The 70863-nt window shown below is 41.3% G+C and overlaps 5 protein-coding genes and 1 non-coding gene across 8 annotated transcripts; 2 read left to right on the top strand and 4 right to left on the bottom strand.

Moving 5' to 3' along the window:
- Positions 1 to 6505: 6505 nt before the first annotated feature.
- On the top strand, positions 6506 to 12818 carry LOC149281578 (MIF4G domain-containing protein-like). Of its 3 annotated transcripts, none has more exons than XM_089499173.1 (5): positions 6506 to 6587; positions 7430 to 7539; positions 9763 to 9918; positions 11204 to 11296; positions 12591 to 12818. In XM_089499173.1, exons 1-5 carry the CDS (start codon positions 6506 to 6508, stop codon positions 12816 to 12818), a joined length of 669 nt encoding a protein of 222 aa, XP_089355299.1. The 3 variants fall into 3 exon arrangements, with proteins under 3 accessions (XP_089355299.1, XP_089355298.1, XP_089355301.1); XM_089499172.1 differs by having other exon boundaries at positions 6506 to 6602; positions 7409 to 7539; XM_089499175.1 differs by lacking the exon at positions 9763 to 9918.
- Positions 12819 to 18408: 5590 nt separating this feature from the next.
- On the bottom strand, positions 18409 to 21778 carry LOC149281577 (small ribosomal subunit protein uS7m-like). The gene is made up of 5 exons (XM_089499183.1): positions 21723 to 21778; positions 20450 to 20641; positions 20191 to 20254; positions 18715 to 18882; positions 18409 to 18630 (listed from the first exon to the last, which is right to left on the bottom strand). The coding sequence occupies exons 1-5, from the start codon at positions 21776 to 21778 to the stop codon at positions 18409 to 18411; spliced, it is 702 nt and encodes a 233-aa protein (XP_089355309.1).
- Positions 21779 to 21900: 122 nt separating this feature from the next.
- On the top strand, positions 21901 to 34064 carry LOC149281576 (ADP-ribosylation factor-binding protein GGA3-like). The gene is made up of 17 exons (XM_089499149.1): positions 21901 to 21940; positions 23696 to 23780; positions 24236 to 24311; positions 25341 to 25439; positions 25686 to 25809; positions 26066 to 26169; positions 26297 to 26377; positions 26567 to 26704; positions 27069 to 27150; positions 29206 to 29316; positions 29490 to 29750; positions 30106 to 30173; positions 31459 to 31715; positions 32264 to 32490; positions 32827 to 32996; positions 33082 to 33192; positions 33954 to 34064. The coding sequence occupies exons 1-17, from the start codon at positions 21901 to 21903 to the stop codon at positions 34062 to 34064; spliced, it is 2145 nt and encodes a 714-aa protein (XP_089355275.1).
- Positions 34065 to 36543: 2479 nt separating this feature from the next.
- On the bottom strand, positions 36544 to 49382 carry LOC149281575 (nuclear pore complex protein Nup85-like). Its single transcript, XM_089499148.1, has 19 exons — positions 49350 to 49382; positions 49041 to 49134; positions 46384 to 46522; positions 45720 to 45790; positions 45390 to 45433; positions 45233 to 45302; positions 44478 to 44599; positions 43454 to 43588; positions 42729 to 42851; positions 42523 to 42654; positions 41739 to 41845; positions 41538 to 41621; positions 40908 to 40973; positions 39067 to 39218; positions 38809 to 38926; positions 38631 to 38731; positions 38332 to 38483; positions 36877 to 36981; positions 36544 to 36642 (listed from the first exon to the last, which is right to left on the bottom strand). The coding sequence occupies exons 1-19, from the start codon at positions 49380 to 49382 to the stop codon at positions 36544 to 36546; spliced, it is 1947 nt and encodes a 648-aa protein (XP_089355274.1).
- A 1546-nt stretch (positions 49383 to 50928) lies between these two features.
- Positions 50929 to 51058, bottom strand: LOC149281574 (small nucleolar RNA SNORA35). The gene has a single exon (XR_016278038.1). It is a non-coding gene; the product is annotated as a small nucleolar RNA SNORA35 (small nucleolar RNA).
- A 9438-nt stretch (positions 51059 to 60496) lies between these two features.
- Positions 60497 to 62435, bottom strand: LOC149281573 (ragulator complex protein LAMTOR3-like). Its single transcript, XM_089499147.1, has 5 exons — positions 62431 to 62435; positions 61682 to 61740; positions 61078 to 61211; positions 60772 to 60835; positions 60497 to 60570 (listed from the first exon to the last, which is right to left on the bottom strand). The coding sequence occupies exons 1-5, from the start codon at positions 62433 to 62435 to the stop codon at positions 60497 to 60499; spliced, it is 336 nt and encodes a 111-aa protein (XP_089355273.1).
- Positions 62436 to 70863: the final 8428 nt, after the last annotated feature.

The following is a 70863-nucleotide window of genomic DNA, read 5'->3' as shown; positions in this document are numbered from 1 at the left end:
GTTTAACAGTAAGATATCATCCAAATAGTAAAGATATATGAACCCTTTTGTCTGACATGGACTATAATAGCCTTCGTTATCCTGGAGAAGGTGTAAGGTGCATTGGATAGGCCAAACACCATCACTGTCCAGTGATAAATCTGTTCCGTCCAGCGGAACCTGAGAAATCATCTGTTTTTTAGGGATGGGAACTGAATGGAAGGAGGTCTAATTTGATGCAGAAGAAATTTCACTGCCCTAGGCCTGGAATGTCTGATAAACCTTCCATTCTGAATCTTTTCCTTTTTAGGAAAGTATTCAGAGCCTTGACAGTCAGTACCGGTCTCCAAGAACCATCTGATTTTGGGATGGGAAACAAAGGGCTGATCCAGCCTGGAATACCCATTTCTGCCAATTCTATTTTCCCTTGAGCTAAGGCCAGTGAAAGTGAGAGATCTAGTACTGGATTTGCCTCTCTTCAGAGAGACTGCCTCTGGAAAGGGAAACATAACAGAGGAAGCACCCATTTGTCTAAGGTTATATCTAACCAATTTAGATGAGTGTGAGGTAAAACACTTACTTGAGTGTATGGGTCTCCTTTTCCCAGATGAACCTCCTATGGTATGGGCTGCTCTGTTACTGCCTGAGGGTTTGTTCTTTCCCCCCTTGATGGCAAAAGTGGGCTTAATTATAGACTTCTCAGGACGATCCTGAAGGAACTGCGCTCTGCCAGAAAGGGTTTCTTGTGTCCTGGTAAAGCCTTTTTAAGCTCAGAGAAAGATCTCTTAGCCTTATATTTACCCTTTACCTCTTGTATAAAGGACAGACCAAAAAAAAAAAGGAAATTTTTTACTCACCGTAAATTCCTTTTTCCTTAATACAGTGGCAGTACGATCGGGTATAGCCTCTTCATGGACAAGAAGACGCTACGGCTAAAAAAGAGTTAACAGACAGGAACCCTACCCATAAAACCAGGCTCACCCTGAACACATCCAGTAGATAACAAGAACACCAAAACTGCATGCAAAAAATAATTTATTTAGGGAGGGAAATCCATACTGCCACTGTATTAAGGAAAAAGGAATTTACGGTGAGTAAAAAATTTCCATTTTTCCTGCCATACAGTGGCAGTACGATCGGGATGTACCAAGATCCCTAAAGAATGGGAGGGCAACCGCCTGGAGCACCTTACGCCCGAAATCCGCTGCAGAGGATGAGAAGACGTCTAGCCGGTAGTGACGAACAAAGTTATTGAATGATGACCACGTAGCCGCTTTGCAAATATCTTCTGGTGAAGCTGAAGCCTTCTCAGCCCATGAAGCAGACACAGCCCTGGTGAAGTGGGCCGTGACAGGAGACAAAAGAGGAACGTCAGAGACTTGATAGCCCATACGAATAGTTCCCGTGATCCATCTTGCCAGGGAAGCCTTTGAGGCAGCATTCCCTGCCGAACGACCAGACCAAGAAATGAACAATTGGTCAGTGGAACGGATGGAGGAAGTCCTAGAAATATACAACTCAAGGGCTCTCTTGACATCTAACATGTGCCATTTAACTTCTTCCGGAGAGGAGGGAGACGGAAAAAATTATGGAAGAACCAGAGGCTGATTAATAGCGGATTTGGATAAGACCTTCGGCAGAAAGGAAGGCTGAAGGTGGAGTACAACTTTATCCTGATGGAAGATGGTAAACTTCTCCGAGGAAGAAAGGGCTTGGATTTCTCCCACACGTTTGGCGGAAGTAATGGCCACCAAAAACACCGTCTTAAACGATAATATCCTTAATGGAACTTCCTCCAAAGGTTCAAACGGAGGCGAGCAGAGAGAGTGAAGAACCACCGTAAGATCCCAAGGAAAAACATAAGCCAGACGGAAATCCCACTTCATGGACAGACCGTCCAGGAAGTCTGGTGAATCTTGCCTGTTGAGAGAGGCAAAAATTGGAACTTTCCTGTTTCTCCTGGACGCCATCAGATCTATCTCTGGGAGGCCAAATCTTGACACCAGGGAGGCGAAGGTTCCCTTGGTTAGAGACCACTCTGCTTGTGACCATCTTAGCCTGCTGAGATCGTCCGCAATGGTATTGTCGCAATCTCTTATGTGTGTAGCCGATATGTCTTCCAGATGCCGCTGGGCCCAACTCATCAACACAGAGCAAAGAACCTGAAGGCTCCTTACCCGTGTACCCCCCCTGCCTGTTTATGTATGCAACTGTCGTAGCATTGTCCGACTGTATCCTCACTGCACGACCCTCCAACAGGGTTCTGAAGGCTACGAGGGCAAGAAGAACCGCTTTTAATTCCCGAAAATTGGATGAACGACGCAAATCTGCTGGAGACCATACGCCTTGTCGGAAGAGACAATTTAAATGGGCGCCCCATCCGATGCCGGAAGCATCCATGGTAAGTATTACCCAATTGGGGGAACGAAAAGAAAGGCCTCTGGAAAGATTTGAAGGCTTCCTCCACCAGGTCGTAACATCTAGATCCAGGTCTTCCTCTCGTCTTGACCTATTCCGTAGAATATCCCATTGAAGGGGCCGCAGTTGAGCTCTTGCCCACTTGACCGCCGGGATGGATGCCGTAAGGAGACTTAGGATGGTCATGGCAAGTTGGGTGTAATTGAAGGGACCTAATCTCCTTTTTGATCTTCTTGATTTTTGATGATGGTAGAAAAAATTGTTGAGATATTGAATCCACTCCTAAACCCAGGAACTGGATCCTGGTGGAAGGGATGAGGGTGGACTTCTTGCGGTTGATAATCCAGCCGTGATCCAGAAACTGCATCGTGGTGGCAAGGTCTGCCCGGAGCTTCCTTGGAGATTCGGCCTTGATGAGCCAGTTGTCGAGGTAGGGAACTATGTAAATCCCCTTTTCCCGCAGCGATGCAGTCAATGGACACAAAATCTTTGTGAAGATTCTTGGGGCTGAGGATAGACCAAACGGGAGTGCCTTGAATTGGAAATGATGAACGACTCCACGTATTCGGATTGCAAACCTGAGAAATCTTCTGGAAGACTGTGCAATTGGGACGTGAAGGTATGCGTCCTTCAGGTCCAAGGTTTGACGTCTCCTTGCTGAAGCAACTGGGCGACCGAAGATAAATTCTCCATCCGGAAGTGGCGATACGGTATACAGCTGTTCACTTTCTTTAGATCCAAAACGGAGTGAAAGGATCCGTCCGGTTTTGGGACTAGGAAGAGTCTGGAATACACTCCTTGGAAGTGTAGGGAAGCTTGAACCCTCTCTATGACTCCTTTTGAAAGGAGAGACAGGCAAGCCGAATGAAGCGCTACATTTTTTAATTGTGATGGGTATGAGGAAATCAGGAACTGACGAGAAACTGATATTGTATCCTTCTGAAATGAGATTCCGAATCCACTTGCGGCGTCGTCCGTTCCCAAACATGAGTGAACCGCTGCAGCCTTCCCCCTACTTTGTCAGAATTTTCTCCTTTCTTGTGACGATCCTGGAACTTTCGGTCTCCAAAGGAACTCCGAAAATTCTGCGATCTGGAAGATGACTGGAAGGGCCTGGAGGTTTTAAATGGATACCTTCTATTCCATCTGGAACGTCTATCCTGAGGAAGAGCCCTCTTAGTGTCAGACATTTGCTTAATCAAGTCGTCCAACGGAGCTCCAAACAATTTATTCCTTTCAAAGGGTAAATTACAGAGTGATGCCTTAGAGGACCAGGATCTTAACCATAAAGCCCTGCGGGCCACCGAGGATAAGCCCATATTCCGAGCTGAAATCTTCACCCTTTCCTGAGATGAATCCGTAAGAAGACTATTGGACAATCTCAAATTCTTTAGTTGAGTCTTGATCGTCCGGTAAGCACTCTTCCAAGGCCTGTAACCAATAGCTTTGAGACCTGGAGACCGCTGCACTAACTACAGCAGCTTTGCACGAGCACGGCTCAAACGTTTTCATCTTGGCAAAAGTAATCCAGGACAAATAAGAAGCCGGTTGAATAAAAAGACAATTTCAGCATTGTTCTTTATGGGCTGCTTTATAGGCAACAGGATAATCAACCTGGCATGATTAGAAACGGTACTGATATTTGACAACCACAAAATTTAAACCCCGAGTAAAAATTAAAATGTCCTAAAAACGATCCTGGAGAATTCCAAATGAAACGAATAAAATACATGATAAAGCTGTGAATGTAAATGTGGAGGAATAAACATGACTGTCTCAGACGGTGCCCCGTTAATAACTATTACGCGTTCCCACACGCAAAACGAACGGCTGCTACACCTCTACTAGGTCTACGATTTACGGTCTTAACTCTTAAAGGCCACCAGGTGGCGCTATGTGTAAGCAGAAACCCTGCGGCCTGTTCCGGTTCGAGCCACGGCCTATCGTGAAATCTGTTTTAATGGGAAAAACGGCCGTGAGATGATATACAGAGATCATGAGTAGCCGATAACAGGTGAGAAAAAAATCAAGATATCATCCTGCGTAATCAGTAGCGATTTAAAACCGCCGTACACAATGCATTTTGGTACATATACGTCTATATAGATAAAGCGCACCTGCCTATAACTTGGAAGGAGGCAATATGGTTTTATTTTATATTATGAACACACGGCATTGCTATACTGTGTAACTAGTGCTGTGTGCTATCCTAGTACCCCGTACTGCGCCAGATTTTTCCTTTTTATCGGCGTTCCAGACGCTTGACGTCAAGCTCTGCGTGATGCAGCCATCGTTGTGTATGTGAAGCAAACACCCCGCACATGCCTTCCTACGTGCTGGGAGAGATATTACTCTCCTTTTTTGCTTTCTAAAGGTATCCCTGTCAGCACTAGGTGCCCAGAATGAGAGCTGCAGTTGGACACTTTAACCATTACCTCCCTTTCCTGTTTGTTACCCTTTTAATTATTTTTTTATTATTATTATTTTGTATTTTCCTCTAGCAGACAGATTTATGGTGGGAAGTAGGAACAGCCTGATCCCTAATTCTGAACTCTCCCTATCCTTCCAGCTTCCTTCATCCCACTAGATACTGAGTGCAATTTTGTATCTATTACCTGGTGGGAAACACATGGTGTATTTTGTTGTTGCACCTATATTCCTACATGGAGGTAAGCAACAAGGGTGTTACTTCATCATCATCGTCGCCATCATAGCTTGACATATTTGTGTAGCTGTTAGGGCCAGACATATAATTTGGGAGCCGGGATGAGGCAGTACACCATTCATACTAATATACAATGACTCAAAGAGTTGCCTGTTATGTATTTATTTTTTTTGAGGCATAGTAGTAGTTACACATGTGTTTGTGTTATTGTATTGTTTAATCTATAATGTTTGGGAAATGGTAATGCCAACCACTTTAGATACTCTCTAGATGTGAATTTTGTTCATCAGTAATGCATCAAGCCAGGCGTTGTGTTCTTCTTAGTAAGAGGTAAATAGTGTGACGTATACAAAGCTGCGAAATATGATGGCACTTTTAAAATCAATAAATAATAATGTGCAGCGATAAACTTTTTATATATATAATTTAAATATTTTGTACACTTAACATAAATCAAGATTGCCAAATATTCAAAAATGGTATCCAACTTTGATTTTTATTAGGTTTCTGTAGGGTTACTGCACTAACTCTAGTAATTGATTATTTGGGGATGGACAGATTTTTTTCCGTAGAAAATGCATACTTGCATGGCTGTATGGCTCTGCTGTTTTTGAAAAGCTGAAAGGAGTGCAAGGTGGAGCTGGCAAGATCTTGGTGCTCACAGACTTGGTGCTCACAGACTTGGTGCTCACAGACTTGGTGCTCACAGACTTGGTGCTCACAGACTTGGTGCTCAGTTTGCAGTTAACTGAATTAGCTGAGCCTCGTAGAGTTCATGCTGTGCCCCCAAATGTCTCTCCCATCTTTTAATAAAACCATTCCTGTCCTACAAGATGATTAATGTCATAACTGCCCTGGGTGAATAAATGTTAGATGTATTGTTTTCCTATCTCTACTACTTCAGATTGCTTTTTCCCTGAAGTTTGTCCTTTATAATGCATCATTAAATTGGTGAGATTTTAAAAGTCTGGGGCAATTCATCTCCTTTTGCAATGAAAGTACCGTAAGTCAGGGTTGACCCTTTAAAGTGCTCACGTAAGTTGACAATAAGATGTATTCACTAAAGAGAGTTATGATTTCAGCTCATTGACTTAACTATACATTGGGAACTTTTGGTGCTGGAAGAGCTTGGTCCTGTAAAATGTATATTTCAATCATTGAGATGTATCTCTCTTCACCCATTGAATTATGTAGGACCACCTCAATACTTGTTACTGGAGAGGCTTGCCAGTGTTGACCCTTCATATTGAATGGTCACATGAAGGAGGAAAAAACAACTCTCCTGCAAACTCTCCCTGTAGTGATTAAACCCCCAAATATTTCATTTTAACTTGGCTCACAGCTTTGTGAATTACTAGGAAAGATAGCTATGCATAATATTTCTGTTGTAGTTTTCCTAAATCTTTTTTTCTCCAGCATATACCGAATGTCAACATCTGCATCATGGGGGACGTGGATAAAGTAGAGTACAAAATCCAGGCTTTTGATGCTGAGACACAGAATCTTCTCAAGACAGCTCTTAAAGGTAAGAAATCACAATGTAAACTGTGTAAGTTGAAAAGAAGGTTTTATTTTTATGTATCAGAACTTACTTGACCGTGCGCTTGGAACTTACTTGGGCCATAGTAGTGGTTCTTTGTGGAAAATAATATAATTCTTAGTGTGCCCACCACTTGTGACATGTGGTTGGCACTTCAGCACTTACATGTTAATAGGGCTGCAACTAACGATTATTTTCATAATTGATTAGTTGGTCGATAATTTCATGAGCAAACTGGGTGTTAAAAACAGCAGAATAAAAAAAAATGTCTGAGTTCTTTCCTTAATCCCTGGCTTCATTTTATATCTAGTTTAGCTTTATGCCTATCCCATGAATGCTTAAACTTCTTCACTGTACTAACCTCTACCACCGCTATTGAAAGGCTATTCCATGGATCCACTACCCTCACTAATGTAATGCTTCCTGATACTACTTTGCCCTTTTTTAAACCTATGTTAAGACTTGTGGTGGATTTTCTTCTTTTAAATAAACTCTCCTTTATATATTTGAATGTTTCATAACAAAAAGGGCAAAGCACTTGATACAGTGCCCTAGGGGCATTATATTACACTTTTCCATATGAAATGTCTGTTGCCACAGCTCTTGGGCACTTAAATTCCTGTGGGGTGCAACTCAAATAACCCTAAATGGAATGATGATTGTCACTGGAGTGGATTTGCCAGATGTACATTATGATTTCATTTTTTGGACCTATACATTTTGCATGTGTATATATGTATATGGGCCATCCCACTATTACGTTGAAATATTTCTTTATGAAGTATATTTTACCTGTTAGGTTACAGCATCCTATGTTCTCATTACAGAACCTGGCAGTGTGGATTTGGAACAAGTGGCTAATGTGATTGTGGAGCAGTCTCTGAGAGATGCCACATTTAGCAAAGAGGCTGGAAAGATGTGTTACACTATTATACAGGTAAAAGACTCTGAAAGCCATTAACACCCAAAGGCCATAGACATCGGTAAACTCGCTAATTTTGCTGTTTGCCATGAGCGAAGGTCATGTAGTGATTGAAAAAATAACTTGTTTAGGAAATCCATAAACAACTTTATTGCCCTAGTTATAGGTTGCTCCTTTTCCTCCAACTTCAATCCTTTAACCTCCTTGAATTCTGGATGACACGCATGTATTTAGGGCAGGGCTCGACGATCCCAGGGCACCATGTCGCCAATGGTTTTGCAGGACAAGAGGGTAAAAACTGGCCAGGGTTATCATTGTAATTCTGGACTCCCAATGCCTCATGGCACCTGCTTCACCATGCCGTGCATCCATATGTTACTGTATGGCATTAGCATGAGTGTGTACTATGTCAGCATATAGTGTGTATTAGTCAGGGCCGGCCTTAGGGGTGTGCGACCTGTGTGGCCACAGAGGGCGGCATGGCAGCAGGGGCGCCTGCCTGGGACTTAAATTAAAGCATCGCTTTTTTTTATTTTATTTTATTTAACGTCCTTCATGTTAAATAAAGTTTTTTTAAAAAAAACGATGCTTTAATTTAAGTCCCGGGCAGGGGTGCCGAGCAGTTGCTTGATGTTTTCAGCAAGCGCTCGGCGCCCCTCACCCTCCGTGACTCCGTTGCGGTGCCGGCATTTCATGTTGAGCGCCGGAATACGACATCAGGGGCAGAGGGGTGGTAGTGAGAAGGGGCGGGGGGGGTAGTGAGAAGGGGCAGGGGGGGTAGTGAGAAGGGGCAGAGGGGGGGGTAGTGAGAAGGGGCAGAGGGGGGGTAGTGAGAAGGGGCAGAGGGGGGGTAGTGAGAAGGGGCAGAGGGGGGGTAGTGAGAAGGGGCAGAGGGTGGGTAGTGAGAAGGGGCAGAGGGGTGGTAGTGAGAAGGGGCAGAGGGGTGGTAGTGAGAAGGGGCAGAGGGGTGGTAGTGAGAAGGGGCAGAGGGGGGGTAGTGAGAAGGGGCAGGGGGGGTAGTGAGAAGGGGCAGGGGGGGTAGTGAGAAGGGGCAGGGGGGGTGGTGAGAAGGGGCAGGGGGGGTGGTGAGAAGGGGCAGGGGGGGGTGGTGAGAAGGGGCAGAGGGGGGGTGGTGAGAAGGGGCAGAGGGGGGGGTAGTGAGAAGGGGCAGGGGGGGGGGGAGAGGTAGTGGGAAGGGGCAGAGGGGGGGTTGTGGGAGGGGGGGAGAGGTAGTGCGAAGGGGCAGGGGGGGTAGTGCGAAGGGGCAGGGGGGGTAGTGAGAAGGGGCAGGGGGGGGGTGAGAAGGGGCGGGGGGGGTGGTGAGAAGGGGCGGTGAGAAGGGGTGGGGGGGTTAGAAGGGGCAGAGGGGGGGGTAGTGAGAAGGGGCAGAGGGGGGGGGTAGTGAGAAGGGGCAGAGGGGGGGTAGTGAGAAGGGGCAGAGGGGGGGTAGTGAGAAGGGGCAGAGGGGGGGGGTAGTGAGAAGGGGCAGAGGGGGGTAGTGAGAAGGGGCAGAGGGGGGGTAGTGGGAAGGGGCAGAGGGGGGGGAGAGGTAGTGGGAAGGGGCAGAGGGGGGGTAGTGGGAAGGGGCAGAGGGGGGGTAGTGGGAAGGGGGCGCCAGAGGAGTAGTCTGCTCTGGTATTAGTGTATGGTGTAAGCATGTGTGTACTTGAGTGTGGAACATTAGCATGTGTCTGTTACTGTATGGTGTTAGTGTGTGTGTAAGAATAAAAGCTTGAGCCTTTATGGTGTAACATACCCTTTGTCATGAAGGGGTTAACTGCAGTACCTAACAAAGAGAGGTGTTTTTTATTTTATATTGCCCCAATAAACACCCTTTAACTGTAGAGCAAATTTGCTATCCTCTGATTTAGGGGAGTAGAGAGTCTCCTAACCCCTTTACAAAATAAATGATGAGGAATGAAGGGTTCTAGATGTTGTGTGCCTTTCTCTGTTTGTCTCTGATCATCAGGCTGCAAGGAAAAGCCTTAGTGCAACATTTTATTCAAAAAGCAGATGACTTTTTTTTCTTCTGCTGCCTATTTTCCTGAATTAACCAGGGATTGGGCCAATAGTTAGGACAGTAAAGGTCTTCCTAAATGCACATTCAATAACCAGACAGTTACCTGAAACTTACATTCTAATTACAATTTCTATCTGAACGGTACAGTCAGTCTATTAGAGGTGTTGATGAAGCTCTGCTTGTTACATTCAATGACTTGCTGCTTTCTGCCATTTTAGGCTGAGAATAAGAAGACAGGGCGTAGTATTTTCCGCAGCGGACTTTTAAATCGGCTTCAGAACGAGTATCGCAACCGGGAAGAAATGAGGGCTCGCTCAGTGCATGAGTGGGTGTGCTATGTGAGTTTTATCTGCAATGTCTTCGACTATCTAAGGGTGAGTAGGTAGGAGCCTCTATGTATTTGCAATGTGTGCTTTTTATTGTGTATTAGTGCAAGTGGATATAGTATTGTGAAACTGTGAAGAGAATTCAGTTTGTATTTGTACAGGTACATGTATAACAAATGTCCCAGTGATTACAGTTTTGTACCTTATCTATATTTAGATTTCCGTTTTTGATCAGAAATTATATCTGAAAACTATAATACCATCTATTTATATACACAAACAGGGAGTTTGCCTGGGAGCTGAGCATTTCTCCATGTGTTATAGAGGGTCAACTCTAGTGAGCATCTCCTACAAGAATGGCTCAGTTGATTGTGCCTAGTACATAGTTAAATCACATAAATTTTAAGACCAACCATATATTATGCATTACACAGGGTCAGCTTAGTCCTACTTGCTGAAGATCACCATTTCACAATGCATAATGAAATCAGTGATTTGAAATACGCAGCTCTCCTGCAAACCCTGTGTTTAGTAAATATACCCCTCTGCCTACCATGGGGAAAATACTCCCTGTGTTTACGGCATGGTGCACATTTGTCAGATTATTTGATTGCGGTAAGGTTTAGGCTTGGATACATGAATAAGATCCTTGGTTTTTGTTTTATTATTAGTATTTTTGTTATGTATTTACTTGGTAATTGAAACACAGAAACGTAATATATACCAGAAATATAAAGTAGAAAAATATGTTTATACTCTCCTTTAACTCAAGGAAGGAGTACAATCTCTCCAAGGGTTCCTCTTAAGAGGAGTCTTGGTGATATTTGATGTTCCCATTCTAATCTACTGACGGCATGGTTATGGTGATGCCTATATCTGGGAACTTGCAGGTTCTGGCTATCCCGAGTCCCCTCTTTGGGGGAGTGACTTCTTAAGGGGGAATTTATCTGCATGAGGGGGTAGGACTAGCCCCAAACATATTAAACCTGTATGGGGATGAGAGTGGAATGGACATGCCTAAACGCCACTCTCATGACCTTGAGATTTAATGCCACAACCGAGATTGATGCCGGATTAAAGCCTGAACCTAGCAGCCATGAAGTTATACGTTTCATGCAGCCATCATGCATTTACTGAACGTATGATGATAGCTGTGGGTTAGCAGATTAATAAGCAGCATTTTCTGAGAACACTGTTCAGTTAACAGCGACGCATTTTTTTTTAAAGTAGGTTTATGTGGAATCAACAATAAGTTGTGTGAATATTTGTCCAAAGTTTACTTCTATATAGGAGCTAGAAGGGGACAACTGTTTAATTCATTTTGTATTTTTAGGTTAACAACATGCCGATGCTAGCACTGGTCAATCCTGTGTATGACTGTCTGTTCCAGCTTGCACAGCCCGAAAGTCTGAAAAGAGAAGAGGAGGTGAGAAGAAAGCTGTGGACATTATACCAGCTAGCGTACTGGTCATGCATTCCCTTAGGCTTACGCATCTAGTAGTGTATTCATTTAGATTTTCTGACTTCTTAAAGGTTAACACCCACCAAAGTTTCTTTTAAATTACATTTTAAAACAAAATGTATTAATGCATAACAGATGACTAGGATCTTAACATATATAGCCTAGAAGAAAGCTGTGACAGGGGCGGTATAAGAGAAACATTTAAATACTTAAAGAGAATTGACATGAAAAAAGGAAAAGAGTTTATTTAAAAGAGGAAATACTACCACAACAAGAGGACATCATTTTAAACCTTTGCCCCTCTAGTTTAAGACTAATATCAGAAAAAAAATGACTTTACTGAAAGGGTAGTGGATGGATTGGAATAGCCTTCTAGCAGAAGTGGTAGATGTTTATCCAGTGAAGGTGTTTAAAGCAAGCATGGGATAGGCATAAGGCTCTAGCTAGATGTAAGATAAGGCCAAGGGCTAAGAAAAGCATTCAGAGGTTGGGCAGACTAGATGGACCATCACTGTCTGTTTCTATCATGTTAAATATTGATTTAAATCTGAGGGTGTCAAAGAATCAGCTTTGTGATATTTGAGTGAGGAAAGTCACCCACAAAATCGCATAACTGCCCACAAGGATGTTTATTGACTTAAAATGAAGTGCTGAAATATATTATTAAATACAGCACCATATGTATTATGCAAAAAAATATGCTTTTTTCATGGCACCTGCCCTTTTCCTAGAACAGTAAAAAAAAAAACAACAAATCACTCTGAGGGAAAAAATGGAGTACATTTTAAAACATGTCCCTGACAATCTTAAAGGCATGACATTTCAGTTTACAACATATCCTACACAAACTATTTTTGCCCTGACGAAGGCCATGTATGGCTGAAACGTTGGTAAGATAAATTACTATTTTCAACTATTTTACTAAACTTTGAGTGTATGGTATGTTGATTTACTGTGTATTGTATTATTTTATTGTGATGCTGGGTACGTCTCTCCATACCATCGCCTTACCCAATCCTGCATTTTTCTATTGATGTGCACCATCGCTTTAACATTAATGTATCTACAACATATCCTGAAATCAGCTGAATCTTCAGATAACCTGTTGATAATTTGAGTTTTACCTGTAAATCTGTTTCTGTTGATTTTTATTTTACTTTATAGAATACAATGACTATCTTTGTTGAGCACACTCCTCCACTTTCCCAAAGCCTTATAACTATGTAGTGTTTATCAAATGATTTCTTCCTTTCTACAGGTAGACTGCTTGGTGCTGCAACTTCATCGTGTTGGGGAGCAGCTGGAGAAAATGAATGCCCAGCGTATGGATGAGCTCTTTTTCTTTCTGAGAGACAGCTTTCTCTTGCAGAATGGTTTAAGTTCACTCACCCAGCTCTTACTGCTTGAGATGATTGAATTTCGAGCCGCCGGCTGGAAGATGACAGCTGCTGCACACAAGTATTACTACAGTGAGGTGTCCGAGTGACTCTCACTTTGGATAGATTTTAATAAAGATGTTTTACTGGAATTCAAATTTTTATTTAGCCATTCTCTCCACCCATCGTGGGAAACATTGCACCTTTTTAAAGAATTAAAGGATCACCACGTATTCTAATGAGACTTTGTTTTGAAGATGGAAAACACCCCGTATTCTAATGAGACTTTGTTTTGAAGCTGGAAAACAACAGAATCAAGGACCTTTACGCCCATTATTAGTAGCATTGGATATTAAGTGGCAACATACTTTGAATTTGTGTGCAAAAGGAATAATACATACTCTGGATCGCCCTGCTGCAGAGAACTTAATTGCTGGTATGAAGAATTTCATCGAGAGCATCCAGTGCCTAATTTGATTGTCCATGTTATTTTATGGTGCCAATATGGTGACTGAAATGATTCTACTAAGTTTTATAGATTATGTTTGCACATACAATGTATGCAAAGTTGGATGGCAATGGTGTCTGTGAACCACTTACCAAACATATATGCCCCTTCAACATGACAATCATTGACTTTATATGTTCTGCAGATGTGGCTTCAAGATAAACTGTCTTATTTTAGATGTTAATACAGTATCGGTCTACTATAAAATGAATTGAGCAAATAGCAATAATACTCATCAGAAGAGAAATGAAACATACCTACACAATAATCTACACTGCAAAAAAAAATAAATCAACCCAGCACCCAGAAATATGGGGGGGGGGGGACGCTGGGTACAGAGTTTGTTTTTTTTTGCATTGTATAGATCTGTTTACAGTTTTTTATTATTATTATTATAAATAATTTACATGCCACTATTGTCTACTTATGTTGAATGAATTACGGTTTTGATCAACATTTCCCTTTTAATGAATTTAGAGAGTGGCAGTGAATACTTGCTCTCGAATATATTAGGTGCTTATGGTATATGGTGTGGAATAAGGACACTGTTATATATCGACTACCGTTATTTGTGATATTTTATGCTATAGGTGCTACTTCAGTTTATTGATTCTGCCCATTTTTTAACACCTTGTCTACCGGTTTATCATGCTTTTGTAGACTTAACAAGCCCCTGGGAAACTCCCATGTTGTGTGCATTGTTACAAATTATCTCATGCAGGCACAAATATTAACCTAGAAAGAATTTTTCTGATTGCTTTTAAAAATGACTACCTAAGCAAAAAAGGGTGTGTATGTATGTATGTATGTGTGTGTCAATGCATTTTTATTATTTACGGTAGGGAATTCTAATTTATTCGTTTTCTATATAACCAGGAGTGTAGGACAGTGATGTGTGATAGCCTGGCTTTCGTATATTGCAAATAAAATAGATGTTCCTATATCTCAAAAATAAAATACAAATTCTATCATGAGCCAGATAATCGGAACCTAAAATTTCCTACAGGCCAACTTTGGCAGTGGGCATTGACAACATATGATCTTACTAATTGCTCTCTATTTCCCCCTCAATGTGTGAGTACTTATATTATAGATGCCTTGGATTTTGTACTGTGTGAACTGAATTTCTTTTTGGACAACAGAGTGTTTGGGGTTTCTTTAATAGGCATTTTCTCTGCTGTATAGCATAATCCTGGGTGCTCTAATGCTTGTAAACCTGAATTGTTTTTGCATCTGCTGGGATTTTTACAATTTACAGACACTAATCGAAACCCTGAGAGTGGTAAGCCGGGTATCTTGCTATAAAGACTGTTTTATAAGATTTCTTACTTTTCATAGACTTGTTCATGTTTTTCATTATTAAATATACACAAAAGCTTTGTATTTTAAGCATTACAAAAAACTGATTTTATGTGCCATTTCAATAACATTTTTTTAATACAATGTCTCTGTTATTTAATGCATTAAATAACCAAGATATATATTACCGGTTCTTTCAAATGTAGTTGAAGTAGGCAACTGCAGGCATTATGAAAAATATTTTACTAAATTCTCCATAGGCACCAGCAACTTCCACAGGCCTTGTCTAATAAGCTGTTGCCTGGGTATGGATACTTTGCCTACTCTTAGTGGGAAAAGTACAAATTGCTTCATCATATAAGCAACCTTATATATATATATATATATACACACACACATAGTTGTGGCTATAGATTATTCCTTGCCCCCCCCCCAAAAAAAAAACATTTGGAACCCCCAGCTTCAGGACAAAGTGCCCTTTAAATGCATGTGCACACTGGGCAGTTGCCCAGGGGACCCATGTTGTAAGGCAGTGTATGTGTAAATGTGTGTGTGGGCAGTGTATGTGTATATGCATGTTAATGGGCAGCTTGTGTGGGCAATTCCATCCTTGCCTTGGGCGCAAAAGGAGCTAGCTAAGGCTCTGCTCACAACAACCTGTCGCTCTGTCTCTACACTTATTTGTAAACTATAAAGAAAAGCTTTAGAGCGTTTTCCTTTCTCAGGTCTGAAGCAATACCTGAGGAAAAGAGGAAAATTTCAAAACCTTGTTTTTCTGTTAATCCAATAAAAAAGGTATCATTGTATACTGCAATACTCTGGTATCTTATTTATATATATATTTGTTTTTTCAGTGGCCCCCCAGTTTTGACTGTGGTATCTTATGTGCCCCCCCCTATATATTGATTCTAAAGTCGCCACTCTACTGCATTCAACCATGCAAGGTCAATGGAGCCCAGCTAATCAGTGTGATTAGTAAAAAAAATAAAGGACAAAAATGTTTAAAAAAAATAAATTTTAAAAATATGGTAACATGTAAAAATAACTCCCCACTGTCCCCAAAAAAGAAAAAAGTGCATATATATATATTTTATGAGCAAGTCCTACAATTCACACTATATCTTCACAAAAATTCCTGCATGGAAAGAGTTAAAATATTGGCATTATAAATGCCCATAGGGTGTCTAATTTAAAAAAAAAAATGTATGATTTGATGGGGTAAATTGAATTGGCCGGCTTCAAAGATGTCCCAAATATGGGACGTGGGCACAGAATGACCAGATGTCTAAATGGCAAAAAAATACACACCTCACATGTGGCATTTTACCTCCCAAATAACCCAACAAACCCATGCATGTAGGGTATCACTGTACTCAGGAAATGTTGCTGAACACATATTGGGGTGTTGTTTGGCAGTGACATTATACCAGGAGCGGTAAATTCATGCCTGAAGTACAATGTGTGTGAAAAACTACAAAAGAAATTTACTTCCATAAAATTTAATAAAGGCTTGTGGTAAAATTAGTGCATGGAAGGGGTTAAAATACCATCATTTCAAATACCTTGGGGTGTCTAGTTTTCAAAAATATTTGGTTTGGTAAATTGTATTGGCCGGCTTCAAAGATACCCGAAATAGCACATGGGGCTGAATGACCAGCTTTGGGGAAAAAATGGTTTTGAAATAGCCAAACGCTACTGGTACTTATTGCCCCATAACGTGCAGAAAAAAGAAAAAAAAAACCCCAAAACATTGGGTATTTCTAAACTCAGGACAAATAGTAGACTCTATTTAGCACTTTTTTTATTCGTTTTTGCAGATGAATGAAAGTTTTTCTTTTTTTAAAAAAAGTATTTTTTTAACACAAAATCACCATATTTTATAATTTTTTTTTATAGTAAATTAGATATGATAAAAATAATGGTATCTAAAGAAAGCCCTGTTTGTCCTGAAAAAAACCCAATATATAATATGTGTGGGTGCACGAAATGAGAAAGAGGAAAATTACAGCTACACAGCAACACTGAAAAATGTTAAGAGCCATTGTCCCAAAATGTATTACGATTAAGAAACAGTCTTGTCATTAAGGGGTTAAAAGTGTCTGTTGTTAAACCTTGAAGGATAAGAAGAAAAAGCAAGTTAATCACAATAATACAAAAAATAATCCTCAACTACACCATTGTGCCAGGAACCAGGTCAGTGTAGAGGTTCCTGGCAGTCATTGCCACCTTCCTCGTAGTGTAAGCAGGCTACAAGTAACTAGCCTCTCCAGTTCATGGGGTAAAATATGCTCATCTGAAGAAAGAGGGGCATACTTTGGAGAAGATATGGTGACATAAAAGACTGCAAGCATTCCAAGTCTCTGACATGAAAATAATCTCACCACTGAGGCTGCGAGTTTCTTGCTTGAGTGCTATAACCCCAATACAGGTACCAATTAATAGTTTTAGAATTAAAAAAGGCAATTGGCAAACACTCTTAAGCACTCTCCTTTCTACCTTTAACGCATTTAAAACTGTGAGCTTAAAGCTAGTCTGAAACTTTTTCGTAAAAAGGTTTGTTAATTGAAACTATTTGGCTCATCTAACCTGCCCATTTTTCCTGCTATAAAGACTCAAACCATTATCAGTCCTTGGTCTCACCTTAGATTCAGAAGTCAAATGCCTCTCTCAATGTATAAGCCTCTACTACTTCTGCCTGGTGGCTGCTCCGCTTATCTAGCACCATTTCAGTAAAGTAAAACTTCCTTATATTAGATATGTCTAGAATGCACTCGTTTTAGATTAAGCCCTCCTAACTGTAAAACTTCACCTTACTCTGGCTCTTTTGCTTTTGGTGCCTTAATGGTTGGCTTAGAGGGTGACATGTGGAAGCTTCCAAAAACATGCGGGTGGTGTCTACACTTGTTTTGATGAATACATAAAAAAAGACACTAGATCAAGAACTGAAAGCCAATCTTCACATATCACCTCCATCACATATAACCCCTCAATCCCTCACACATACACACATCACTCCGATACACACACATCACTCCCTCACATGCATCACACATCACCTACTCGCACTTCCAACCTCCCACCTGATTCTTGTTCAGAGACCCTCTTTACACACCGTTTCATCCTCTGCAGCCTTTTATACCGTTATCCAATCTGTTGCAAACCTTTTATACCTATGATATCTGTGACAAAGCTCAGATGCCACCTCTTAGACCATACCTTTACCATCTTCTCCCAGGCACTCGTTTGTCTCCCGTAGCGCTCGGAGTTGGGTTTCCTCAGGATTCAATTCAGGGGCCTTTACTTTGTCCATGCTTTTGCTGTGACCTACCCTATGACTAATGGCTTGCTAACATGTTTTTCTTTATTTTAAGAAAAATAAATGGCCAGTTTTATGAGCCGTTCTTGCTAAAAGACAGCTTTCCCCTGCAACATGGTCCGGCTGTTACCATGCTGTTGGCTGGAAGATCACGGTTTGGAGTCGAAGTGACAGCCACATTGGAAAGTTTTTGATAAAGCTGAAAAATGATATTATGGCGATTTGTTACACTTTATTACAAGTATTATTTAGCAACATTTTGAATTTAAGTACTTAGTGCCCTAGAGCATCTGACACCATAAGAAAGAAGTGAACCCATGCTGGGTGCATTCATGGAAAGGTGCAGAATGCGGAGGTTATGGACTCCATGGTAACTAGCTCTGCAGCATTTAAGAAGACAAAAAAAACAAACAGACTTCTACACCAGCACTTTCACCACATCCTTTAGTGTAAAACGTGCCACCAAGGGGTTGGACACTGCAGAAGTAGACAATCAAATCCTTAATATCTATTTTTTTGTTAATTTGCATATAAAATAATTATTTACAAATGGCATGATACCATGGCGACATAGCAACTACCACCAACGGAAGTGAGCAAATGCTCTGTTTGCCTCTGCCATCTTATGTAGCTCATGCTTTTTTTTGATCACTTGACCTTCCCCATGAAAAGCTTCTATCAGAGCTTGGGAAAGCTTCTCATACATTAGTGTACGGCGGTGTTTGTTCTCACGGCATTCTGTAATTATCCATTTCATTGCTAGGAATCGGCGTCTATTTTCTGACAAAGGTGTAGGGACCTACAAGAAAATAATGAGATTTTTAAGGATCAGGTTTAATAGTAGGATTTCTTTGCTGCCTTTTGTTTTTTTATTCTTGCATACCTGATATGACTTTCCTCCTCTTAAAATGCCTGTTAGACCAATAACTGGCTGACAATTGTTCAGTGCTTGGTGGAAGATAGTGTATGGGTTACATTCTATGTCTTTCTTCTCCTCGTCTGAAGCTTTGTAATATTTCTCCAACTGGACTCTTTTTATCTCTTCCAAAGTCTAAAGATTAAAAATGTTTTTGTTATTCTACCAAACAATAAAAAAAACCCATAAGAAACAGTATATCACAATATTAACAAATAAAATGGGAAAGTCAGCCTTAAAGACCCATGGCAAACATAACTGACACTATGGAAACATAATTAGTGAAATATTTACGGTTATGTAACTATCGATAATACATAGTAACAGAAATATAATTGAAAGTATAAAAAAATATATATTGCCAACCAGGAGACTTTCTTTACAAGATATACATCTGAGGGTTCTTATACTAATTCATCACTTTAAAAATAAAAAAAAAGTAAATAAAAAAAAAAAATTGTGATATTTTGAATGAGCTAATCAATATGGTGCATAGCACTTTATGTTTCCAGGAATATTAAGAACTTCACATACAGAGCAAGCATTTCACATACAGGTCAAAGATGTTGTTCAGTAAACCTTAAGTTTAACTTTTGCAAGCCAGGGTGCTTGAAGAATGCATCACCCACAAGGCAATTTACTGTTTCTCACATAGCAGAAAGCTAGTTCATTAGCTTTAAATGGAGCTTGCCAATGTCTGCGGTAGAAAGCGACACCAATAAATTTCCACTTTGAGAAGAGATGATGCCACCCGACTGAGGGCCGCTAATTTAACTCACAACCTTTGTGTCAAGCTCTGAAATTTCAATTCAGCAATAGTTTCAAGATCGGCCATTGATTCCTGCATCTTGAGTATAGCATTGTTTGGATATAGTTATAACTAGATGTATCACATTAGGGTTAGCTGCAAATATGGTGGTAATACAGAAGTTGTAATTTGCACCTATGCCCACTTATCCTTTTAAAGCCTTGGGGCAACCCTGCTCAAAAAAAAACCAAAACACAGAGGTAGTCCCTCATCTTTGGACATGATTAATAGGACCTACGTCTGATTTTTGTATAGATAAAAAGCACTAGCAGTCATCGAAAAAACAATGTATAATCTGCGAAAAGGGGATGCATGGTTGAAGAAAGATATCCCCTCTGTCACAAAGGTGTAGGTCCTAGGGGGTGGGTGGGGCACTAACACTGGTCAGATCATCAATATACTACTGTGTTCACTGAAACATGTATTATTTTAACATGATAAATCTGAAAACTCCCTTTGTATCTAGGAAAAAACGGTAACATGATTGACAGCCTCATGAATTAACCCATTGCACTGAAGGGAATGTGGTTAGTAAGACTAGTCTACTGAATCAAGGCCATCTTCAACTGAGACAAGACTGCCTTGTATTTAGTCATTGGCTTTACCTAATTTTTTAAAAATCTTTCTATACTTGCCTTGTTCATTACAGATCGAGATAGAATCTTATCACCTCCTTTCATCATCATATTGGTGAATTTTCTGGAAGAAAAAAAAAAAAACTAAATAAGAGCAAAGTCACTTCTCTGTGTATCGGGAGAAAAAAAACCAAGCCCTTTTGTTTTTATCTTGACATAGATGTTAGTGTAAAGAGTATTATGTTTATTTCAAGTTTTTTGTATATTCTATAGAAGGTCTATTTAGTTCTCAACACAGATCTTAAGTGCATGTGTATACCCGATGGTTGGGACTGCGAAGACAGAACTGGTCACGTCTACTGGAGATGCCTTGATAGGTCTGACCGATTTCAGTTCCCATTCTGCGCGCACATCCTCACTTAATTCCTCCAAAGGCTGGTTGTAGTGCTCTTTGTTTGTTTCTGGATCCAGATACAAAGGGCTGTACCGGCTGCCTCTCACGAGGATCAGACTGCAAATATAAAAGAGGAATTGTGAAGGAAAAGTTATCCATCAACATCTGTAAGCAAAAAAATAACACCTGACAGAGGAATATTTATTTATATATGGCAGTAAAATATTATTATTGAATAGATACATCGAATACGTTCTAGACATGAAATAAAGATATACTGTGCCACAAACGACTAATTGAAAGGGTATGTAATGCCAATACAACTATATATATGGGTTTTATATTTCACCTAACTGGGATCTAATAAACAACATTTAGAAATAAGTATAAATTATATATATATAAAGCAAAGCAAAAGGACCACTTTATCTCATGTGGTGGACCAGAAGCAGAATTCTGTTTCAAGCTATTCTACCGACAGCATTCTCACCAAACCAAGTACACCTACATTTTTCATCTGAATGGTGTGTTTTGTGGTAAGTGGCAATTATCAGTTTGGGGTGGGGGCTGCAGACCATAGCAATGTCTTTAGTGAGAGCTTATGATATTCTTTACAAAATTAAAATATTGAGGGTATTAAATTTTTTAAATAAAACCTTGCCATTTAGGTAGACATTATATGATGACCGCAGAACATATGCGCTCCTGAATGCCCCCAAACGACCCCTCCCTTTTTTTTTTTTTTAAGGAATTGGAACGTTTGGTAGGTGCCAGTGAACGGCAGAATTGTAAAGCCCTATAACGCACAATAATGTGTACATTAAAGGCAGAAGACTGGTTTCCGAATTACATTTCTTATTTCTAAATAGCTTTCTTGGTAACAAAATTAAGGTCACAAAGACACATAGAAGGTCTTCTGAAACGGAAATTTTCTTTGAAATTCTGGGAAACATGAAAAAACCAAGACTTGGTAACCCACCCAACATTCTGATATAAAAGTATATCAGAGGGGAGGAAAAGGGTCACATGAGACATGCACCACCATTCTCACTTTGCTAATGGCAGCTCCTCGCTCCACACACGCACGCACGCACGCATCTCCCTCAAATATTTTTTTAATCAATGTGTGTGTTTTATATGTTTGCAGTTCTTCGTTCCTTTAATGCATTCGAACCTTCTCCTAAAAAATATCTAATACCTTGAAAGACCAGCTCGAATTCGGGCAACGAACAATCTACCACAGGGCGCCGCCATCTTGACTTTGGTTGTCGCGAGAGATGGACGTGAGACCTGTTCCAGAGCGCAGCGAGATCGCAACATTCTGGGCGGGGACTCCATCACTCCCGTTGTTTGGGGGCGGGGCCTCCGCTGGCAACATGGCGGAGACTGACGGGGAGACATTGGAGTCCTGGCTGAGTGAGTGACAGCGACAGCCGTGGGGTCACTAAATGTCACTTTCCACCTATTCGTGCAAATATCACGCGTGGCCACAGATTGTTACCAGAGTTAGCTTAGAATATTACACAAGCTAAGTAAGCTTAATCGACCATTGAGTGCAGGATGCGATAGTGATTAAAGTGCAGTTGTCTAGATGGCTGCCCGAATAAACGGTTTGAAAGAACAGCAGGACTCGCGTTGAAGGGGAAGTCATCATGTCCGGTTATATGGGTCTTTTCCGTTAAATGTTCTAGGCTCACACCCACATCAGCTTATATGGGAATAGTCATTAACCGAACTAAGCTAGTTCCTGCACAGCCAATAATTCTATGAAAATGCGAAATCACTGAAGACTTGTCTTTTAATTCACCTTCAGATAGGTGACTAAGCTGTGACTAGAGATTCTATTTTAACAGGGGAGATTTTCTAGGACAAATGTACCAGGTGACTCAATTTGGGGCCCTAACAAAGATCGGATGCAGTCTGATGAGTGTCTATATGGGTTGCAGGGAAGCGGTTCCTGTACTTTAAATGCAGCTCAAAATGGAACCAAGTTTTCTAGAAAAGAAACTGGGTGAAAGTACATTCCGCCGTACATTAACTTGGGGCGACCAGACATCCCCCTATAATAAGGTGTATGTTTGTGCTTGTATGTTACTAGTTAAACCCTAACCCAACCTTAACAAAGACATTCTTACACGTCTATCAGTACGGCCATTGCATGCAAGCAGGAGTGGGTCTTGTGTGGTATACCGCACAGGGCTGTTTCCTTTCCAGTCCACAAAAAAACCTGAAAGATCTACTTTTCGCTATAGAAAGGGATAGCCTATTTGCCATAATCCACGAGGTTCTGTTGGGGGAAAAAGTCCAGAGGGACCATCTCAAAGATGATGCTTAAAGGGGCAATATAAGAGCCACCTGGAGGTCCATGTGACACAGTGCGCAACGTAATCATCTAAATATGAATGCAGCAAACGGCATTAAACATCCTTACATAAGCCACATATTGCTGCAAAAATGGCAAAATGCGTCAGTAGTTTTGACAATATCCTGGCTTCGGATCCTCACTTCGGATCTCAGCCTGGACTAGTACTTCGCCTTAAAGTAAGGCTAGGAAAGTAATGCTTAATATGTAAATCGTGCTGGGAAGAACAGAAAAAAAAACTCTTTAACCAAAAAGCTCCACTTTAACAAAAAAGTATTTCGCAATCATTGCTAGGTGTACCACTGACAATATAAAGGTGCCACACACAGAGGGGAACACAACGTGGGAGTTCCACTTTAAATGTGTCTTTGGGTGAATGCCAGTTGGATGTGACAGGGTTGATGAATTGTAAGTATGAAATGTAGAGTTTTGATGTTAATGGTCAGATTTAGCAAAGATAATTGTTAAAGGCCGATTGTGACTGTTGCCATGGCAATGCAGCAACAAACCCGTGGAAATTTAAATGAGAGGTGACATTGGTCTGTATTATTTCTAATCAACAAACTGAAATATGGAATTCCAAGTGTAACCTTTTCTTGACCACAATCATTTTCCTCTTTTTCCTTATTCTGATAACTGAAAGAAGGTTCTTTGAGTGACAGCCCCTCATGTCCAGTTCCAAATTTTTCGCTCTAAACACCAACTGGCATTGTTTGCCACCATCACCCTTAGTGTCTGCTTTGTGTCATTAGTGATAGAGGGGCGATTATATTTCCTAAATAATGATGCTGATGTTTTTGATGTTGTAGATAAGGCCACCAACCCTTGCAACCGCGAAGAGGACTGGGAGTATATCATCAATTTCTGTGATCAAGTTAATAAAGAGTTGGAAGGGTATGTGTTTAGCTGTTTGGGTAACATTCATATCTGGGAGAATATAGCTCTATATCAGGGGCATCCAACATGCGGCCCGCGGCCAATGAGGTGCGGCCTGCGTGAGATCCGCAGGCAGGGCAACTGGGATCGCAGAATCGCAAGGGACCTGCTGCTTTCCTGTGGGTTGCTCACACAGCAGTGTCTTTTGTACTGCACAGGGGAAGCGGAACCCAGCGGAGTCACATGAATTTATGTCACATGACATGACTCCACTCCGTTCCTGCTTCCGCTGTTCGGCACAAGAGAAGTTGCTCGCAAGCTACACAGTGAGAAGCAGCAGCCCCTGCATAAGTCTGCGAGTGAGAGATCTGTAGTGTATAGCTGCGAGATGATTCTAGAAGTCTATAGCCTGACTGCTGTAGTACACATTGTTACTTTGGTCATGTATGTGTGACGTGCATTTTCCCTTTCAGTCCACAGATTGCTGTCAGACTTCTGGCCCATAAAATCCAGTCACCTCAGGAATGGGAATCTCTGCAGGCACTCACAGTGAGAAAAGATTGTTTTCAATATTTGTTACCTAGCACTATGCTCTGTAGGCAATGTTCTTTGCATCCAATTATTATTGTCCTTCATAGATTGCAGTTTTTCATAAATTGCAGAACAGCATAAAACATATTAATTTCCAAATATAATGAGACCTACTAAATCACTATCTGCCCCTGTGGCAGTTGAGCTATTAATACACTAAGTCAAATCCAGGGAGCTTGTTTTAACAGATTTTTATATATAAAAAAGTTTAAAGGGACACTTCAGCCATCATGTGCACTTTAATGCATTAAAATAGCCGAGGGGTCCTTAAGATGTTCAAAATACATTTGCTACCTTTCCCCACCACCCAGCTATGGTGCCCCTTTTGTAATGGAAGAACAGAATCTGCTTGTGCGCTATAACTTAATGTTATAACCAGGACAAATGGTAAATGGTTTAGGTAAATAAGGCACATGGTTAAGAGTGACAGGTGCAGTTTAATGTTGATAAATGTAAAATAATGCTTCATTGGTTGGAGGAAAAGATAGAGGTAAGTATGCCTCTTTATATATCTCTGGCTAGACCTCACCTACAGCATTGTGTACAGTTCTGGAAACCTTATCTCTAGATAGAAAGGCTCCCAAATGGTGAAAGTTTTTACCCTGCAAACCAATCAGGGAAGGCTAAAGAATCTCTTTATGTATAGCTTGGGGGAAAGAAGAGAAAGAGTAGATGTTTGTTCAGGAGGAAAGTTTAGTTCAAAACATGACAAGAGGTCATAATCTAAGGCTTGAGGATCAAACACTTAGATGTACTATAAGGACGTATTACTTTACTGAGAGGGTGGAAGAGTAGTAGAACATCCTCCCATCAAAAGTGGTGGAGGTTAAAGCAGTGTGGGAATTTAAAAAGTGTTATTATCTATTTTGCCATTGTTTGCACATTGCAGGCATCCACTTCTTTGTTATAGGTCAGTATTATTCTTCACCTCTTTGTTTATTGGTCTCTACTATAGCAGTTAGGTTCAGTGTTCTCTTTTCACCGTAGGTTCTTGAGGCATGCATGAAGAACTGCGGCAGGAGGTTCCACAATGAAGTTGGCAAGTTCAGGTTCTTGAATGAGCTTATTAAAGTTGTTTCTCCCAAGGTCAGTATGTGCAGACATCATATCCATAATCAGAAATCTAACCGGAGCTTAGAAGAAAAGGGAAATAAATGTAAATGGCTGTTGATTTCTGTAATGCTGTAGCTTGTGACCGGATATATACGCCTCTTCTATTTCTTGGGCTTTTTTAAGTTACTCAATGGGCATCGCTTCAGGACCCCTCCACTTGTTCTGTTACCAAGCATACAGTGCTTCCACTGACATTATTACTGTATTTCATCCCTACAGTACCTTGGTGACAGGGTGTCAGAAAAAGTGAAAACTAAGGTCATTGCGCTGCTGTATAGCTGGACGGTTGCTTTGCCAGAGGAGATCAAGATAAAGGATGCATACCAGATGCTAAAGAGACAAGGTGTAATATCTCCCCTCATTCTTACACTGCCAAAAGCAGAATTACACACACATATTCCAACTCTGCCGTGCATAGTATCCATTTCCAAATCTTTTAATCTTTTTTTGTTCAAATTTCCCCTCTTCCTCCTCACATTCACTTTTTTTTTATAAATCGCAAGCATTTGGCATTATCTTTTTCATGTTGTAAGATAGGTTGTGCATTTTTGCATCCTTCTCAATTTTCACGTTCTATCTTTTCATTCTCTTTTCATCAGGCATTATTCTCTCAGACCCATTGATTCCATTGGATCACACCTTAATACCCTCTCCACCTGCTCGTCCCAAGAATCCAATCTTTGAAGATGAAGAGCGGTCCAAGGTAGGACAAGAATTCTGTGGCAGCTAAATATTGCTCCCTGTATGTGAAGGACAGCCTAGCTCAAAGCACCAGTGGGTGTTTATTTTGCAGTTGTTTCATTCTTTGTAAATCTTATTTTGTGTTTCAGCTTTTAGCAAAATTGTTAAAAAGCAAAAATCCAGATGACCTCCAGGAAGCTAACAAGCTCATAAAATCAATGGTAAAAGAGGTGAGACCTTCCTCGTTTAGGGTGCATGTTTATGATGGACTGGTACAAGCTGTATATCATAGATCTGATTGGAAAAAATATTATATAATATTCACATTGATATAGATTTTCTCTTACCCAAGAGCTTTTACCCCAGAGGTGTGTCTATATTTGTATATTTTATATTCTGTCCATCTCCACATTTTGCAGGATGAAGTGCGAATGCAGAGGGCGAGTAAACGTATTCACACTCTGGAAGAAGTGAATAACAATGTGAAGCTGCTGCAGGAAATGTTGACACATTACAATAAAGAAGAGTCATCTGAGGGTGACAGGGAACTTATGAAGGTGAGGTTGACTCCTTTTAGAAGATTTAAGCAAAACAATTGTTTAATTTCAGCTAGGAAACTTTTGATTTTGCACTTGGCATATGAGAGAACAGATGAATATATGTTAATGTCATAGTATGGATTAATAAAAAAACTATTTTTTGAGTAGTAGAGTCACACAGGAAAAGAACGTAAAGAAATATCATAAAGGTCATATGAATATGCAATGATCCCACCATTAACTGAAACTTGGTTGGGAGTAGAAAGGGTACATAATATACATTGATGATGAAATCTGATAGATTCGAGGTTGGTAAGGAGGAAGCACAGTACCTAAGCTGATTTCAGTAGCAATTGGATAATTTCACCTTCTGTTTCTTCAGGAGTTGTTTGAGAGATGCGAGACCAAGAGACTTACCTTGTTCAAAATGGCAAGTGAAACAGAGGATAATGACAGTTGTCTAGGTAGGAGATTGTATATACCTGTAAACTTTGGTAAACTTTGTTTGTCATAGGCAATGCAGCATCTTTCCCGTTCCTATTATGTTCACTACCTATACTATTCTAATCAAACTTGAATTTTTTTTTTACCGTTCTTCAATCTAACATCTGCTCCTTAGTTCCTGCTACTGTTCCTGTCATTGCCTTGACATCTCCATGCAATACATTTCATTTCTCCTTTTTCCTTTTTGTCTGTATTCCTTATTTAGTTTTTTTGCAAGTTTAATAAGCGCTGGTTCTGCTTCACTAGAATGCCAGCACAGATAAGCGAACATAACATAACAGATCAAAGAATACCATTCTAGTACAATATGATCAAACATGCAAGATATTTGTTACGCAACTAAATTGCAATAACTGAGACAAGTCAGTAGACGATGATTTTTTATTATTTTTTAAAAATATAATGCGATGTTAAACTTTATTTTCAAATGGTATATATTATGTAAACCTTGAAAGTTAGATGTTTATTCCCCATATCCAATGTTAGATTTCCCATGATGCTGCACTTTCACAATTCTAATAGCAGGTCAGATTTTACACTTGGTTTTTCATCTGTGTGACCATATGACTTGATTAGACATCCCATCGGCTTTCTGGTAGCTCATTATCTCTTGATTTTCACTATGAGGGGTTGCTGGTAGCCTTACATTTCTCTCTAAATATTTAAACACTCCAGTATCCATTTTCTTTGTGCTACCTGGTTAGTATCCCTGAATTGCACATTAAGGTCTGAAAAATGCCTAATGACCTCCATGATTAATTGTGAAATACTATAAATACTATTATTATATGCACATTAATCCATATTATAGCTGAATGGTCCTTTTAAGTTGTCATTTACCTCTTTCTTTGACCTGCCCGACCCCCCCCCCCCGATGCCTCCTAAATTTGAAAGAGGGCTAGTCAATTTATTTTTAAAAGCATCATGCGATAATAGTAATGAAATATGTTGGTAGCATTTTCACTTTTAATGTGATTATAGTGCTGCTGAATCACATGTATTGTAAAAATAAATACTTCCTCCGCCTAAGGTTAACAATGAAACTGCTGAAGATAAATGTTGTCATTCCTTTATCTGACCACAATGGCAAAATATTCTGATTTAATGCTTCAATACCTTGTTTTTTTCCATTTACAATATTAGTTGCTCTAAGAAAAACAAAAAAAAAATCAGAAACAAAAACACTTTTTCTCTGAGGATATTTTTTGTTTTTCCAAAAAATGGAAAAAATAAAAAAATGCTTAAAGAATTAAATGAAACTTTTTTTTCTTTTAAATATATAAATATTAGATTTTGTAGGTACTTTAATATGAGTTATTTAGCCAAAACAACAAAATAAACACATCAGTGAAAACTCTGCCCATATGCATTGGGATTCTTTTGCGAGCCAGCACTGGGACTGGCTGTGAGTATTTAGTGCATGAACCTGAAATCCACAGAAGTACAATAGCAACAGAAATTATCTTAAAGAGAGTAAATTAATACCAGGACTGGGCAACTCCAGTCCCAGGGGCTACAAGCAGGCCACAGATTTCATATATCCCAGTTTGCGAAGAGGCATTTCAATTAAAAAATATTTTTAATTATCTTATTTTCCAGCAAGGATGCACAGAATCGCTGGTCTGTGTGTCCTATTTTATGTTTTCCTTTATACCATACCTTTATTGACAGGTAAATTCAGTACTGTATACCAAATTACCGGTATATATGAGCTGCAGGAATATAATATGCAATGTAATTCATTGTAAGCAGTGAGTCCCGCAGAGCATGGAAATTGCTCACAGTTACAAGTAAACAAATTGGTTGAAGTATCACATATCAATTACTAACATGACTTTATATGTACATGAAAAACACAGCATTTATTGAATAGAGGACTGAAACGTATATAAAAGGCATAATATCCAAATTTTGTTTTAACAACTTTAAAGGGAAATGTCATGTTTTTATATGTCTCTTTTACTATTCACATGCTAATATACATAACAACTAATGTATTTTGATGTCACACATAGGGGACATCCTACAGGCAAGTGACAACTTATCACGTGCCATCAGTCAGTACAAGAAAGTGGTGGAGCATCAAGATATCAATGGAGAAATTGACCTTCCGGATATATCTGAACGTAATAATTACTTTTCCGTCTTTAAGCATCCTTACGTTAGCAGTTATAGCCAACCGTTCTATTTCCCTGCATCATATCCCCTTGATCTCAGCTTCTTCCGTTTTACATGTCTACATATATACTTCATATTTCAGTTTTTCTGTTTCCTAATGCTAGATGTCTGTGTCCTACAGGTTCTTGTGTTGATAGAGACATGCCTACCCTCATTGACCTTGGAGGATGTGAAGCTCCCAGCACACCATTGGACTTACCTTCAATACCTGCAGCACCAGCACAACCACAGCAGCTGCCACCATTTATACCCACACTTCCCCCTCCTCCACTCCTTCCAACTCAATCCTGCAACCGTTTGTTGCATAAAGATAATGCCCTCAGTCAGATGAACAGTGCATCCAGCTCGCTTTGTCTCCTAGATGAGGAGCTGCTGTTTTTAGGTTAGATTTTGGTTAGGTTTCAATTCTTGAGCCCTGTTGATGTATAGGGGTTTCTTTGTACATGCATCAGCTTTATTCTGAATCAAAGGAATTACATCTCACTAAACGATAATACTAAATCATGTTAAAACTGGGAAGTCGAATTAAAACGCAAATGTTAAATAAAAAAAATGTTAAAAGATGCAAGTCTTCATTATAACCAATGGTTACAAAGAAAGCCTGTATTTTTTTAAATTATTTCATTATTCACAATTTAATTTCTTTTTTTTTTTTTGTTCACTCCGTGTGTTTTACAGAATATTAACAGTAGTTAAGTGTTAACTTGCCCCTTACTCAGTAAGTTTTCTCCTTTCAGGTCTTGATGACTCATCGGCAAATGCAACCTTGGATGGGGCTTTCAACAGCAAATCAGATATGGTCCAGGTATAACTCTGTTACTTTTTAGGATGTTCATTATTTTGTATCTTAACACCCTGTTAATTACCATGCATTTCTACTTTCTATTGTGTTACAACCAGGAATTAAATAGATTTTCTATTACTGGTCTACAAAATAGGCTATTTTGTATAGACCATCCAAACATTTGAAAAAGCACATGAGAGAGAGCAAATATTTTTTTTTAAAAAAATCTCTGAATGAGAACAAAATTGCATCTTTTCCCTTTAGTACAAAACATTATTTGTGATAAATGGATAATGATGCTCATGTCCCTGAGAATACAAAACCCATGGTGAAGCAGGTCAGGTGCTTTTCAATGACAGGGCCTGTTAAACTGATCAAGATAGCGGGCGAGAGGATGGTCAAATGCGGGGCAGTTCTAGAGAAGAAAAACTGCTTCAGTCTACAAGGGGCTGGGGCTGACGTTTATCACATAGCAGGGCATTCATCTAAATTGCACATCCAAAGTTAAATTGAAATACTTTGAAACTTATAATGTTGGGATTGACCAGCCAGCACACAGACCGCAACCCTGTGTAATTTTGCAAAGAATTGGCAAAAATCACAATATTCAGAAATGCAAAGCTGGTGTAAAGGGTTGATCAAAAAGAACTTCCTCCATGTATTGATGGTGAAATTGAATATTTAAGCAACTAATCAACTGCAATGCATATGATAGCCGAATGTCCCTTTAAATTAGTGTTTTCCCCTGCAAGGAAATGCATGGAGGGATTCGGCAGAATCTGCCTTATGCATTTGCCTTTCCCTGCCCTGAGCTTCTTGGCTCGCAGGGGATGCCAGCGTGTGCACACAGCTCAGTCACCACCAGCAAGCCCCAGTGATGGCTCAGGTGAGGGTTCCAGGGCTTCTTGTGATTTCAATGGGAAGGCTTTCTTGACAGCGATTGTTGAGTTGTCTAAAGAAGCCATAACTGGCGGGAACATTTGTACTGCAGAGTAAGTCATTTAAATTTGTCTCCTCCGCGGTAAGGAATGCATATTAAAGTACTTAAAAAGTACTTTAACATGCTTGCTTCATTGGTGGGGCACTTTGGGAACACTAGAACGTTCATGCTTTGAAATGGTAGAAAGTAAACCATTTTAATTCCATTTGTAACATAACAAAATTCCAAGACAGAAAGTCTAAGAAGGCTAAGTACTTAAGCAAGGTACTGTATTTCTCTCCCTCGTTTCCAGTATGTACACGTTATTCTTCTATGTGTATTTTCTTGTGTTTGCTACCATGTTACAGTAAGGCCACTCTCTTATAGGTGGAGAAGGGGGAGCTTGACATTTTTGCAGGACAGCCATTAATCTCAACTCCTACTCCTCCTCTGCTGGCGCAGTCATTGCAGCACATGTGCCCCACGTCCGTGACTTCATTCTCCACAGCTACCAGCTGTTCTACTTTCTTCACTACTGCCTCTACAGGACCATCTCCAGTACAATCCAGCAGCCTTCCTCCGGGGGGCATTGCATTGCATGAACTGGAAGTGCTTGGGCAGCAGCTCCTTGAGGAAGCTAAGGTGTAAGTATGGCGTGTGGGTGTACATACTAGAGCATGACACATTCAGCTTCAGTTTGTTGCCATGGTACAGGAGAATAATATTGTTTTTTTAATGAGAGCTAATTAGAGGAGAGGCTTCTATGACCTCCTTTTAAATATCTGGCAACTAAACCGGTATACTTTTGATACCCCTGACAAAACCAGCAGCCACTCCACGTTTATTTCAGTAGCCTTTCACTTTTTCTCTTCTTAGTCATTTCATTTGTTTTTCATAGTAATTTGGCTTGGGGTGGTGATCTACACTGGTACAGGCAGCATAGAGAAAAGCAGAGAATCTTTAGGATGAGACAAGAACAGACGGGTTTTAAGTGGTTTTATTAATCACATATATACTATTTTTTTTTGTTTATGATAGTTTGAAAAAAGGTTAAATAGCTTTTATCGATTATTTTCTTTCCTGTATTTATTATTTTGGTTAATAATGTTTTTTTTTCAATTAACATTTATGAACTACTCAGACCTGAAGAATAAGCTTCTGGTGCCCAGTAATCCTGTTTCTCACTTTTCAGGGCATCAGCCAAGCCTGCAACCTCAGCTGGTGGTTTCAATATTTTATCCTCTTCCATTCTTATGAAATCTACAAGCTCAGTGGGCTCTGTACCTGCTACCTCATCTTTCAGTTCCCTTGTAGTAGCTCCTGGAAGTCCTATCTTTCTTTCACAGCAGGCCAGCCCACAGAAAGGTTCCGATATCTCCTTAGCAAATGTGAATGTTCCTTTGGAATTAATAAAACCAAGTAAGTTGATTCACTCTAATAATTAATTATTGTGATTATCTTTTTTTGTCTCGAATAATTTAATCAATAATACGTCAGCTAGCCAATAAAGGTATTACCTTCATCAAACTAGCCTTCTGTCTCCCTCTCTCCATTTTTTTGTGGGGAATAAGACCTTAAGGGTTGTTGATTAATGGATTAGTATTTTATCACTTACATGTGATGCATGATAGATATGGATAATATATCACTAGGATCTCTCATGTGATCCCTTCTATGAATATGCCATTTCTAGACTTACCTGCATAGTTCCTAATAGTTTATGGTCAGTTATAACTTGTGATACTGATGTTGTAGGTACCATCCTCCCTGTGACTGCATATGACAAGAATGGGTTTCGTATCCTGTTTCACTTTGCCAAGGATTGTCCACCTAATCGTCCCGATACCCTGGTAGTGGTAATCTCAATGCTAAACACAGCACCCCTGCCAATCCGCAATATTCTAATGCAGGCAGCTGTGCCCAAGGTTAGCAGGTCTGGGGATTGAACCCTATTCTTGATGGTACAAAGGCAATCAAAGACTAAATTTGTAAAAAAAAATTCCATTTCAGACAATGAAGGTAAAACTGCAGCCTCCATCTGGGACAGAGATGTTAGCATTTAATCCCATCCAGCCTCCTACAGCTGTCACACAAGTCATGTTGGTGGCAAATCCTCTGAAGGTAAATATATATTTTTTGTACCACAAAGTACAATGCATTGGAATTACCAAGTGCATTTCTAAGCCACAATTGCATTGGAAAGCGCTAGATGTGATGCAACCAGTAGACACATATGGTTGGCTTTCATATAATTCCAGTGGGCTGTACACATTAAAGGTTGAGATAAACAATTACATCTTATCCCTGTTGATGGGCATTTTTTGTGCTTGCGTGTTTCTGTACAGATGCACAGCAGGCATGAGGGCACCATAGCTTAGGCGTGGTTCCATAAGATGAATCTGGGCCTTCTTTGCTCCTTATTCATACTGCATTACTCTATACTCCTATATAGTCAATGCTAGTGAAATTAAAAATATGGGCCAAATTGTACTTAGCTGCAGCCCATCAGCCTAAAAACATTAATGCAAGTTTACATTTCACCTACCGATTTCCTAGGAAAATGGCAAGCACAATGTATAGGTAAAAAAATACCATCACGCTGCAGCTTGTCACACGTAACTACTGTAGAAGTAGAACAGAAGCAGCAGGGTGTGAACATTACTATCCTTACTCACTACTGAATATTAAATCTATAAATATTTTGTAGCACCTTTTTTTAAATAGCTATTTTTCCAGAATAAAACCATTAACATTTAACAAATGTCCTAAGTGATCATGAATACACAAACTTGATCATGTGAAATGAGTCGGCGGTAGGGATTCTGCACAATGTATTGACTAACTGGTTGCCCCCTCCTGTCCATCCCCTTTCTTTCTGCCAGGAAAAAGTTCGTCTCAGGTATAAGATATCCTTTACGCTAGGGGAGCAGAACTATACAGAAGTGGGTGAAGTTGATCAATTTCCAGAGCCTGATCAGTGGGGGAAGCTTTGACATGAATTCGGCTGATTACTGTAGACTGTGACAAGGAATAAAAGGTGACATGGCGTCAAAGTTAAGAGTGTTTACACATCTTGTCCGCACTTTCGTTATTTGGAAGGAAGAACTGGCCGTGTGAAGAAAGTTACCCGCAACGCACTTTATCCTGAGGAATCATTTGCCTCCCCATTTAGAGCTTCTGGTGTCTGGACTTTGTATGGTTGGCATGACAAACCCGTGTCCTGTTTCCTCATTCTCTCATCCCTTGTCATGCATTTCACTAAAAGGAAGTTCTTCCATGGTCTGCTAACATGCTAGATGTATTGGGGGGGGTGCTTTTTTTTTTTCTTAACTTTATTTAAAAAAAAAACAAAACACACAAACATTCCTGGTGTAGAGCATTGCTGATTTTTGGACAGTTTGAAGTCATTTTTCAATAAGCTACACCTCCATGCGCCTCTCTCTTTGCCAGGAAGAACTACCCTTTTCAGCCAACTAGCTCTGGCTACTCAGTCTTGTGGGGCTTTATTTTCTCCTAAACAGTATTATTGCATTTTTTTATTTTTATTTGGAAATGTAAATGAATCTCATTAAATACATGCATCACAAGGTCAATTAAAAACCAGAAAGGGAAAAAAAACAGAATCTGAAGCCGATTAATTATGCTCCGCAATACAGGGTGAGAATCTGACCCGAACCGTTTCAGTCCAATACTATGTAAAGACATAGTCTAACAGTAAGTAACATGTTGGATGTAAATTTGAAAATATATCACAACATACGTAACTGTGAAGTGTGAATGTTGTTTAAAACCTGGAGCCTGCATGGTGAATAAACACTGTCTGAAGATTCCAGTATTGCTTCTTAATTGCAGTGATCTCAACAAATATACAGTTATAGATGGTGACCGGGTCCCTGCTTAATAAAACAATATTAATTTTTTCTAATAATAGTTTTACAAATCCTTAGCTATAAGGGTCGGTTTGGGTTCTGTCAAATTTACAATAGTGTTCATTTAAATGGCATACATAGGGCCAAGAAAGGTCTCATCCTTTGGTTTATAAAGCACGAGTGACAAATTAGTCTCCTGATAACCTTTAAGGAAAACAATACTTTAGAAATAACACATTTTATGACATTTTCCCTGCGCTGTGTGCTTTTTGTTTGTTGATTTTTTTTTTTTAATAACCTAAGAGGTTTTTTTTTTCATTTTTACCATGTAGGTTATATTCCCCTTTTCCATATTTGATGAACCCACATAAATTATGCATTGCTTTGTTCAGAAGTAGGGCCTTCTTTGAAAATCATACAGCTACATAAAACATAAAAAAAAAAAACCCTATACTAAAATGCAAATGAAAAAAATCCAGTTTCCTGCCATTTTGTCTTCTATACTGTAGGTGCCACAGCTGAACAATAATCCCATTTATGATCAGCATATTGACAAGGGGTTGGGGTAGTTTTTTTTTAGTAGGATCCTAATAAAACGTGTTAAATTGATATTTCATTTTTCCATATTTTTTTGGAGAGAAAAAAAAGGGGGAGGGAGCCACTGTATATTCCAGCAGTGTCTAGACAGACCTTGAGTTGACGTCCAGTGGGTGTACCAGAAGAGAATGCTTGTGTATGATCAGGCATTCCTTGTATAACGGTATACTGGCAGGGACATCTGCAACAAAGTACTGGTAAATTCTAATGGGTCTTGGCATTCAAGGATGTGCCAGTAACTCAAAAGGAGTTAAAAGTTTGTCTCATAGAAGCAACGATTGACAATAGCCTGTTGCAGGGTCAGCATTGTCTAATCACCTTACTGTTGATTACCTCACTCCTCTTTTAACACATCCTTGCAAAGGCTGACTCCAGCCAAGCAGCAAGTTAATAGGACATTTAATATGGAGGGACCAGGCAGATGCAAAGTTACTTTTCCCCATGGTAAACACATAGGGAAAGGTTTTAATACATATATACTGCTTAATTTGAATGTTCTCTCCTACTTAGCATTGATCTCTGAAGATAAGCAATACCCCCCCCCCCAAGGTTTTATCACAAAAACTTATTTCTAGAAACTGTCTAGGAATTCAATAGAAAGAGGACTTATGTTTCCAATATGTAACTTGTGCAGTGTAAGTGGAACAGCACCTTTAATCTGTAAACACAATTACACATGGTAATTTACTATAGATAACATTGTAGGATTAGGGAAAAAACCATTAGAAAATGTATGATAGCCTACTGGTTAATTCAGGATCTGTATCACAAGGACCAAAAAAAGCTGGGAAAGCTGACATGGATCGAAGTCCAACTTGTAGAGAGTGCAGACGGTTCAAACCATTACTCTCGCTACACACTTTTTAGTCCTTATGTGTATCTGTGCAGATGCTCAGTGACTCTTCCCTTAAAAGGATTGTGTGTTTATATGCGCACAAGTACCAGAAAGTGAACATTTTTTAATTTCAGAGTTTATGTACAAGATAATGATATCTACAGGTACTGTCTAAACTTGCAGTGTTCCTTCTTTGACGATTGCCCGTGCTAAGTTTCTTGCAAGAGCCAGTCTTAACATTTCAACCTTAGTATTTTCTATGCTGACGTCCTAGAGAGAACAAACAAAAAAACATAAGTATATTATTGAACCACATAACACCATACACACACAAATATTTATCTATACACACAAACCTAAATGGCAACTTTACCCAACACAATGTTGATTTCTGGCACATGCTGAATGATGTATGTGTATATAAAACAATGTTACCTTTGACATAAGTATATTTGCATGTAAACGTAATAAAAGTGTTCTAAAAAGCTTGCATAATTTGTTTACCTGGGCTTTCTGGCTCTCCTGTGGCTTTGTGGTTTCCTGCTTCCCTGCCATCCTTTCCTCTAGACACTGAATAAGTGCATATGTCTGCTTCGCCGAAAAGATTACCTTGAGAATAAGTTGACAGGTTGCTTACGACATGAAAACCTGATCATACAGCAATACATTTCTGCACAATCTGTTTTAAATTTACATTTGAGGGATGCGTAAGGAGCAAAGTCATTCTGCGTCGAAACATTAAAACCCAGAAGCATGCAATAAAAAGAGCACTTGTTAATAGCAAATGAGTAGATTAGGTCCACATTAAGTAGGTAATATTTCAGTTTTACATGAAAGATTGCTTCCCCTTCTACAGTGAGTAAGCCCTACATGAACCCATGATCCACAGATTGTGCTTTCAAAGTTTATTATACAGTATACCGTATTTGCTCGATTATAAGACGAGGTTTCTAATCGGGGACCTGGATCCTTCTGTCTCCCCCCCATTTAACACTCCCCCCCACACACTTACCGGTGCTTCCAATTTCCTGCTGTATACCGGGGCGGCGGGTTGACGTCCACGCGATTCGCGTAGACAACTTCCGCTGCAGCCAGATGGAGGTGTGGCTAGCAGCGGGGGTTGTCTGCGTCCATCACGCAAACCTTCCCCGACTGTCAGAGATAGGAGTTCCCCGCACCGGCACCGGTGCTAGCCACACCTCCATCCGGCTGCAGCGTAAGGAAGACTGCTGCCCCGGTATACAGCAGGAAATTGGAAGCACCGGTAAGTGTGTGTGGGATGAGGGAGTGTTAAATGGGGGGGGGGGGGGAGACAGAAGGAAGACTGCTGCCCCAGTATACAGCAGGAAATTGGAAGCACCGGTAAGTGTGTGTGTGTGTGTGGGGGGGGGGGTGTTAAATGGGGGCATAGGGCATTTCTGGAGGCAGAGTGCTCTATGAAATGCCTTTTAACCCCCTGAACGCCACTCTGCCTCCCTATATGCTACTCTGCCCCATAATATGCCTTTTAACCCCCTAAATGCCAGAGTGGCATATAGGGTTATAAGGCATTTCTGGAGGCAGAGTGGCACATAGGGGATTAAAAGGCATATCATGGGCCACAGTGCCATATTGGAGTGGCAAGCCTGGGGGCAGATGTGCGTAACTGGGGGGCAGGTTGGAAAATACAAGGAAATAAAAACAAAAAAAAATATTTCTCTCAATCATAGCTTTTATTAAAAAATGTAATAGTTTACATGAATTAACATTTACTGGTAAAACTTTTTTCCTATAGGGTCGTCTTATATTCAGGCTTTCTTTTTTTCCTAAATTAATATTCAGATTTTGTGGGGTCGTCTTATAATCGAGCAAATACGGTATATAAAAAGTGCATTAGAGCTGCAGCCTCAGTAAAGCTTTAGTGAAATTTGCCGGGTCTTTTCTGAACTGCACGGAAAAAACAATATTTGGTTTACTCACCTGCTTCTGTTCAAGAAGAGGCAAAGCATCCAGCAAAAGGGTAAGCCAGAAAGAACACGGGGCAATCTTGGCAGTCATGAGTGAAAGCAACAAACTAGCAGCATCGGTAAACTGCTGCTCACTATACAGCCGATGAAACTCCCTGTACTTTCCTAGGATGAAGTGTACATATAACGGAAGAATGTCATAGGTATGAATATCAGGCATACATTACCAATCAATCAAAATTTCATCAAAATTAATAAGACATCCACTAAATTGTGCAGTTGAATTCAAAATGCAGATAAAACTGGGCTAACCTAGGAATGTGAGACGGTCACTAAGCAGCATGGTGGGACCCAAATTGTCAATAAGATCCAAATCAGAGAATTTTCCTCTCTCGCAGTAATCCTTGAGAAATCTGAATTGAAGAAATAGATTAAGAACTTTGGTGTCCCAACCAAGGGTATCCAGCAGTAGCAGACATGTTAACATCACCTGTCTGATATGAGTGTTGCAAAAGCAGCATCTTTGGCTCGAATACTCCATGACAGAGCGGATCCCAAACGGCTGTTTCGCAGAGCTTGCATTGCCATAGTCTTGCAGATACTGCGGACTTAATTTTAAGACAGCATGATTCACTCAAATGTCTAACAATCAATTATCCAATATATATGTAAACATGCTATCTTTAATAACAAATACAAAGTATAGAGAGAGAAAAAAAAAAAAAATAGGTATTTTGCATAATCTTACCTTGTTCCGTCATCTGTCTCTGCTCACAGATCCTCAGGGCCTTTAAAGCTTTCCGCTCACTAGTCAGAGGGATTCGTTCCATGTGAAGCTCAAGGTAAACACGTCCCAGCTGAGGACAGTGGTCAAAGTAATCAACCCCGAGTTGCCAAAGACTTGCAAGGGAAAAAAAAACAAAAAAAAAAACAACAAAACTATAAGTACTGATCAGCACAAAAATCTATTCCCTTAACGACCAATGACATGCCAGGCACATCACGAAAAAATGGTCGGTTAATGACCATTCTTCTCTCATTGTCAAGGCATTCAGCAACACCTAAATCTGCTCCAGGGACCCCCCATGTGACCCCTCCCTGAAGCGTCCATGTCTGCCCTACATCATTGATCGCCTCTTAAGCTCAGACGCTGCTGCACAAATGCCTTTATAGCGAGGCATTCAGCAACACCAAAAACCCCTACCAGTACGCACTGTGATCCCTCTGGAGAGCAACCAAAAGCGCCTTAGTGAGAGATGATGTCTCTCGCAAGATGGCAGCACCCACTAAAAATAAACGAGTTCTCAAAGGGTCTCTCCAGCTACTGCATTGAAACGTGCAAGTCAATGAAGCCCAGCTTACTAATCAATGTGATTAGTAAAATATAATAAAAAAAGAAATGCGGCGAGGTGAAAAAATTATTCTCCAGTGATGAGACCATAAGGGGAAGCATCCAGTTTCAACAGAATACAAAAAATAAAAATAAAGTTTATTAGTATGAGCAAGTCTCTTGCCAGAATCCTGTCAAAATTCTAAATTTAAAAATGCACATCTCCCAAATGTGCTCCTTTCCCATTTAAACAAGGGACACCTATGCATGGGCGGTATTACTGTACTTGACAGTGGCATATATAGGAGCTATAAATACCTGAAGAACAATCTGTGGGGACAATTACTACCACAAACCTTGGTGGTAATATTAGGGCATGGAAAGAGTTTTTTAAAAAAACACCAAATTGAAATACTCAGGGGTGTCTAGTTTTAGAAAATATATGGTTTGATGGGGGTAAATTGAATTGGCTGGTTTGAAAGTTGTCCCAAATAGGACACGGGGGCAAGGATTTTACCTATTACTAGTATGAGCACGTAAACAATATTGCAAGGCCGTGGTACTTAGAACACTGATGTACATGTATGTTAATAATGTGATTTTAGTCATATCTATTTATATAATGTTTTATACAATATAAATTTTGCCACTGACTTAAAGATATTAATTTTTACTATGGACAGTCCTGCTTCATTTCTTACTATGTATTATACATGCCTTCTCTATACCGCATGCAAGAAATGGAGGTATAATATATGCAGATTTAAATATGATCTTCCTCTTCTTCGTTTCCTTAGTTTTTGTTCCCTTTACTTAAAGTCTCTTTTCTTTTGCAGGACCCAAAGTGCACATGTTGCCTATGATAAAGCCCTGCAGAAAAATCTGCAAGCCCTTCTATATATGCGTATCCCTACTGAACAGTTAGAGGAAGCCTTTTATTGATATACACATTAAAATACCCGTACATTTAATCTGTATACGAATTATATTTAATTTATATTGAAAATATTTGTCTGGCTTTCAAGTCCTACTACTTCCAGCACGAATACCAATATTTGTTTTCTTGTTGCGTTTTCTCAAGTATAGGAAACTGATGTATGGCATTTTATAGCTGCTACCCTATTATCTTAAAAAAATAAAAATAAATATATATATATATATATATATATATATATATATATATATACACACACACACATACAGAGCGGAAAAAAAAAATCTAAATATCATATTCAAATCAGTCAAAAAGATATAGCTACCTGTGATGGGAAAAGAGTCCAGATGCATACTCTAGCAGGAGGAACTCGCGCATGTTCGATCCAAAACTGTAACAAAAACAGGATAGTAACAAACACCTTTTGGTGAATTCCTGTTAACTTTACAACAGCGCTATCAGTACATCTCCTGAACGGAATAATTTCAAAGCTCTTACAAAGTACTTTTACATGCATTCATTGACCAGGGACTCCCTGGGATACTGGAGTGTCCCTTTAAAAAAGCATTAAATTACATTATGGAAATCACACAGCCATGTATTTTATGTTCAGGGCATTTTTCTGCATACCACAAGACACTACATAATTTGTTGTTTAGAACGGTTAATAGAAATAGAATAGAGTGGAATTTGACGCATAAGAATCAACCATTTGGTCCATCTAGTGAGCCATTTTTTATTTTCTGTTGTAATCAGTCTGTCTTGTTTTAGATTCAGGGTAGCCATATGCCTATATCCCATACAAATGTAAAATAATTCTGCTGGGAGACTGCATCACTTATCTAGCACCTTATCAGTAAAGTAAAAGTATTGACATCAAGTGAAATAGCATCTAGTTATGTTGTTTGTTTGTTTTTGTTTTTTAGACATAGTAAAAAGTACCAAGTAGACATACTTTAGGCTGTGTGACTGAAATAGCTGGCAGTGATCTAGCAGGTCAGTCAGATGAGCCACAAACCACCAGTTCCGGGAAGCAATGCTGTCAAAATACAAGAAACAAAACCGAGATAAAACCAGCAAAAATGAAGAAAGTCCACAGCAAATTGCAGCTACAGGGTATAAACAAAATGTGACGTAAATAAAATCAAGCAGCTACCTGAACTCTTTGATGACCTGGTGAATATCAAGCTCAAATGCAGCTTGCAGAATGTTGTCCAAAGGCTCTGAACTGCTATCTCCAGACAAGAATATATCCATGCTGGACTGAAAATAGACAGGACAAAATCATTTGTGTTCCCTACTGGTGAAAGCAGCACGCAAGTTTTCAATTATCAAGTCATCATGAATGGTACAAGCCATTCCACCCAATGTTTGTGGTTCCAGGAAAGCATGTTTGATTGGTAAGGTAGTCTTTTGTAGCCAACATAGAATTAGTATTGCTCAACTATGTAATAATCAAAATCCAAAATATGGACAAAATTATGTTGAAATTAGGAGCCATAAAGGCATAGCCACAAACAACAAAACTAGCACTGGTTGCTGTCCAGCCCTGAGAATGACCATTCTTTCCGTTATTGTGGCCATAATAGAATCCCCCACTAGCAGTAAGAAATAAAATATATATAATATATATATATATACCCATTGTACAGCGCTACGGAATTTGATGGCTCTATATAAAGCAATAAAATAATAATATAGCAAGGTCGATTGATAAGGAAGACTTTCCAAATATGAAAAATAGGTACACTACAGTCCTATATGCACTTTAATGCATAAGATAGCCGTTACGTGACATTTCCACTTTTTCATGCAGATTCCTCCGAATCTACTCTATTTAACAGGCTTCCCAACCCGCTAGATCCAGTTTGTGCCAGTAGACACGTTTGGCAGAACACCATTTTAAGCTTGAAAAACGACAAACAAGCATTCATTTCTACTTGTGAATAGGTGTGCAGCTCTGTGGGTTTCACGGTGGGATGTGTGAAGAGAAGATGTGACACAAGGAAGTGATACCACGTGGTCATCAGGTCCTTCTTCTCCAATAAGGTAGCCTCATCTCCCAAAAGAACCTGTAGAAGTATTGCAAGAGTTGTAAGGGATGTAACATAGCCAGCTGGAGTCAAATGTAGGGGATAGTTATCACCTTGCAGACAGTCTCCATGTGTTGGTTGGAAGAGAATGTTCCATTCTGTAAGTGGTGTGAACATTCCTCACGCCAGTGCTGCCACTTCAATTCAAACTCTGTCAAGGTTTGACTAACAGAAGACTGCAGGGGCAAACAATCCAAAAATGTGTTGAAAAAGTAGTAAATGGGCAGGAAGACAATAATAAAATGATGGAGAAACAAGAGTTCTCTAAAACCAGGAAATGTATAATCCAGAATTACTACCACCGTTATTTTGAAAGAGGATTTTAAAAAACAGTTGTATGGAGGTTAATTTCATTTAATTTATAAAACTACTGAAGCTTATTTTAACATTGGTTCAGGCACATGATTTGGGCAAGGGCAATACAAGTGCACAGAATGTAAAAAGATAAATCAAGGTGGTTTATGAAAGATATCTGAAATCAAGGATTAAAGATACGACTTCTTTCTTTAGTTGTTTTTGTCTACTTTTACACCATGGACCACATTAATTTCAGCTTAGAAATAAAAGCCACAGGCAAGTTTTAACAAAGATGAGCAATTGTTTTACAAAAACTGATTTAGAAGCTCTATCATGTATGCAAGAAATCCTACACACAGAAAAATTACGATTGGCCATGGGGGGCCCGGTTCAAGAAATAAACACTCCCATGAACCAAAATTACAATTTGATTCATCTTTTCATACAAAACTAAATGCCTTGTCTATTACACCAAGCTTACACCAAGAATTGGCATCTTTTTCAGGAGTTCATCCAGCACACGGCACATGCTTCGAGAGTTTACAGAGGCAGATGATTCCTTAGACAAAATCTGGCGGGCTTCATCCATTCTACCTTGCAGGATGAAGCCAATGATCTGAAAAGAATGGAGCATATTATACACGGTTAAAAAATAAATTCCCGAAGAACATTCCAAGCAAATTTGTTTGCCAATAATCTTAGATATATTGTTGGCATGATGCATTACGAAGGGTCACCTGTGAAAAGTGTTTGCATCACTGATGCCCTTGTCTCTGCTCAACTAGCAAACACTGTGCACTACAGCCCATGAGACGAAAAGATCACTTTAAACTCACTTTAGCAAACACATCCCAATGTGTGTATTGTCTCATACATCCAGTAGTGTATAATGCAAAAATCACCGAAATAAACTGGTAAGTTATTTTCCATGGCTTTTTTGTATTCAAAATGTGGGGCTTAATCATAAATACAAGCTACAAGTACTGGTAGTAATTGCAGTTCAACAGAGCAAGGGAGTTTTATATGGTGAATCTGTGATGGACAGGACTGAATGAGTTACATGGCGTTAACGGACAGCCACATGTGTTTTGGACCACTTGTTTGGGGTTGTGACTGTCCTGAAAGTTGCCAACCCTCTTTGTACGTACGAGAGCTCATTGACAGGTCTGTGTGTCTGTGTATTAATCAGGAAACTTATCTCTTTTTCAATTCTGAGGGCATCATTTGCCATCTCAAATAGGATCATTTTTCTATAATGGGGACCAGTTGCGGAGCCCTAACCGCCCCCCGCTATCATTGTTCTCACAGACTTTACTTATTTCAGATGGTTGGCATTAATCCTAGAACTTGCTACTATCTCTCAAATGGTGTTATGAATGAGAGAAACACACACTAGTTTTTTCAGACACATGCATCAATTAACGTCCACTTCAGACAGGATGTGCTTCCAGATTTACAGTCGATACCAATGAAAAAAATAAAAATAAACTAAATAAATCACTCACTGCATCCCAAAACCTCTCATGCTGGGTTGGACTGTCACTCTGGAGCACTTCTTGAGCAATGGTATTCACTTCACAAACATGGAGACGCACCCAATCCAAGAGCAGCATTAACAGTTGGCCCGCTTAATAAAAATAAAAATTCATTGAAAGTTTTTTTTTTTATCTTTATTTTTGCTATCACTTAAAATAAGAGACTTAAGATTAAATTAAATACAAAACTCGTGTTAAAGTGTCTGCTCTGGCCAAAAAGTGGCCTTAAAACGTGCTGGAAACATTTCCACTTTTTTGTCACTTGAAATGCTTCATGACAACTATAGTTCCCTTTTAAAGGACCACTGAATGAAGGTTATTTTGCAAGAAGGTCAAAATTGGAACTGCAAATGATGCGAGATTTCTTAAAACACTGCCTTGAAGGATCAACTGTGCATTATGTTATGCCACCCAAGCTTCTATTGCAGAACTGCTTTCACCATACATTGTCAGTGAGCTAAAATGTTGCAACTCAAGCACTAATTAAAAAACCCTATGATTATTTGTTAATGGCAAATCAAAACAGATAAGTCAAAGTAATTGGTAATGTAAAATCCGACAATGAAAAAAAATAAAAAATCAGCTTTTGGATGGAAAAAGCCCTACTAACAATGGCTATGGTATTTCCATATTTTATGCCTTGTTCAAGCAAGGCATTTTAAACTGTTTTCGCCCATTGCGAAGGTTCCTATCTCAAGTCAAAAACAGCCCATTTCAATCCTCACCTGGGGCCGCTTCAATGAAAAGTATTTCACAGAGGTTCCAGCTCAATTCCATGGCAGACAGGATGGATAACTAAATAAACATATGTACAAGTAGTAAGAAACAATACTCCAATAGGACCATTGACAGCTCAACAGTCTTCATCAACAGATTACCCACCTGGTTAGAGTATTTGGCCTTTTGTGCAGGGTCTCGTGTTGAAACTATTGCGGCAAAAAGGAGAGAAAGAATAAATAATATAACCCGTAAACCTGACTAAATAAATACAGGAAACGTGTGTAGAATAATCGCTATGTTATGCTAAAATTGGGCCAGCAGTAAAGATAACTAGGATACCATCTAAGGGTTGGATGGTATAGAAGGACCACAATACATGCAAGTGAGGAAAGAAAATAGAAGCAGCAGTAGTGACATGATGCACCATAATAAATGCTGAAACTATTGAAGTACTATCAGCAACTGCCTAATTTACCCAAAAATGACACTCACCAGCCAAGGCATGCATCTCCTGCATACAGGCCTGCAGGACTGAGCGGTAATTCTTACTTACTCTTACTAGTCTGTTGAGAAAAGAAAAAACATATGTAGAAAACAAGACAATACCAAACTAATGAAAAAGTATGGTCTACTTTCTAATATTGAGCTAGAACTTTGATCTAGATGTATCCCGGCAAAAACAAAAGTGCAATCTATAAATTATTTTAGGGATGGACCGAAATGAAAATTCTGGATCGAAACCGAAAATTTTGCATTCACTTGTCGAAACCGAAAATGACCCCCTTAAAATGACCTTAAAAAACAAAAAAACACCCCACTTTTATTACTTAATTTTAACACACCAAAATTATAACAATAATATATATTAATATTGTTATTGAATTTTTCTGTCCAATTTTGGTGTGTTACTTTTAATAAAAATACAACATGGTTAACACACCAAAATTGGACAAAAAAAATAAATATATATATAAATATAACTGCTAACAGCAATCACACTCCTATCATGCCCAGGCAGCCTGTACATGCTAGATCCTGGGCATGATAGGAGTGTGATTACAGCCTCCTTATGCCATGCAACAATTAAACTTTAATGGTAACAGCAAACTGCCAAATCACAGCACACCTGCCACCCTCCCACATTTAAGAACCATACTGTGCTTTCCGTGATTTACTGGACTCCTCAATCTTTTGCAGTGCCACGAAGATGCTGTGTGACTCGTTGAAGAGCTTGCGCAGAACAGGTGAATAGATGTCCTCATCATTGCGCACAATGTACATAAGATTGCAATGTTCTGGGTGTCTAATATGCATGTCAACATTTTGAGAGTCATTTGAGGGATGAGATATACAAGCTAAAAAAAAAAAAAAAAAGTGTATAGTTTGTAAAATACACATATTAAGCTTCAATGATTATCTGTAACTGAATGAACAAATAATTTTATTGCAATAACCATTTTTGTATGGAAGTTAAGACAATTCTATATCTAAACTTGCATGAAGAACTTTCCATAACTGAGATATAGAGATATATACAGACACATACATATACCCTATATAGAAAGGTGGCTCTGAAGCAAATAATGTTTTTCTAATAAATGCTGGCCAGACAGGATCATGTGAACCCTTGATTTCAAAAGTTACAACATGGGGAAAGGAAATGCGTTTAAAACAAATATTTCATGGCTGCATGTAATGTAATATTTGACCCTTTTTTTTTTTTGGAAGGACACCGTGGGTTACGCAGGTACAAAGTAACATACCCTGAGTAAAGACTTTAGTTCAAAATTAAGCATGCTCTAATCCAAGGCCACATTATAACAAAATTGGTACCCTACCTAAGCAATGGCAATATAGCAACAATGAAGAGCTTTTCCTGGCAAAATTTACCACTTCAGTAATTCTCATTACAGGCTCCTAATTCTCATTATATATAAAATGGTATTTCCATGGAGGCTGTTAACAGTCGTGGTATATCACAGGTGGACCCGTTTTATCCAAAAGGCAAGCCCGTCATCACTAATACAACCCTAAATTTTTTTAGGGTGACAAAAACATGCTGTGTGTGACACACCCTGTTGATGTGCTACAGTTATAATCAGGGCTGCAATATTCTATCACGATATATTGTGGGAATTACCTAAATTACCGTATTTGCTCGATTATAAGACAAGGTTTTTTCCAGAGCAAATGCTCTGAAAAATACCCCTCGTCTTATAATCAGGGTCGTCTTATAATCAGACCTCAAATAGGTCTGATTATGAGACTAAGATCCAGATCCCCCGCAGCGATGCAGAGGACCTGGATCCTCCTGTGTTAATCCCCCCCCCCCCCCCAATTTACCGGTGCTTCTGAGTCCCCGGTGCTTAGTCCGGGCTGCGTGTAGAGCTCTACGCGATACAAACACGCTTCCCGGACTAAGCACTGGGGACCCAGATGCAGGGGACCTGGATCCTCCTGTGTTAACCCCCGACCCAACTTACCGGTGCATCTGAGTCCCCGGTGCTTAGTCCGGGCTGCGTGTAGAGCTCTACGCGATTGTATCGTGTAGAGCTCTACGCTCTACACGATACAATCGCGTAGAGCTCTAAACGCTGCCCGGACTAAGCACCGGGGACTCAGAAGCACCGGTAAGTTGGAGGGGGGGGGGGCATAACACAGGAGGATGCAGGGGACCTGCATCCTCCTGTGTTATGCCCCCTCCAACGTACCGGTGCTTCTGAGTCCCCGGTGCTTAGAGCTCTACGCGATTCGCGTGGAGCTCTACATGCTGCCCGGACTAAGCACCTGGGGCTCAGATGCAGGGGACCTGGACCCTCCTGTGTTATGCGCCCCCCCCAACTCAGAAGCACCGGTAAGTTTGGAGGAGGGAGGGGGAGTGTTAAATGTGGGTTTGAGGCATTTCTGGAGGCAGAGTGCTCTGTGAAATGCCTTTTAACCCCTTTAATGCCACTCTGCCTCCTGAAATGCCTTAAACCTCCCTATATGCCACTCTTCCCCATAATATGCCTTTTAACCCTCTAAGTGCCAGAGTGGCATATAGGGTTAAAAGGCATATCATGGGGCACAGTGGCATATAGGGTTAAAAGGCATATTATGGGGCACTGTGGCATTTAGAGGGTTAAAAGGCATATCATGGGGCACAGTGGCATATAGGGGGTATAAGGCACTTCTGGGGCAGATGTGCATAACTGGGGGACAGGTTGGAAAATAGAAGGAAATAAAACCAAAATATTTTTCTCAAGCATAGCTTTTATTAAAAAAAGTGTTTAAATGAATTAACATTTACTGGTAAAACTTTTTTCCTATAGGGTCGTCTTATATTCAGGCTTTTTCTTTTTTTCCTAAATTAATATTAAGATTTGGGGGGTCGTCTTATAATCAGGGTCGTCTTATAATCGAGCAAATACGGTATATGAAGCAACAACAATCATCCGGAAAGGGGACATTCTGCTTTGAAATGCTCTTTCCTGATAAGACATTTACTTTCAGACTTTGGTAGATTACAATATTCCTTAATCAAAGAAATTCTGCCTTGCGCGACCTACCAAAGTCTATCATAAAAATGCCTTATTATTTGTAAAGAGCACCCTGGATAAATAACACATCCCTATGAGACATATTCATGTGTCAACAGGCTGCTGAAAAGTTATCTAACTAAAAAAAAAAAAAAATCTGAATAGTGAGGAGTCTCCTCCTTAATAACAGTCTGTAATACTTGCAACAATAATTTGGTTTTCTGTTTTTACCCCAGCAGGATAAATAAACCGGTACCAACAATTCCACGTGTTATCAATCCACATCAAACAATACCTGTTTTTGTAAAACGTGTTTCATACAGCAGCAGATCTCCGGGCCCCCAGCTGAAACCTATGTGCCGTTCTCTCTGTCCCAACCCTGGGATAAGCTGCGGGAAACAAAAATGAATAATTAAGAGCGTGGTGTTTCTTAGTCTTTTATTGGTGTTACAGATTGGGTGAGCGACAAGCTAGTTAAATGGTGCGACAAATAGTTCTGTTGAAAAAAGGGGCGGATGTTTTTGTTTGGTTTTTATGTCCCTTCTCTTAGCAAGTAAGCGCGTCCGGGAGAATACGGAATATTTTAATACAGCACTATAATTACAGTGTACGTTGGATCCACATCGACCTCTTCCATGTTTCGCGTTAAGTTCCGGTTTCCCGCGTGATATTTGGGTCCTTTGGAAAGAGTTCGGGGCTGCCCTTCACACTGCCTGATGTCATTGATCACAGAACAGGAGCGTATGGGCCGCGTTCATGCAATAACATCTTCAGCGGCTTCTGTGATGTGTCACAGAAGGGCCCTGGCATTTTTGTTGAAGCCGCTGCAGCTGTGGGCCCCAGGCTCCTCCTACCCACACGCCCAACATCCTAGCATACTTACACACACGAACTTACTTATTTTCACAGACACGCTGCCTTTGTTGGCTTGGTCGCTTGCGGTTTCCTCGTCTGAACGCCGGGGAGTGACATTAAGTTCCGACGCTCAGACTCCGAGTGCTGGGCCTGTTTGGACTAGATCTGCTTGAAGTTATGATTCTGTTTACGCTTCTACGTTGTGTGAGACGTGATAAGGCTGTATTAGCCGAACATCATCATGGTACTACACCTTTTCGATTTGATTTATGGTTTTTAACAATCTGAAGAACGAATTCAAAGGGATGTGTACATAACAGTCTTCGTTTTATCTAAAGCACGTGGCTTCTGAATCTGAGATGAGACAATGGACTTATTAAGGTTTAATGCTTTACAGCAGAAAAGTGGGAATGTTAGATAGAACAGGTTAGAATAGGTTTTGATTTTACCTGTCGAAGGTTATGGCTAAATATAAAACACGTTTAACCCCTTCGTGACAAAGGCTGATTTTACTTTTTGTACCCTTCGTGACAATGGCTGTTTTATCGTTTCTGCGGTGTTTGTGTTTAGCTGTAATTTTCTCTTAACCCATTTACTAAACCCACACAAGTTATATATTGTTTTTTTCAGGACAAGAAGGGCTTTCTTCAGACACCAAAATTTTTTTCATATGATGTAATTTCCTATAATAAAAATAATAAAATATGACGAAAAATTGAAAAAAAAACACTTTCTCACTTTTATTTGAAAAATCTTTTATTCATCATAAAAAACTACTGAAAAAACCTGCTAAATAGATTCTACTATTTGTCCCGAGTTTAGAAATACCCAATGTTTTTATGTTTTTTTGCTTTCTTCTACACGTTATGGGGCAATAAGTACAAGTAGCGTTTTGCTAATTCAAAACCATTTTTCTCTGAATCTGGTAATTCTGTCTCTATGTGGTATTTGGGGCATCTTTGAAGCCAGCAAATTAAATTTACCCCACCAAGCCATATATTTTTGAAAACTAGACACCCCAGGGTATTTTAGATGCTGATAGTTTAACCCTTTCCATGCACTAATCCTACCACCAACCCTTGTCAAAGTTTGGGATAGTAATTGTTTTTGGTGTTTTTTTCACATACTTTGTACTTCAGGTGTGAAATTACAGCTCCTGGTATATGTTGCTGTCACACAACACCCAGATATGTGTCCAGCAACATCTCCTGAGTACATTGATACCCCACATGCATGGGTTTGTCAGATTGTTTGGGGGCAAAAGGGCCACATTTGGAACATGAGCAATTCAAATTCAGTAGGAATTTTACATCTGGGTAAAGAAAAATGCTTGTACCCAACTATCAGTAGGGACAGGTTACAAGAAAGCCTGGCCTATCTCCAAGAAGGGATTTGATCTAGCACCTTAAGTGGTCCCTCATGCCACGGAATGGACACAGGGGTCACTTGACAGTGCAAATAAAAACGCTTAAAAATGGTGGAGCAAATAAAAGCTAAAAAACAGTAAATGTAACAAAAAATTAAAAAAAAATACAAAAATGGAGCAGGAACAAAAAAAAAATTAAAAATGGGAAACTGTGTGATACAGCTTGAAGCAGTCACCGACACAGAGTGCAGGTTTTCCAGGGCAATCTGGACAGTAAAATGTGGTGTCCTTTCTTTGCCCCCTGCTGTAGCATACCCTGCATCTCTTTTGGGGATTCTGCTTCTTTGCTGTAGGGGGGATTTTAAAAATAAAATGGGTAGCCCCAATTCTGTTGGTTCCCATCACTACTTGGGGACCAGGTGCATCACGGTACAAGATACCTGAAATTACTTCGAGCTGAAACTGCAAAAAAGACAGCTTCAGCCCAGTGTCTGCTTTTTTGTGCAGCAAAAAAGCGTTATAGGTTGCAATTTGCATTAGATAAATTGCAACCTTCTTGTACCAGGCCTTTGTCTTCCTCATAATGAGGTAGGGCTGTAGGAGTTGATCTGACAGATCAACTCCACCCATGTGCTTGTTATAGGCCCTGATGCACACTGGCTTTGTAGTGACCCCAGCTCTGCCACGGACAGAAACCTCCACGGTTCTCTCATCGTGGATGGTGCTCAGCATGCACACCTCTTTTCTGTCCTTGAACTTCAATGCCAAAAGCTCCTCTTGGCGTAGAGCTGAGGTCTCCCCCTTTCCTAGCCGGGTTCGTACCAGGCGTTGTGGGAAACCCAAGCGGTTCTTTTTTATAGAACCGCAAGCTACCGTATCGAAACAATACAGCAGCTTGAACAAAGGGACGCTTGTATAGAAGTTATCTACATACAAGTGGTAGCCTTTGTTCATAAGGGGGAATATTAGGTCCCAAACAATCTTGGCACTGGTGCCCAGATGATCTGGGCAACCTGGAGGGTCAAGGTAGCTATCCTTACCCTCGTATACCCGGAAGGCATGAGTATATCCTGTCTCGCTCTCGCAGAGCTTATACACCTTCACTCCATACCTGGAGCGCTTGGAAGGAATATACTGCTTGAATCCCAACCTTCCTTTATATTTCATTAGGGATTCATCCACGCAGATATTTTTTCCAGGTGTATAAACCTCTGGAAACCTGGCAGCGAGATGGGTAATCAGGGGGCGGATTTTGTACAGCCTATCAAACTGGGGGTCCTCCTTAGGGGGGCACAGGCTGTTGTCGCTAAAATGCATGAAACGAAGAATCATTTCATACCTTTGCCTAGTTATAGTTTGGGCAAAAATGGGGGTACTAAAGATGGGGCTGGTGCTCCAGTAGGAGCGGATGGAGGGCTTTTTTATAATGCCCATTAACATTGTGAGTGCCCAGAATTTAAGAAATTCTGGCACGTCAATGGGAGTCCATGGCTGTTTTGCCCAAAAAGAATTAGGGCTAGCAGCACGGTGCTGCTGGGCATAAATGTTTGTTTGTGTGACAATGTCTCCCAAGACATCGTCTCCCAAAAAAACCTGCACAAATTGCAGTGGAGTGAATCCTGTAACATCAATATTGATGCCAGGAATTCCAGAAAAAGGAGGGATAGCTGGCTTGTACCTATTAGGCGCTACCCATGCCTCTGGTGCACTGCCACGACTACGTGTGGTAGGCGTCCTAACAGCCACAGATACATCACTAGATGTATCTGTGAACTGACCAACGTCAAAATCTGACGCTGTATCAGTGGCCTCAGAATCTGTGGCCAAAAAGGCATACGCCTCCTCAGCCGTATACCGCTGCATGGTAAGAATTGCAGCAAAAATAGTGGGGAAGGAAAGGGTTAATGGCTATAATAAAAAATAAAAAAAAAACCTAAAAAAAACTAAAAAAAGTAAAAAAAACTAAAAAAAGTAAAAAAACATGTAAAAAAAAAAAAACCCAAAAACAATTGCCACTATGCAAGATCACTGTTTATGCAGTGATCAATGGCAATGAAGGGGTTAATATTATATGGGTGGCTCTTATAAGAGCCTTTGGATCAATATATATATATTTTTATTAGGGAATACCTGAAATACCAGAACACACCGATCTGTCTCTCTCCCTCACTAGAAGCAAGTGAAGGAGGGGGGCAGATCCAATACTGATCAAAGGCAATGTTTAGAAAACATTGCCTTTGATTTATCAAATCATGATCACTCTTATGAGTGATCTGACCACTAGGGGTGTTATTCACTGGATGTCCATGACATCCAGCAACACCCCCCCGATGATGTCAGCAGGCTCCGCCCCCCGGCTTGATGGGCGCCGCCATCTTGAAACACCGCGTGTGTTTCGAAGACACCGGCACCGGGAAGGTAAGTTGAGCATTTAGGAAGCGATCGCGAGTCGCTTCCTTTGCTAAACAGGTGTTGCAAAGATGCCTCGATACTGAGGCATCTTAGCAACACCAGCTAAGCAAAGGAAGCGACTCGCGATCGCTTCCTAAACCCGTTTTTCGGCGGCGGGCGCCGCCATGTTTGAAAGACGTGCAGTCTTTCAAACATGTTTTTTTTTTGCTCCTAGGAGCGATCGGGGGGGGGCGGGAATGTTTTTTTTGGTGTTGCTCAATGCCTCGATGTCGAGGCATTAGAGCAACACCGTTTGAGTGAAAAAATCGATCACGGATCGATTTTTTCACCCGTTTAAAGACGTGCCGGTCCTGGCACGTCAATTGTCATAATCGTCACGATTTTCAGTGACGTGCCCGGATCGGCAATTGTCACGAAGGGGTTAATATTGACCCTAACCCTCTCACACCTCGCTCTTTCACGCCTATCACATATAGAAAGTGGATGCACATACAGTAACATGCTTACACATTCTAACATACTTATGCATACGATAACATGTACACACACTTACGTACCTTTGTTGTCTCTGGAGGGGGGGGCCTAAGACCTGAAGGACCTCATAACAGCAGAAAATATAAAACAGCCTATAAAATAAATTATAGTTTATAGTAGTTTAGGTTGAGAAAAGACTTGTGTCCATCAAGCTCAATCCTTTTCCTATTCCTTGTTTACCGCTTGTTATATAAAACATGCATCATTTCTTAAGAAATAATTTACTCCAGAAATAATTGCCATGTCAAAAGGCAACGTAAAAGACTAAAATGTCTTTTATGTTGCCTTTTTCGACACGTTGGCAATTATTGCTACGTTTCATGCGCTCACACACACTATATGGACAAAAGTATTGGGACACCTGATCATTACACCAACAGTGACATTGATGATATTGCATTCTAAATACAAAGTCATTAATATGTAGTTGGTCCCCCCTTTGCCCCTATAACAGCTTCCACAAGATTTTTTTTGTGTTTCTGTGGCATTTTTTGCCCTTTAATCCAGTAGAGCATTTGTGAGGTCAGGCACTGATGTTGGACTAGAAGGCCTGACTTGCAATAATGTTCCAGTTCATCCCAAAGGGTTTCATAGAAACATGGAATTTGATGACAGATAAGATCCAGATAAGATTCTGCTCATCCCGTCTGCCCATTTTTCCCCATGTAAGTTGTTTAACCCCTTAAGGACCAGGCTGCTTTTGATTTTTTGTACCCTTTGGGACCGAGGCTTTTAACACTTTTGCAGTGCTCGTGTTTAGCTGTAATATTCTCCACCCATTTAGTGTACCCAAGCAAGTTAAATTTTTTCAGGGCAAGACAAGTATTTCTTCAGATACTACCGTATTTGCTCGATTATAAGACGACCCTGATTATAACATGACCCCCCAAAATCTGATTAGTGTAGGGGGAAAAAAAAAAAAGAAAGCCTGAATATAAGACGACCCGATAGGAAAAAAGTTTTACCAGTAATTGTTAATTCATGTAAACTATGTGAACAATTGTTTGTTAATAAAAGCTATGATTGAGAAAAATATTTTGTTTATTTCCTTTTTTTACAACCTGCCCTCCCCAGTTATGCACATCTGCCCCAGAAATGCCTTATACCCCCTATATGCCACTGTGCCCCATGATGTGCCTTTTAACCCTCTAAATGCCACTGTGCCCCATGATATGCCTTTTAACCCTCTATGCCACTGTGCCCCATGATATGCCTTTTGACCCCATATGTGCCACTCTGCCTCCAGAATTGCCTTATACCCCTATATGCCACTCTGGCATTTAGGGGGTTAAAAGGCATATTATGGGGCAGAGTGGCATATAGGGAGGTATAAGGCATTTTAGGAGGCAGAGTGGCGTATAGAGGGTTAAAAGGCATTTCTGGAAGCAGAGTGGCATTAAGGGGGGTTAAAGGCATTTTACAGAGCACTCTGCCTCCAGAAATGCCTTATGCCCCCTGTTTAACACTCCCTCCCCCTCCCTCCTCCAAACTTACCGGTGCTTTTGAGTCCCCGGTGCTTAGTCCGGACATCGTGTAGAGCTCTATGCGATTCGCGTAGACAACTTCCGCTTGAGCAGAAGTTGTCTACGCGAATCGCGTACAGCTCTACACGCTGTCTGGACTAAGCACCGGGGACTCAAAAGCACCGGTAAGTTGGGGGGGCATAACACAGGAGGATCCAGGTCCCCTGCATCTGAGTCCCCGGTGCTTCCCTTACAAAAAATTACTGCAGTTTTTCTGAAGTAATACTGCAGTTTTTTGGACATGAAAAAACTGCAATACTGCACTTTTAGTGCAGTATTACTGCACATTTATTGCAGTTTTACTGCATTTGTACTTCACTGTACTGCAGTTTTACTGCACATTTACTGCACTTTTTTTTTTATATTGCAAACCTACAGTTGTACTTCAATGTACTGCAGCTTTATTGCATTTGTACTTCCGTACAAAAATAACTTCAGTACAGTGAAGTACAAATGCAGTACAACTAAAAGTGCAGTATTGCAGTTTTTTCATGTCCAAAAATTTTTTTTGTAAGGGTTAGTCCGGGCAGCGTGTAGAGCTCTACCCGATTGGTGTAGACAACTTCCGCTGCAGTGGAAGTTGTCTACGCGAATCGGGTAGAGCTCTACACGCTGCCCGGACTAAGCACCGGGGAGTCAGATGCACCGTTAAGTTGGGGGGGGGGCAGGAGGATCCAGATCCCCTGCATCGCTGCGGGGGATCTGGATCTTAGTCTCATACTCAGACCTATTTGAGGCCTGATTATAAGACGAGCCCGATTATAAGACGAGGGGTATTTTTCAGAGCGTTTGCTCTGGGAAAAAACTCGTCTTATAATCGAGCAAATACGGTATTTTCATATCATCTAATTTCCTATTTAAAAAAAAAAAACATAATGGAAAAAGCTAGTGAAAAAAACTGCTTAATGGATTCTACTATTACCCAATGTTATGTTTTTTTTCTTTTTTCTGCAAGTTATTGGGCAATGAGTTCAAGTGGCGTTTTGCTATTTCAAAACCATTTTTTCCCCAAATCTGGTCATTCTGCCCCATGGCTTTAAAGCCAATACAATTTACCCCATCAATACATATATTTTTAAAAACTAGACACCCCAAGTTATTGCAAATGCTGGTATTTTAACCCTTTCCATGTACCACAGTGATACTCCCCATGCAGTACCTTAATTATGCTTTGGCCAATTCATATAACCAAAACCTCTCATTTATATTATGTTTATATATTTGTTGCCAACTTTATTAGGGTAAGAAGCGCAGACAGTTTTTGTTTTTAGTACCTGTATTCAACCTGCAAGGGAAGCCAGAGTTCTCAGGAAGGTCTGGAGAGACCATCTTGGAAACTTTGGCAACTTGGTTATTTTTTAAACGACACACCACAATGGCAAATACACAACAGATTTGAAGGAATTAGGTAAATAACACTTAAATGTAGCGAGTCATTCAATATTAATTATAATCTGGCTATGGCTCTACCTGCATATAGATAATGACTTTATGATAATACAATGGCACTTTTGTAGGCAGAAAATCCAGAGGGAACAGGGAAGCCAAGGCACCTTAAAAATGCTTTTCACAAGGCCAACATTTCAGGGCACATTCACCAAATGAGTACCCCTTCCTACATTGAACATTGTGTCACACCTCTCATGTTTCCCTCTGCCTTGTGCCAGTGGTCCAGGTCAACAGGCTTCTAACGTTTTTGATTAGCCAAATCAAAATAACAAATTCCAATAATATGTTTGACAGACGGTGTCATGGAGCACAGTTGAATGATTGTGCTGATTGTGTTGGATTCCTATTGTCTAACTTGCAAGAATTTGGACAAATGTCATTACTGTTTGATGAATTCAAATGCACAGAACTGATTTCTGTCCAAGCTAAACACCCCAGGATGCTCCAGGGAGGGGTCACAACCACCACTGGGAGAGATTTTGCCACTCACAAGACGGCAGCATGTCCTTTTTATAAAACAAAAAAAACTAATTGCCAAAGCTCCCAAGAGGGTCTCTCCAGACCCTCCTGAGAACTCTGGCCCCCCTTGCATGTTGAATAATACAGGTACTGCATTCACAATGTGAATATAGATTTTTTTAAATGTGGTAACATTTAAAAATAATTGTGCAGCGATGTCTTCATCAGGTGAACCATCTAGTTTCAGCAAAATGTGAAAAAAGCCCCAAAATAAATAAAATGTATTATTATAAGCAAGTGCTAAAATTTATGCTGTATATTCACAACAATCCTGACATGGGAAGAGTTAAAAGCATTTCAAATAACCAAGGGGTGTCTACTTTAAAAAAAAAAAAAAAAAAGGTTTGATGGGGTAAATTGGACTGGCCGGGTTCAAAGATAGGGCATATGCACAGACTGACCAAAAATGCACTTCCCAAATGTGACCTTTTAGCCCCCAAACACCAAGACCAACCCAAGCATGGTTGGTATCACTGTAATCTAAACATGTTGCTGAACACATATTGGGGTGTTGTTTGGCAGTGATATATACCAGAAGCTGTAAATTCACACCTGAAGTAAAATTACTACGACAAATTTTGACAAAGGCTGGTGGTAAAATTAGGGTGTCTATTTTAAAAAATATCTGGCAGGAGGGCCAGATGTTAAAGTTCCAAGTTGAAAAATACACACTTTCCAAATGTGGCATTTTACCTCCCAAAATTATGTTATATACTACTTGTAATGTCCAGTTTACCCATTGTACAGCTCTACAGAATTTAATGGTGCTATATAAAACAAATAATAGTATTATTCCAAGGTGGGCTGGTAAGAGAGACAACTTTTTGTTGACACAGCTATTAAAGTTATATTGGTTTCGTTCTGTACTTTGCACCAGATTAGCTGGCCAGTCCTTGGTTAGTTAGGTAAAGACTGCTGTTTAGCCTTCTAAATAGGCATAGGTTTTTGTTTCAATAAAAGCCTGAAAACACATTGGGTTTTGGATCTCCCATCTATCCTGCAGCAATAGAAGTGTCCCAGAATGAACCCTCCTAATAAATATATACACGAACTGGCCACTTTATTAGGTATACCTTGCTAGTACCGGGTTGGACCCGGTACTGTCTTCAGAACTGCCTTCATTCTTCATGACATACTTTCTATAAGGTGCTGGAAACATTCCTCAGAAATTTTGGTCCATATGGATATGATGGCAGTTACTGCAGATTTGTCGGCTGCACATCCATGATGCGAATCTCCTGTTCCACCACATCCCAAAGGTGCTGTATTGGATTGAGATATGGTGACTGTGGAGGCAATTGCAGTACATTCTCTGTAAACCCTTGAGATGGTTGCGCATGAATACTCAGACCACCTGTCTGGCGTGCACACACATTATATATATATATATATATATTTATTAACGCTCAACATGCAGAGTAGGGACTGAAACACATTTATATGGATATGTTTTTCCCTAGCTATCTCTCCACCTACACGCGGGTCCCAGCTATAGTAGAATATTTACCTTCCCTTGTATGTAAGGTGTCAATTTTGATGATGAAATGTTTTACTGACACTTTTCTAGCCACCTTACTAATATTAGATGAAGGGTTATTGTGCGACCTGAAAAATATATAGCTATTATTTTAAAACCACCCGCTACCGATGCCAAAAAGACTACGTACCGTATTTGCCCGAATATAGGCCGCACTTTTTCCCCCCACTTTAAGTCTTTAAAGTGGGGGTGCAGCCTATATTCGGGGTCTAGCACGGGAATGCGCAATTTGTATCGCCGATGCCCGGGACATGCAGTTCTGGGCGCCGGGCAGGCAGCAGGGTTAGGATACAGATCCCCACAGCACTGCAGCAGACCTGTACCCTACTCTCCGATACCCTGAGACAGCCTCCCCTGCCGGCACTTTCCACTGGGGGGGCGCCGGCACGGGAGACTGTCTAAGTGCATCGTGCAGACGTTCACAGACTGCGGCGATGCGCGTAAACAACCTCTGCTGCCGGCACGTCTGCACGATGTGCTTTAACGATCTCCCTTGCTGGGAATTCCCACGGGGGAAGTGCCGGCACCGGAAGTTGAATACGTGCGGATGTCCCCCGTCGGCCCCGCAAGACCCCGGGGAGTCTGCACCGGTAAGTCTAGTGGGGGAACATCTTGGGGGCAGAGTGGCAGCATATCTAAGGGGGGGGGGGATAGAGTGGCAGCATATCTCGGGGGGGGTACATCTTGGGGACAGAGTGGCAGCATATCTGGGGTGGGCAGAGTGGCAGCATATCTGTTCCACTAAGTAATTTTTTTTACTAAGAAAAATTTTTCTTTCAAAGAAAAATCACCTAACTTTTAGGGTGCGGCCTATATTCGGGTGCGGCCTATAATTGAGCCAATAGGGTATATGGCTACTGGGTGGGCTTCTAGTACCGTGCAGGCACCCAGAAACTACAGTAGTGATGTTGGGTAAGTAAAATGTTTTAGACATTGATTTTTCATCCCAACGTATCATCCACAGATTAGTTGATAATAGATCTGCTTCTATGGTACCAAACTTTCCAATCAACATTTGATAGCAGTGTTGCACCTCATCCAAGAACATTCCAATCACGAAAATGATGGGCTTCAGGCTTTTTGAAATTATGTGATAATTTACTTGTACACTGTAACCACCAGAACACTAAACTCATTGTTTTGTTAATTTCTTTATGCTAAATACTGCTAAAGCACATGAAGATTTATGCCTTTTCTTTTTTTATCAAGTACAAACATTCTCAGCCTCAGCCATCCCTAGCGTCCCGATTTGTTTTGCATTGCACATTTGGATATCGACAACAGCAAAAAGGGTCTTGAGGTAATGGGTACCATTATATCATGTCTACCTGGCACTTCTACAATGGTCTGAGTGGAGGGTAAGTAAGAATCTGAAGGGTCAAAACCACATTAAAATGGAGAAGAATGGCATTATGTATTGGCCTCCTTCCACAAGTGTTACAATAGAGCTTCATACAAAACAGTAATGCAAGTTAGACTAGAATCTTTTTCATGTACAAAGTAATTGTTTATGCCACTTCCTTAGTTAGCTGCAGGTCAATGGATGATACTGTTGGTCAAGAGATCTCCACCACTTGTCGCAGTTCTTCAAACAAAGGTCCAAGTTCTTTCTCCAAGCTTAGTATGAGGCCTTTAAGACCAAGAAATAAAATGTGGAATCAATGATTTTTGCTAGAAACTCCCTCACCCACAATACTTTGCATTATCTTTAAAGAAGACATATTACCAAAAATACACCCAACATTGAACATAATGAAACCTTTATGTTGTTGTTCTATCTTAATATATATAACTTTGAATGTAGTTCCTCCTGTTATCAGCATAAGCATACCTGTGTTAGCATTGTTGCTTGCGATAAAACTCACAACAAGAGGCAGGCGATTGAACTGAACAACCTAAAATATTAGAAGGGAAAAAAAAGGTGTTGTAAGTACTACTGGTAACCTTTTAAACAAGACATACAATGGACAAAGGACTCCTGATATCTTGAAAGCATACTTTAGAAATACACTGGAACACCTACTGAAAAATTTGTTATTTCTACTTTTCTAATAACTTTTGATCCAAACTTAATACATACAGTTAAAAACAATTATTTGTTGCCTCCAAGTTTACTACACAATATAAGAGAGACAACCTGGTAAGTGTTGTAGTAACAGATGATACTCTTGTTTTTGGAGAGTCCCAGTTTACTTCCTTGATCAGTTGCCAGTGCAAATGTTGACAGAAAGCTAGGTCGCAGGGCATATTCTGGGGAATTTTCATTGGCGACTAAAAGAGAAATAGGCATGAATGAGCAAATAAGTGCATATAGTTCTGTATGTTTATGGGGTACAAGTTTTTAAAAAAAAATTAATCAGCAATCATTTTATTAGCCTTGACTATACAGTAATGCGATTAGGGCATCTCTTTATAGACATGTTGCAGAAAATCATAAAACCACTCAGAGAAGTATATCAATATAATTATGCATTTGCAATGGTTTTTGCCAAGTGTCACTGTCAATAACTTGTCATGTGTAGGTGTTGATAAATCTTTAAAGTGTTTAACAAAACAGCAAACTGTAACTTGATCAGATACTTAGAACTATAAATTGCCCCTTTGTTGTAATTGTTCCACATGTATAGGTAGGTCTATGCAAGATCAAGTGTCAAAAACCTAACAAAAAATAAATAAATCTGAGGCAGACTACCCAAACCATTGCATGTTTTTCTATTATGTGTTTGACATAGATAGCTTACCTTTAATAACAGGTACACCATCCCTATCGGATACAACTATCGCATGAAGGCCTTCAACACTAAAAGCAGACAAACAGAATTAAAACCAAATAGACTATGTAGCATCAAAAAAGGGTAACATTGTCCAATTCAAATAAGGTAAATTTTATTTTAACCCCTTAAAGCCTGTAAAGAAGATTTACAGCTAGCATACTAAAGTATAAAACATATAGAGAAATTATATTTAGGACTTTCTTTAGATACTGTTATTTTGAGGATATCTATTTTAATTATAAAAACAATATGGTGAAAAATTAAAAAAGGACTTGTCTGCAAAATCTTTTACTCATCTAGAAAAGCTTATGGAAAAAAAACCCTGCTAAATAGATTCTAAATATTTTTCCTTAGTTAATAGAGACAGTGACAGAGATATCCGTTGTGAATCCCTGAATCACGCCCCACATATATTTGAAAAGTAGACAACTCAGGGTATTCTCACATTTTTAATGCAGCCATTTTAACCACCAATCATTGCCAAAGAGGTTATTGTTTTGGCACCCCCCCTCCACACACAGCCACAGTTTGCAATCCAGGTACAACATTTACAAAGAAACACCCACAATGTAAAATATGTATTTACCAACATCTCCTGATTACAGTGAGACCACTGGCTGGGGGCTAAAATGCCACATTTGGGACATGCACATTTTTTTATTTGGAAATATGCTATATATTTGGGACATATGTGAAGCTGGAAAATTAAAACTTACCCCATCAAACCATATATTTTTGAAAACAAGACACCCCAAGGAATTTCAAATGCTGGTATTGTAACCCTTTCCATGCACTAATTCTACCAACCCGTCTTTGTCAAAGTTTTTTTTTTTTTTTTTTTTTTAAACATGTTTATTGGAGTCGACAGCAATACAGCGAATGGCGTAAAAGAGAAACAAACAGCCAGTCATGAAATAGCCATCAAGGTCCATACGAGAATACAAAAGACCGCAAAAAGGGTAAAGGCCCTCCTGATACAGCAGTAAGAGATGGTACATACAAATACGACTGGCACGGCAAACATGTATACAGCACAAAAACATGAAGAAAACTGAATAAACAAAAGTCGACAGTATTTTCTGGTTGTTTTTTGTTTGTGCTTGTTGGTGATCCGGTGAGCGCTCGTGCAGAGCGTCAGAGCCGTCAAGCGACGCCGAAGGCACCAAAAGACAACGAATGCGATGGCATATGCACTGTATACTCAGCAAATAGCAGCCACGGGGAGGGGGAGGGGAAGGAGGGCAGAAGACCGTGGGGAAGCAGGGAAGAAGAGAAGAGGAAAAAGAGAGAGAAGAAAGAGGGGGAAAAAAAAAAAAAGGTCCCAACAGGACAGACCGCACACCAGCAGCGAGTCAAAGAGACACCAGCGGCAAAACAGAGCTCCCCTGGGAGAAGGCAGCAATCCAGGGGTCCCAGATATCGGAGAATTTCTGCATCTCATCATGAAGTTTAGCCGTAATCCTTTCCATAGAGATGATATGCCAAATATTGGAATGAATTTCAGCATCTGTTGGGGGGACTCCCTTCCACCTCCTGGCCACGGCTTGTTTAATAGCGGCACAGATCCGATGAACCAGTTTACGCCCAGGTACAGACAGCTGCAGTGTCGACACATCCATGTTCAGCAGAGCTGTCTGGGGGGAAGCAGTCACTGGAGTGCCCAATGCCGTCGAGATATCCCGGAAAAACCTAGACCAGATAGGCAGGACAAGCGGACAGGACCACCAGGCGTGGAGATAAGTGCCCACCTCGCCACAGTGGCGAAAACAGTTGGCGCCGGATGTAGGGCAGAGCTTGGAAAGCCGCACCGGTGAGAGATACCAGTGAGCAATAACCTTGTAGGACCGCTCTCGGATAACTGTGTTAACAGTAATGCGATGTGTGTTAGTCGCCGCTCTACACCAATCATCGTCCTCAAAGGTTTGGTGCAGAGCCTCATGCCAGCGCGCCCGATACGACGGGGGATGGACGTATGTCTTGGTCAGGAGGTAGGAGTAAAGAAAGGAGATAGAGCCTCGTAGTCTGCGGCGGGTGAGAAATCTTTGTTCAAAGGGGGTCAGCTCGGAGACCCCGGCTTCACGTAGGAGAGTGAGCACAAAATGTCTAATTTGTAGGTATCGAAACCTCTCGGCTTGGGGGATGCGGTTGTGGTCGAGCAGCTCCTCAAACGAAAGTATTCGCCCCCTGCGCACCAAGACACCCAACCTACACAGGCCTGCCTCAATCCACCATTGAAATCGCCGCGTATCCACGCCCTCCGGGAAGAGGGGGTTAAAGAACAGTGGGGTCAGTTGGGACACACGGCCCCGTAGCTGGTATTTAAATCTAGCTTTCTTCCAGAGACAGTAGGACGCCTGCATAGTAGAAAGAAGCGGAGAGCCCGGCAACCGACCATGGCCAAGCCACAGGCATAACTGGAGCTGACGGTCAGGTAGGCAGGCGCGTTCGATGTCAATCCAGGGCAGCGTGCCAGCCGGAAAAGACCAAGATTCCAGCTGCGAAAGTCTGGCGGACAGATAATAAAGGTGAAGGCATGGGACCGCCAGACCGCCCCGCTCCTTAGGTAGGTACATCGTGTGCCGATTGATCCTGGCCCGCTTGCCATTCCAAATGTACTGGAAGATGCACGATTGGAACGAGTCAATGTCGCCGGTGTTGACAGCAATCGGCAGGGCGCGAAACAAGTACAACAGACGTGGCAGCGCATTCATTTTGACCGCGTAGATCCGGCCCAGCCAGGATATGTGGTACCGCGACCACTGCCGAAGGTCCCAGCGTAGCAGCGACAAGAGCGGAGCGTAATTCGCAGCGTAAAGCGTCTGGGGGCTGTTGGTAAGGTTAATGCCCAAATATTTAAGCGACGACGGTTTCCATTGGAACGGGAAGGACGCGGCAATAGTCCGTTGCGTCTCAGCAGCCAAATTGATGTTTAAGGCCTCACATTTTGCGGCGTTGATCTTGTAACCCGAAATCTGAGAGAACTCGTGCAAGATCGAGTACAGGTTCGGCAGAGAGACAAGCGGACGAGATAGGGTCAGGAGGATATCGTCCGCGAAGAGACCTAGTTTATAGTGCTGACCATGAACCTCAACACCGGTGATATCGGGGTGCTGGCGAATAGCTACCGCCAGGGGCTCCAAGCAAAGGGCGAATAAGAGGGGGGAAAGCGGGCACCCTTGTCTCGTGCCATTGAGTATGTCGAAAGTTCGAGATTCACAGCCCATCAGTGCAACCGAGGCCGTCGGACCATCATAGAGAGCACGGATACCTTGTAAAATATTACCACGGAAGCCGAACCAGCTCAGAGTCTCCCACATGTAAGCCCAGTCTATTCTGTCGAACGCCTTTTCGGCGTCGAGAGCCAGCAGCATGGCCGGTTGGTGGGTGAGCGTTGCCATTTCAATCAGGTCGACCGTGCGCCGGATATTATCAGGTGCTTCTCGGTGTGGAATAAAGCCGACTTGGTCAGGGTGGACGATGGAGGCGATGACTTTGCCCAGGCGAGTGGCCAGAACCTTAGCGTAGAGCTTTATATCTGCGTTAATAAGCGAGATGGGCCTGTAACTACCGCAGCTAGAGGGGTCTTTGCCATCTTTGTGAATAACAATAATTTTAGCTTGCAACAGTTCAGGCCTGGGAACAGAGCCCCCCAGGAAGGAATTGAAGAGTCGTAACAACTGCGGCAGAAGTTGATCTTTAAACTTCTTATAGTAGGAGCCCGGGAGTCCATCCGGCCCTGGCGCCTTGGCCGGCTTGACACTGGAGATGGCAGCGAGTAGCTCATCTTCCGAGATCTCTTGATTCAAACAGTCAACTTGCTGGTCAGAGAGTTTTGTGGCGGGCAGTGAGTCAAGGAATCGGCGAATATAAGCGCTCCCGGAGCGGTTTCTGGGGGCCTTGTCGCCGTCATACAGAGTCCCGTAAAAAAGAGCAAATTGTTGAGCAATGTCTGTAGGTGACACCCAATGAGTGTTGCTAGAGTCAATGATCTTACGGATGTTCTGCGATTTCCTTTGGGCACGTAACCGGCGCGCCAACATGGCATCGGGCTTATTAGCGGACTCGAAGAATTTTTGCCTGGTATGGTTCAAGGAGTGCAGAACGTCATTGCTGAAAAGGACATTCAGCTCACCTCGCAGTTGGACAATTTCCCGAAGAACACTGGGGTCTAGCGTCCGCTTGTGGACCTGTTCTAGTGAGGAGAGTTTAGCGGTGAGGGAGTCTATGGCTTGGCGCCGCAACTTCTTCTTTCTAGCCGCAATTCGGAGGAACGAGCCACGAACAAAGGCCTTATGGGTAACCCAAAGGAGCTGCGGGTCGATGCCCGGAGTGTCATTGAAGCGGTGAAACTCCGTGATGTCGGAGACTACCTCGGCCAGCACCCCCGGGTCCGTAAGCAGGAATTCGTCAAGACGCCAGGTGCGCGTGCCCGGCGTCCAATCTTTAGGGCAGAAGGAACACTCCACCGCGCCGTGATCGGACCAGGAGATAGGGTGAATCCGCGAAGCATGTGCCGCCGGGGCCAGGGTCTGACCGAGGAAAATGTAGTCTATCCTCGAGTAAGAGTTGTGAGGGTGAGAGAAGAAGGTGAAGTCCAGAGCCTTGGGGTGATGAAGCCGCCAAATATCCACAATCGCCGCTGTTTTAGCAAAGTCTCTGAGGTGTTTAGAGGCTGGAGAAGAGCCCTGCCGCATAGTCGGACCCTTCCGGTCAACAAAGGCATCCCAATATGTGTTAAAATCGCCCCCTACTATAATCATGTGGTTACGGAACGGGAGGAGTAGATTCGAGAGCTGATGAAAAAAGGAGGCTGACTGAGTCGACGGGGCGTAAACATTGAGAATGACTGCAGGTGTAGTATGTAAAAGTCCCGACAAAAGGAGGTAACGACCCCACTTATCACGCAAAACGTCCTCACACTGGAATCCCATCGAGGTTCTCAGGAATGTACTAACGCCGTTTTTACGTTTAGTAGGATGTGTAGCATGGTAGTGGACTCCAAAGGATCTGTTCCAGTATGAGGGCAAAGAGGCCTTACGAAGGTGCGTCTCCTGTAGCAGGACAACATCAGCATGCAGCTTCTGATAGTATCGCATAGCTTGTCGTCGCTTCTGGGGGGAGTTGAGGCCCCGCACATTGTGGGTAATTATCTTAAGTTGATCTGGCGGCATGGACACTCACAGAAAAAAGCAGTCGGGACCGAAAATATAAAAGGAGAGCGAAGGCGACGAGGGACCAAGGGAACAGAAGGGGAAAAAGAGAAAAAAAAAAAAAAAAAAAAAGAAAGGAGAGGGAAGGACAAAGGGAAAAACACCAAGGAAATATGCCAAAATCATGTAATGATACACAGACGCATAACAGCACATGCATAAAAACGTACAAAATAAGGCACGAGTGAAATAGAAGATCACAATGTGGACACAAGGTCCATGGAAACTACAGCCCTGAACCCTGACTAAACCTCCCACCAGGAACTTCCCGGGGGAAGAGCCACCAGGCTGTAACTCGACCATTAACGGTCGCACGGGGGTAGAAGGTAGCACTACCATCAAGGTGGATACTCCGCCCTAGCGGTGAACATTCACCCAAACATGCAAAAACAGGAACTATCAACAAATAATACACACGTGTAAACAGCCTGCTGCCCAGGTACCAAGTGGAACGCAGAAAGGCAGGGGGAAGAAAAAAAATAAAAAAATAAAAATAAAAAATAATAATAAGGGAAAAAAGCCATGCGTGTGGTGTACATGAGCCCCCCAGTGGACTAGGCGGAAAAAGCCATGGGATGGGCAGAGAAGGCTCAGGAGAGCAGACGAGGCCCAGGCGGCAGATATCGCCATGTATAGGAGCCCAGCGGTGTACAGAGAGGGGGAGCCGTGTGTGTGAGAACGGATAGAGAGGGGCAAAGAAGAAAAACAAATAAATAAATAAATAATGACACCCCCATCTCGCAATAGGCTGCCGGAAAAGAGGGCGCTTGTGTAGTGTGCGTGTACAATGAGGAAAGGGCATGTAGACTGCCCGCTTAGCAGCTCAGGCCCGGCAGAGACGGCCTGGCACGAGATGACGTCCCCCGGCTGACAGGGCTCAAAAGTGTGTGTGTGGGGAAAATAAATAAATACATAAATAAACAAAAGAAAAAAGAAAAAAAAAAAAAAAATCATTAGGGAAAAAAGCCATGTGTGTGGTGGACATGAGCCCCCCAGTGGACTAGGTGGAAAAAGCCATGGGATGGGCAGAGAAGGCTCAGGAGAGCAGACGAGGCCCAGGCGGCAGATATCGCCATGTATAGGAGCCCAGCGGTGGACCGAGCGGGGGAGCTGTGTGTCTGAGAACGGAGAGAGAGGGACAAAGAAGAAAAACAAATAAATAAAGAAATAATGACACCCCCATCTTGCAATAGGCTGCCGGAAAAGAGGGCGCTTGTGTAGTGTGCGTGTACAATGAGGAAAGGGCATGTAGACTGCCCGCTTAGCAGCTCAGGCCCGGCAGAGACGGCCTGGCACGAGATGACGTCCCCCGGCTGACAGGGCTCAAAAGTGTGTGTGTGGGGAAAATAAATAAATAAATAAATAAACAAAAGAAAAAAGAAAAAAAAAAAAAAAATCATTAGGGAAAAAAGCCATGTGTGTGGTGGACATGAGCCCCCCAGTGGACTAGGTGGAAAAAGCCATGGGATGGGCAGAGAAGGCTCAGGAGAGCAGACGAGGCCCAGGCGGCAGATATCGCCATGTATAGGAGCCCAGCGGTGGACCGAGCGGGGGAGCTGTGTGTCTGAGAACGGAGAGAGAGGGACAAAGAAGAAAAACAAATAAATAAAGAAATAATGACACCCCCATCTTGCAATAGGCTGCCGGAAAAGAGGGCGCTTGTGTAGTGTGCATGTGCAATGAGGAAAGGGCACGGAGACTGCCCGCTTAGCAGCTCAGGCCCAGCAGAGACGGCCTGGCACGAGATGACGTCCCCCGGCTGACAGGGCTCGGAAGTGGGGGGGGGGAGATAAATAAATAAATAAAAAAATAAATAAAATAAAACAATAATAAAATTCCACATCCATCATAAACCTAGCATCACGGGTACCAGAGGCACGGTCTAACGAGCAACAGGCAGGGTAAAAACAGGCAAAATAAATCAGAACAAGAGAAATAAAGAGTCTAGGAGATGACAGATCTCACGGTGGCGTCGAATGAAGAACGTCCTCACGGAGGGGTACCCGCTGGAACCTCCTGCCAATCTCCCGGGTCGGGGACATCAGGGCTCCGTCGGCTGCGTTTCCGGCCCAAACATAAAGGAGGCAGATCCAGGGCCTTGAGAAAGTCCTCGGCCTCCGAAAGGGACCGCAAAGAACCTTGCCTGTCGCCAGTGTGGACTTGTAAGGCGAACGGAAACCTCCAGCGATACGCAACGGAGTGCGCCCGAAGATGGTCCGTGAGGGGTTTGAGAAGCTTGCGTCGCTGCAGGGTCCTGGGAGAGAGGTCAGCATACACCTGAATCTCAGAGTTGTCGAGCGTGAGCGTAGTCGATCTCGCCGCCTTCATAACTTCTTCCTTGATGTTGTAGTCATGCAACCTCACGATGACATCTCTGGGTCTCTCAGCAGGGCCTGGTCGAGGGCGCAGGGCCCTATGGATCCTGTCCACCAGGAACACTTCTTGGGCCGACTGCGGAAGGAGTTGGCGGAGCAGCAAACGGAGCACCTCGTTCAGATCCAGGTAGGACTCAGGTATCCCCCGCAGCCGAAAGTTGGAGCGCTGCGATCTGTTCTCCAGATCCTCCTGAGCGTCCTGGAGTGCAAGAACCTCTTGCTGCAGGGATTCGATGTCGCCGGCCATCTTACGTTTTTCCCGCTGAAGGGTGGCGTGGGACCGTTCCAGCGTGTCAGTGCGAGTGCCGATGTCTTGGATGTCGCGCTTCAGGTCGCCGAGTTCAGCGTGTATGTGGTCCATCAGGTCCCTCTTAACCGAGCGCACAAGGTCTTTAATGTCGGCAATGTCCTGCTTAGTGCAGGCCTGCGTCGCCATGTCGGCCAGAGGCCTCGAGTCGTCGTCTTGAGGAGGCACGGGAGGCTCAGGACTCGTGGGCTTTTTGGGAAATAAATCCTGTACCGACTTCTGCTTGGAGGACTTGCGGGGCCTCCCGGACATTCTCCAGTCACAGACAGCTGCGAAGGGGCGATATAGGGTGAAGTTGTGCGCCAAATTACAGCATTTAGTAGGGCTGAGTGGAGGAGCAAAAGCTCTAAGCGTCCATCTTGGGTCGTGGCTCGCCCCGCCCCCCCTTTGTCAAAGTTTTTTAATGTATTAAATTACTACCACAAACTTTGACAGAGGCGGGCGGTAGAATTAGCACATGGAAAGGGTTACCAAATACCAGCATTTTAAATATCCTGGGATGTCTAGTTTTCGAAGAGATGATTTGATAGGGTAAATTCAAATCGCCGGATTCAAATATTTCCCAGACAGTTCATGGGCACAGGATTTCTCCTTGGATCAAGAAGCTCTAAAATAGTAATGTTCTAATTATAGCCCTGTATGTCATGCCTTTCTAAAAAAATATCCAGACCATTTTGAAGGCATCTAGTGTATTGGATAACACCACCTCCCTTGGCAGTGAATTCCATACCTTTATTGCCCTTACTGTAAAGAATCCCTCCCTTTGTCTATGAAACCTGCGCTCTTCCAGTCTCAGATGGTGACCTCTTGTTCTTTGTACATTTCTGTTAATGAACAGGTCACTGAAGAGCTTGTTATATTGGCCCTGCATATATTTATATAATGTGATCATGTCCCCTCTGAAACGCTGTTTTTTCTAGCGTATATAATTTTAACTTTTTTTTAGTCTCTCTTCATAACTAGTATCCCAATCCCCTTATTAATTTTGTAGCCCTCCTTTGCACTTTTTCTGATTCCATAATGTCCTTTTTGAGGACCGGTGCCCAGAATTGTACCGCATATTGAAGGTGAGGTCTTACCAATGACCTGTAAAGAGATAAGATAATATCCTCCTCCCTTGAATCAATACCTCTTTTTATGCATGCCAAAACCTTATTGGCCCTCGCAGCTGCTTGCTGGCATTGCGCACTGTTGTCAAGTTTGTTGTCAACCGTTATTCCTAAATCCTTCTCATTGGTAGTTTTCCCCAAGGATATT

The sequence above is a fragment of the Sceloporus occidentalis genome, unplaced genomic scaffold (genome assembly GCF_023333645.1).
Source record: "Sceloporus occidentalis isolate IW3139 unplaced genomic scaffold, rSceOcc1.0.p SCAF_130, whole genome shotgun sequence".
Taxonomy (NCBI): Eukaryota; Metazoa; Chordata; class Lepidosauria; order Squamata; family Phrynosomatidae; genus Sceloporus; species Sceloporus occidentalis.
The sequence above is the reverse complement of the archived record's forward strand: the minus strand, read 5'-3'. Positions and strand labels throughout refer to the sequence as shown.

Coding starts and splice junctions, on each gene's coding strand:
- LOC149281578 (XM_089499172.1), top strand. CDS start 6,506: ATGGGGGACGTGGATAAAGTAGAGTACAAAATCCAGGCTTTTGATGCT. Junction 7,540..9,762: donor TGTGTTACACTATTATACAG/GTAAAAGACTCT, acceptor CTGCCATTTTAG/GCTGAGAATAAGAAGACAGG. Junction 11,297..12,590: donor GTCTGAAAAGAGAAGAGGAG/GTGAGAAGAAAG, acceptor TCCTTTCTACAG/GTAGACTGCTTGGTGCTGCA.
- LOC149281577 (XM_089499183.1), bottom strand. CDS start 21,778: ATGGCGGCGCCCTGTGGTAGATTGTTCGTTGCCCGAATTCGAGCTGGT. Junction 20,255..20,449: donor TTCGCAGTCCCAACCATCGG/GTATACACATGC, acceptor TTTTTCTTCCAG/AAAATTCACCAATATGATGA. Junction 18,631..18,714: donor GAGGAGGAAAGTCATATCAG/GTATGCAAGAAT, acceptor ATTTTCTTGTAG/GTCCCTACACCTTTGTCAGA.
- LOC149281576 (XM_089499149.1), top strand. CDS start 21,901: ATGGCGGAGACTGACGGGGAGACATTGGAGTCCTGGCTGA. Junction 24,312..25,340: donor AATCTCTGCAGGCACTCACA/GTGAGAAAAGAT, acceptor TTTTCACCGTAG/GTTCTTGAGGCATGCATGAA. Junction 30,174..31,458: donor GCAAATCAGATATGGTCCAG/GTATAACTCTGT, acceptor ACTCTCTTATAG/GTGGAGAAGGGGGAGCTTGA.
- LOC149281575 (XM_089499148.1), bottom strand. CDS start 49,382: ATGGAAGAGGTCGATGTGGATCCAACGTACACT. Junction 41,622..41,738: donor CAGGTCATCAAAGAGTTCAG/GTAGCTGCTTGA, acceptor GTATTTTGACAG/CATTGCTTCCCGGAACTGGT. Junction 36,643..36,876: donor AGGAGAGCCAGAAAGCCCAG/GTAAACAAATTA, acceptor TGTTCTCTCTAG/GACGTCAGCATAGAAAATAC.
- LOC149281573 (XM_089499147.1), bottom strand. Junction 61,212..61,681: donor TGGTGTACCTGTTATTAAAG/GTAAGCTATCTA, acceptor TTTCTCTTTTAG/TCGCCAATGAAAATTCCCCA. Junction 60,836..61,077: donor GTTACTACAACACTTACCAG/GTTGTCTCTCTT, acceptor CTAATATTTTAG/GTTGTTCAGTTCAATCGCCT.